General features: G+C 43.0%; 2 protein-coding genes across 2 annotated transcripts; one reads left to right on the forward strand and one right to left on the reverse strand.

Annotated features, from left to right (window-relative positions):
• Positions 1-12,741: 12,741 nt before the first annotated feature.
• Positions 12,742-20,491, forward strand: RSPH1 (radial spoke head component 1). The gene is made up of 9 exons (XM_054165748.1): positions 12,742-12,792; positions 13,404-13,517; positions 13,623-13,728; positions 15,416-15,506; positions 15,743-15,878; positions 16,179-16,250; positions 17,710-17,938; positions 18,472-18,600; positions 20,404-20,491. The coding sequence occupies exons 1-9, from the start codon at positions 12,742-12,744 to the stop codon at positions 20,436-20,438; spliced, it is 963 nt and encodes a 320-aa protein (XP_054021723.1). The 3' UTR covers positions 20,439-20,491.
• Positions 20,492-29,243: 8,752 nt separating this feature from the next.
• Positions 29,244-51,159, reverse strand: UBASH3A (ubiquitin associated and SH3 domain containing A). Its single transcript, XM_054165938.1, has 14 exons — positions 51,047-51,159; positions 47,346-47,399; positions 45,100-45,286; positions 40,823-41,021; positions 39,938-40,107; positions 38,612-38,820; positions 37,653-37,779; positions 36,277-36,385; positions 35,863-35,985; positions 34,946-35,038; positions 34,239-34,383; positions 30,586-30,692; positions 30,277-30,383; positions 29,244-29,381 (listed from the first exon to the last, which is right to left on the reverse strand). The coding sequence occupies exons 1-14, from the start codon at positions 51,157-51,159 to the stop codon at positions 29,244-29,246; spliced, it is 1,881 nt and encodes a 626-aa protein (XP_054021913.1).
• Between the last annotated feature and the right edge of the window lie 2,868 nt (positions 51,160-54,027).

Raw genomic sequence — 54,027 nt, forward strand, 5'->3', positions numbered from 1 at the left:
CCGCTGAGGGGGAGGTGGCTTCTCGGCGGGGCCCCAGCCCGCCGGGGAGAAAAAGCCGCTGCTTGAGCTGGCTGTACTTGCTATCCCCGCCGACCCACCTGCCACCCCAGCGCCGCCTGCCTCTAGAGTGGGTGCCTGGGGGCAGCCGAACGCCGTCTGGGCTGCCCGGCATGGCCCCAGCGATCCTGAGGCAGGCCGCGGGCTGAGTGGGTGCACACGGTCTCTTCACCAAAAGACTGCCAGTTGCCTGCCTGAAATACGCGAGGGCATTGCCGGTGTCAAACGGCAAATGTTTAAGAAATCACGCAGCAGGACATCTGAAAACGAATGAAAAAATTTGGGGGCGCTTTATCAAACGCAAAACGGTGTATTCATTTTACTTGTTTTATGCTTTCCTAATCCTGCAGTGCATATTCAGTTTCAGCAACTATATGTATTTCAAAGCTTATTTATAGCAATGCATACTTATGGCGGCAGGTGCATTTTTTTTTGTTGTGACCATATCACCAGTGCGGGTAGTCCTATGCTGCCTGATTCACCCACCACTGAGGAGCTGCTAACAGTTTCGTTGTGCAGGCTTCATTTATATGTATAACTTTGCCCCTTGTAGAATATCATTTGTCTGGCACCAGCGAGCCACTTAAGGCAGTCACTGAATTGCTCAGTTTCATTTCGTTTCTTCCCTCCAGTCCTGTACTGCCTGTTCTAGTAATACTAGTAAAAGAAATGCTTTAACTCCCAGAGTGTTACTTAGGGCTCACATTTCAAACACTTTGCTCCACCATAGAATTATAGAATCAATAAGGTTGGAAAATACCTCAAAGATCCTCAAGTCCAGCCTGTCACCCAACACCTCATGACTACTAAACCATGGCTTCAAGTGCCACATCCATCCCTTTTTGAACACCTCTAGGGACGGTGACTCCACCACCTCCTTGGGCAGCACATTCCAATGGCTAACAACTCTCTCTGTGAAGAACTTTCTCCTCACCTCGAGCCTAAACTGCCCCTGGTACAGCTTGAGGCTGTGTCCTCTTGTTCTGGTGCTGGTTGCCTGGGAGAAGAGACCAACCCCCACCTGGCTACAACCTCCCTTCAGGTAATTGTAGCAACCTGAATTGCTCTCTCAGGTAGAGAGCAATAAGGTTTCCCCTGAGACTCCTCCAGGCTAAGCAACCCCAGCTCCCACAGCCTCTCCTCATAGAGCTTGTGCTCGAGGCCTCTCCCCAGCCTCATTGCCCTTCTCTGGACACGTTCAAGTGTCTCAATGTCCTTCTTAAACTGAGAGGCCCAGAACTGGACACAATACTCAAGGTGTGGCCTAAACAGTGCTGAGTACAGGGCCACAATGACTTCCCTGCTCCTGCTGGCCACACTATTCCTGATGCAGACCATGATGCCATTGGCCTTGGCCACCTGGGCACACTGCTGGCTCATGTTCAGCCAGCTGTCAGTCAGTACCCCTATGTCCCTTTCTGTCTGTCTGCTCTCCAGCCACTCTGACCCCAGCCTGTAGCACTGCATGGGGTTGTTGTGGCCAAAGTGCAGCACCCGGCACTTGGACTTGTTGAATGCCATCATGTTAGACTCTGTCCATCTGTCCAGCCTGTCAAGGTCACTCTGGAGAGCCCTTCTACCCTCTAACCATCCCAGTGGCACCTTTCTTTCTCCCAGTCAATAAATGAGCCCTTCTTTTTTATGATAAGGTTTGCAGAACTAGGGTCTCCAGGCTGCACCCACACCATTGCAAATACAGATGGGTGTTGCATAATCTGATGCTTTTGTCACTTGCAGATGTTGATTCCTTCTCAGGCCTGTATCCTTGTAACTGAAGTTTGTAAGCAGCTAACCAGAGATTAGAAAAAAAAAGACTCTTCACCTCATCTGCCCAGTTTCATCCAGTGTGCAGCTGCTTTTTGACAATATGGTCCCATGCCCCTTGTGAATCCAAAATAAAAATTACCTGCCCCAAGCTCTTCCACCTCAGCTGAAATGGCTGATGCTCTGGGCAGTAAGACTAGGTTTAGCACACTTAACACTTGAAGTGTAAACAGGCAGGTCCTAGAGCTGTTTTACCTCCCTGTGTTTATTGTCCCCTGTATGATGGTGCATGATCTGGAGAAGGAAATACTTCCAAGCCTCTTTATTCTTCTGAACAGATATATCATGGAAATGCCATTGCCTTATGGAGAGGACATTTGCTTTCCAGGGTGAGAAAACACACACTAGCATCAGATGGGGTGATTACAGCCAGAGCAGAGTGTTTATGTACGTGTAGGTTTGGATGAAGCCTTGAGCCACTTGGTACAGTGGAAGGTGTCCCTGCACATGGTGGGGGGGTTGGAAGTAGATGATTTATAAGGTCCCTTCCAAACCAAACTATTCTATGGATCTATGTATTTTTTGCTCTAGCAACCATTTAGTAGAGACAGAACTAGTCAGAGAATGCTTTTACAGGAACAGTAGTTGGCATGAATCATGTGACTGCACTTCTACAGCAGCATGGGAAGGCACCCAGGCACCATCTATCTTGACTGGTACACACACACAGAGAGAAATGAAGATTTGGCTCTTAACAGCAGAAAAGGTCAGACCCATCACAGTGCATTTGTTTGCATACATGATTAGCTATCCCAAATTATAACAACTATCATCATCACATGGGATCCTCATATTTTTTATATATATGTTGGCTTGGCCCTTTTAAAGTTCCTTAAAGTATTTAACCTTGCTTGAGTATCTTTCTATTTTTGTTTACAGGCAGCTTGCAAAAAGCATGAGCCCAACAGCCACAGAAACTGCTGGCATTTTTCCTACTTAAAGCGGAAACTGTATCTTCCATTAAAATTAAGGTCAGTTGTAATCCATTCCTCTAACATCACTGAAAGCTGCTCTCTGCTATGCCAGTGCTGGGCAGCAGCAGCCAGAGTTGCCAGAAGCCATTGAGTAGAGTGCAGGGAGAAGGAGCAGTGTGAGCTTGTGCTGCTGGTTGCACAATGGCCTGCTGGTGCAGAGTATCAAAGGAGGGTCGTGTATCAGAGATAAAAAGTGGGCTACAACCAGGAATAAGTGGTTTAAAAACAGAACATGAGAAAAAGCAATTTAAAAAAACTGTATGTGATCTAGAGCCTCTATTTTTATTTTTCTAAAAATAGAAAAGATATTTTGCAATCTCCTTTCTAGAAGGAAGTACAAATGAAGGACATAGTCCAGTAGATGGTTGTATTGGGTAGTAAGTGTGGCAGCAGCTTGGCTTTCTGAGCCTTTGCTATTGTTCATACTAAAGCAAGTAGAAAAGGGCACTGTCTGCAAAGGCAAACAAGTAAAGATGTATGAGTTGACAGATGCTTATGTATGCTTCTCCTGATGCTTCTCTTGGAAAAGATAATCTAACTTCCTGGCTGTCAGTTGAGTTTTGCTTGCACTAAACAAAACTGGTGCTCTTAAGTCCTCAAGTCCTGATGTAACAAACTGTTTTGAAGTCAGTGGATGTCAGTATAGTCTTTCCTTTGCTGAATATGTGATGCTGGCTGAACAGAAGTCTGCGGATTATTGATGCCTTTAGCTGTTTAATGTATTTATTTTCTTTCCAGTAAGCTGCACAAATATATTTTATGATTGATAATTGCACAGGTGGAAATGGCTCCTCTGTTTAGCCATTGAGTGATCTCTTTTGTTCATCAAAGTTCATCACTTTTTTTTACACAACAATGGGTTCTTATATAGTATTTTGCTATAAAAAAAATAAATCAATATTTACTTAGACTTTATTCCACACAAGTAGCAAGATTCTCAGGAATGCTATAATTGCTGCTTTTAGTTGCCTTTATTAGTTTCACATGCTTTGTTATCCCAACAGAGCAGCTGGGATATTGTATAAACAATTCACATCATCACTGGGTGCAATCCAAATATAACCTGCCATTGAGCTTTGACAGACAGAAAAAAAATATCCAGAAGTGCACACACACACACAGAGACACACAGAGAGAGAGAAAATAAAGGCTGTGAAAGCTGTGTCTGTATGCATGAGAGCAGACAGGTGTAGCCCTGCTGTGTCCATACTCAGGAAGGGCTGGAGGTAAGCCACTTGTGCTCTGGAAGGTATCTAGCTGAGTGTGTCCTGCCTGCCTGTTGATGAAAAATTTTAGTGCTGGCACAGCTCCACACTAATATGACTACATACTTTCCAGGCTGGTATTTTCATCACATCTAACTTGCCAGAAAGCTAGTGAAAATCACCAGTGAGTAGCTTCAGGAAAAGAGACCAGCTTTAAGAAAAGAGACCACTATGCACAGCATTTTGCCCAAACAGAGCAGGATGGTACCTAAATACTAAAGGCTACTTAGGAAGAAAAACCTCTGTAGCCTGTGGAACATGGAGAGAGAGGACCAGTTAAACTGCCTTCAGGCCTCTTACATAAAGACAGATAGTGCTCTGACAGTGGGGGACATTTAGGAATAACAGCATTTATGTGAACGCATGAGTTGCCTATCACACTGGTTTCAATCAGAAAAGCAAGATCAGTGGTGCTGACTGTATGCTACTCTGACTCTTCCCAAGTCTTTCCAGAAGGGTACAGAGTAGGACTGTTAAATCACCTCATGTCATCTAAGGAAAGATCTGTAAAAGAAATAGTTACAGCAACAGTGGTGTCTAATGGGGTAGGATCTGCTGGAGGGAGTCCTGGGCAGAGCTGCTGCATGTGACCTGCTGCTATAGAGATCAGTGGCCCCTATAGCTAGGAGGGAGGTTCCTTGGTTAGAGATCCAGATCAACTCCCGTATCTTCACCCACCTGTTCACAGAAAAATGAACAAGAATGTACCAAGATCACAGAACAAAATAAAACCAAAAAAACTTAATATACAACCAAGCTGTATTATGGTAAGTGGAATCTGGCAGGGGGAACTAGATAATCTTTAAGGTCCCTTCCAACCCAAATCGTTCTATGAATCTATGAATCTCTGTATACCATCTTTCATTACAAAAGAACATCCATCTTGAAGAATTTAATTCTACTTCCAACAGGAAGTGGAAATATGTTACTTTGCTTTTATTTCTACTCTTAAATTTCCTGGAGAGCTGAGTGGAAGTGAAAGAAATAGCTATGAAAACAACTGCTGAGGAGTAAATAGATTGAACTAGACAGGCAGACTGCTGATAGATTTAGTTTCCTCATGCTTGCAGACTTAATCACTGGAGGGTAGTTATAGAAGGGAGGACTGAGGCATATTTGAATAGAAATCAAATACCAGAACAGATACAAATACTATGCTGAAATAGAAAGCAGACCAGAACAGAGTTCTTACTAAAGAAAATACCTTGCAAGTCATGTATAAGGAGATGAAGTGTGAAGGTATTCAAACTAACAGGAATGAGGAGGCAGCAAATTAGTCCTATCTACCTCAATTGTTTCATTCTTCTCTATTGAATTCACTCTTGAGTTGCCAGGTCAGGACTTCAGATGGTATGAACAAAAGGACTGGACTGCTTTAGCTTTATGCCATTACAATCTATGCCTAAGAAGCTGAGGTTTAAGGTTTTGTTTATTTAGTGAAATAAAACCCCTTTCCAGAGACAAGTAGAGAAAAATGCTTTATTCTTATACTGACCATATGAGATATTTTTAAATGTCATGAATGCCAGCTGCTTTCATGGTAGCAGTAGTAATGCTGGCTGTCACAAACCGTTGAGAACAGATGTAAGAAACAATTTCCTTGAGGGAACAGAAGTGGCCTGTATATGTCCCTGTTGTACTTTAGTGGAAAGGAAGACCCTGTTAGGTAAAAAACAAACAAACAAAACCAACCCGACAAAAACAAACACCAACTTGATAATTCTCCCAAATTCCTTTCTGGGGAGTGGAATGCACTTCAGAATGAGCAGTAAGGTCAGAAAAAAAATGGGAGACAAGGGTATGAACAGAGCAGAATGCTTTTCCTTGGATATTTTGCAGGAGGGAACTGTTATATTTAGTCAAGAGGCAGAAAAGTATTCCTGATATTTCAAGAACAGCTTTCATAAAAGCATCTTTTTTTTCTAATAATCCTGCCTTCAGGATGTCCCAGTATTAATTGTACTTGGAGGCAGTTGTAACCTAAGTGGCTTGAAAGATCATTTGCTTGGTTTTCTGGCTTGGTTATGAGCACAGAAAGAGGCTATCTTTACTTGGCATACAAACCTACTAAGCAGCTTTCGTTTTGCCTATAAAGGGCTTAAACAGAGAAGCTGCCATTTTGTAAAGGATTTTGATGTTTCAGAATCTGCCTTCATCTGAACTAGAGTGAAAAATCATATATGGAAGTGGTTGACAGTAAATTCCACTTTGTTCATTGTTTGCTCCCATAATCTAAGAAAATATTTTGAATTCTTTGACTGTGTCTGTCCCATGGTGTATATTGCAGAATAACAAAAAGATGTAATATGTGTTCCCAAACAAGAACTCCCTTTTATTTTAATACTTTAATCCCACAGTTTTCATCCAAAAGGCTGATGAAATCAACCTGGCTTATATTTAGATTTCATGAGGAAGAGAGCTGATTTCATTAAGTTTTTCCTGACAGCTCCTGTTTATAGTTTGTTAGTATCTGGTATGATCATGCACTGTACTTGACAGTGCTTTTAGCTTTTATAAAGAGAAAGATCTAAATTACCATCTTCTAAGACATAACAAAACATTTCCCTGCAGATTTCTGTCCTTTAAATTCCTGTCAAAAGACATAATCTTGCCCAGGTCTGCCCTGCCAAAAGCAATAAATGGTCATTTATATCTCTAATTCAGCCCAGAGCAAAACTCAAACTGCTTTCAGTTCCTAGGGACTGGAGCTCACAAAGTAACCATCTCTGTCAGTAATGATTGAATATTATGTGAAGTATGGGGAAACCAACCTGTGAATTAATTACCTCCACTCTTCCTATTAATTTTGATGTCAGAATGTGAAAAGGCAGCTCCCACGAGCCACGTGGCTGATCAAGTGCAGAAAACTGATCCACAAAGGCATTGGCCCTGGAAGAAGGATGCATGCTAAGATAGGGGCATAGAGCAGAGACCTCTAAGAAACACGCCACCCTTATACCATATCAGAGGTAATGTGTGCCAGCCTATTGCATTATAATCCCCCCTCTGGAGTGTGACACGATTAGACTAGACTAGACTAGACTAGACTAGACTAGACTAGACTAAACTAGAATAGAATAGAATTAACCAGGTTGGAAAAGACCTTTGAGATCATCAAGTCCAACCTATCACCCAACACTGTCTAATCAGCTAATCAATGGCACCAAGCACCCCATCCAGTCTCTTCTTAAACACCTCCACTGATGGTGACTCCACCACCTCTCTGGGCAGCCCATTCCAATGGCCAATCACTCTTTCTGTAAAGAACGTCTTCCTAACATCCAGCCTAAACCTCCCCTGGCACAGCTTGAGACTGTGTCCTCTTGTTCTGGTGCTGGTTGCCTGGGAGAAGAGACCAACTCCTACCTGGGTGCAACTCCCTTCAGCTAGTTGTAGACAGCAATAAGGTCTCCCCTGAGTCTCCTCTTCCCCGGCATAAGCAACCCCAGCTCCCTCAGCCTTTCCTCTTAGGACTTGTTCTCCAAACCCCTCACCAGCTTTGTTGCCCTTCTCTGGACATGTTCCAGCAAGTCAACATCTTTCCTAAACTGAGGGGCCCAGAACTGGACACAGCACTCAAGGTGTGGCCTAACCAGTGCTGAGTACAGGGGCAGAATGACCTCCCTGCTCCTGCTGGCCACACTGTTCCTGATAGAGGACAGGATGCCATTGGCCTTCTTGGCCACCTGGGCACACTGCTGGCTCATGTTCAGCCAGCTGTCAGTCAGTACCCCCAGGTCCCTTTCTGTCTGTCTGCTCTCCAGCCACTCTGACCCCAGCCTGTAGCACTGCATGGGGTTGTTGTGGCCAATGTGTAGAACCTGGCACTTAAATGTGTTAAATCTCATGCCCTTGGACTGTGCCCAGTGCAGGGGTGAACAAACAGTATTGTCATCTCTAATGTCCATTATATAACACGTTTTCAAAGCCCAGTCAGTGCTGGAAGAAGGCCCTGATGTCAGGTCGGGTACAGCAGCGTTTTCCATGCAAAAACCTCTGCAGTGCCAAAAGTCTTTCTCTTCCTAGTACAGGTTAAAGTCCAAAAACAGCCAGGAGCATAGCAGGCCTTGAAAGTCCCCTTTGGTTATTCCTCCCTACAGAGGAGCTCTCTGGCTAAATTCAAAGTGAGGACCTGCAAAGTAGGGTAAAAGGACATCCAGGTCAACCCTGACATATTAGGAGGCACCTTACAGGAGGATGCTGTACCTAGCAGCCTTTTGCTTTGCCGTGTGACTGTCTTTCCCTGTTTGTAAGCACCTCTGGCAGCAATGGCTTCTGCTTTTTCTGTTGCTGTCTCTCCCTATGGGGCTTCTGCTCAAAGTGCAGACCAGGAGTTTCCCCATGGCGGCTTGAAGCTCTGGCAGCTGCTGCCCTCTCCTGTCAATGTGACTAGCAATCAGTGCCAGCAGCTGCCAGCTGAGCCAGCAGTAGGAGCAGAGCAGATAATCAGCACACCCACTAACATTCTCAGGCCTTTTGCTAAATGGAATTTATGTACAAGATCAGCAGAGATTTTCAGTGTTACATTGGCTCTTTGATGGAAAGAAAAGAACAAGAAAATAAGGAGGATAGCAGCCCTTCCTTCAATAGTAACATACTTAATTGGTTTGTTAAGTAACATACGTAAAGCTTAACTTTAACCTGAAACACACCCAAAGGCAACTGGAAGGCCTGAAACTACAAAATGTATCCTCCCTGTCATTAATTATAGGCATCTGTATAAGCTGTAGTTGTCCTCACAGGACAGTTTCTAAGTGTAGAATGATGCCACCCTCATTTATGTCATCCTGCCATACACACATTTGTGCTATTTGCCACTTAAAGGTTCAGAACAGTGTAAATTTTATAAATAAATAATTCTTGTCTGCTTCCCAAGAAAAGTGAACTGCTTCTCCTTCAGACTCTTTCCTCCATCAAGGATTCTGAAACAACACATAGAGAGGAGCAGTTAGTGATCATTAGTGGGAGTGTTTCTGACAGCTTGCCGCTGCTTCCTGTTTGTGTCACAGCTCATCCCTGGGCTAGGTCAACCTTGAAGCCGAAAGGCATATCTGGTTATTTTTTGTCATTGAGCTTAACGGAGAGCATCTCTATGTGCATCCCAAACATATTTTCCCCAACAACTTTGAGCTGCAGTGTCTGCTAATAATTAATGTGCCACTCATAGACAACATAACCAGTTTTATAATTAGAGATATTACCTTATCATAGATCAAATAATTTAGTGAAAGGAGACACTTGGGCATCATCAACAGTGAGAAAGGAGGAAATGCACAGACTATGCTTCAGATTGTGTATGCTTGTACCCAGTTCTGCAGGAGGTAAACAATTGGAGCAGTACTTGACATACTTCAGTTGCTTATTAACAGTATGGCCATTATGCAAATTAGGCTTCCCTAGTCAAATGCTGGGGATGAGCTGGAAAGAGAAATAGCTCTACAATTTGGAGTTAATACATGTATAGCTTTTTAAAGCTCTTCCAGCTAACAAAATTTAATTCCAGTGTTCTTAAATGTTTCAAACAGAAAGTACTCTTGAATTAGTAATTTGGTGCTAACTCAGAAGCCCAAACATTTCCTGTCAGCTAAGAATGTGATGGTATTGAGCAATAGTTCTCTTTCTTTCTCATCTTTGCCCAACTGAAAACAAAAAGACACACATGCCACATAAATGACACGTTAATAAAGAAATATTATCAATTTTTTATTTAAATGGTATTTGTTTAGATTCATAGCTATGAAAACTAAGAAAATGTTCTGAATATATGGTGCATCTTTGTATAGAGAAATGACTGCTTTTCTTGTGATTTGGGTGGAAAAGCTTTTGAGCTAGAGCATAAGGTGACCTCCACCATGCTTTCTAACTGCTTGTCACTCCTTTTGCTGCCTAACTCTGAAGCATCATCTCCTCTGCCTAGTGTTTAGTTAGCTAACTGCTTTTCACCATGCATCTCCTCATGCCTTGTGAAAGCTTGGCCATTAAATTACTGTACAAAGTGACAGTGATTTGCCTGACTCGTTTATCACTGGCAGGCACTATAAAGCTGTTGCTTTGTGGAGGAGGGAAGCACCACTTGCAGTCAGTAAGCCAATCTGTTCTCAACGTCTCCAGGAAGTGGGCATGAGCTATAATGCAGTCATCAACTCGCTTAGCCAAGGCAGTTTTTTAGGGCATTTCCCTCTTAAAAAATAACAGAGCAGTACTTTGCACTGAGGCAAAAAAGATGATTTTTAAAGAGTAATTGTTTTTGAATACTGCAGATCACATAAAAACATTAAAATATGCAACATAAAATACAAAGCAGGTCTCTTCCGCTTGGGATTACCAATTAGTATGGGCTGAGGGTGGTTATGATGTACCATCTCCTCTGCCTTGTAAGCTACTCCTTTCTACTGTTATTGGCCTTTTCAGAGAGCCCTTCCCTTGTCTCCCTGCACTGGTTTAGCTGTTAATCATATCAGTGTGGGAGGCTCTTGAGTGGTTGAGGTGACTGAAATAGTTATCAGAGTTATGTAGATCTTGTCTGAAATCAACTGGAGAGAAGTCAGAACACAATTTCCTACATAGTAATATCATTGAGAATTATAGAACCATAGAATTGTCTAGGCTGGAAAAGACCTTTAAGATCAAGTCCAACTATTATCTATCTTTACCAAGTCTGCTGCTAAACCTAAGCTAAACCCTAAGCACCACATCTATGTATCTTTTAAATGCCTATGGGGATGGTGATTCAACCACCTTCCTGAGGAGCCTATTCCAGTGTTGGATAACCCTTTCAGTGAAAATGTTCCTTACAATAGCCAACCTAAACTTTCTCTGGTGCAATTTGAGGCCATTTATTTTTGTCTTATCACTTGTAACATGGGAGAAAATATTGACACTCCTTTCGGGGAATTGTAGAGAGCAATAAGGTCTCCCCTCAGCCTCAGGGACTAAACAATCCCACTTCCCTCAGCTACTCCTCATAAGACATGTTCTCTAGACCCTCACCAGCCTTGCTGACCTTCTCTGGACAGGCTCCAGCAACGCCAATGTCCTTCTTGTAGTAAGGGGCCCAAAACTGAACACAGTATTCAAGCTTTCCAGCCACTCTGCCCCAAGCCTGTAGAGTTTCATGGGATTGTTGTGACCCAAGTGCAGGACCCAGCACATGATTTTGTTAAACCTCATACAACTGACCTCAGCCATTGATCTAGTCTGTCTTTTGCAGAACCTTCCTACTCAGGCAGATCAGCATTACTGCCCAGTTTGGTGACATCTGCAAACTTACTGAGGGTACACTCAATCCCCTCATCTGGATCAATGATTAAGATGTTATAGAGATCTGGCCCCAGTACTGAACCCTGGTGAGCACTAGTGACTGTCTTAAACTGGATTTAACTCCATTCATCAACAATCTTTGGGTCTGGCCAGCCTGCTTGTTTTTTGCCCAGTGAAGCATCTACCCGTCCAAGCCATGAGCAGCCAGTTTCTCCAGGAAGATACTGTGGAAGACAGTGTGGGAGGCAGGCCTGAGTAAAGTCTGGATAAACAATATGCACAGCCTTTTCTTTATCCACTAAGCAGGTCACCTTGTTGCAGAAGGAGATCAGGTTCATCAAGCACAACCTGTCCTTCATGAACCCATCTCAAATGTCACCAGCTTGTTTCATGACGCTAAAGGTACAGGTCAGGAAAAGCTAAGCTCAAGAAGAGAGATCAGTGCTAGGTAAAGGCGACACACCAACCCTACTCCACCTCCCCATAGTTTATTGATGCAGCAGTGCTGTGATAGTTGCTGCATCCCTCCCAGGACTGCTGTGTCGAGAGCCACCAAGCAGCCCCACATGGTAGTTTCAGGCTGTGCCGTGAAAATTCTCCACAGATCTTGAACAGAAAGTGGTAGAATGTAAATAAATCACCATTGGATATGAAAAGGAAAATAGTGATAAATTCTAAATAACCCCACTGGATAGAGAATAAACATAAGGCTGGTAAGGCAAACTTTCTCTCTTTTTGCTTCCTCCATTCTGGCTGGTGCTTCTGCTGGCTTTTGCTGACCTTGGCTGTGTTCTTTTTTGTGGTTGAGTATCTAACAAAACAGCTCTCTGCTCTTTCTCTCCTCCATCGTGTACAGGGCCGGGGCTGGGGGTTAGGGAGCAGGGAAAGGGGAAGATGTTACTAGCTCCTCTGGTTTTGTCCGGGGAGTTCCTGTGCTGTTTGTAAATACCTGTAAATATATGTAAATAGTGTATATTTTGTACATACTCACTGCGTTTCATTTTAGATTGTAGTTTTGCTTGTAAATACAGCTTCATTTGCTTCCAACTGAGCTGTTGTGGGGAAATTTTCAGCCTACCGCACCCGGGAAGCCTCCTGGGGAGGCGATGCTCTCCACTCCCGATTACTGCTCGGATCGACGGTGCTTCTCCTCAGCGGCGATCCGGGACGGGGCGGCCCCGCTGCGCGCTGCCGCCGTGCGGTGAGGGGCGGGGCTGGCCGTTGCTCTCAGCACCGGGGACAGCAGCACGAGCCCCCCGCGCGCCCCGCCGAGCGCCGGTTGCTGTGGCAGCACCGGCCGGCAGCGCGCCCCGGCCCGCCCTGCGCGCCTGGGTTGCCTTGGCGACGGCGACGCCGCGGCCATGTCGGACCTAAGCTCGGAGGGGACTGAGGAGACTGAGGCCGATATAGGGGTCCGTCGAGGCAGCCGGGGTGTCGCTGGCGGCTTAGCAGCACGGGCGGAGCGGCCCTGCTCCGCCTCCCGGCCCCTGCTGCCGCAAGGGGCTCGACCTCTCTGGAAGCGTCGGCCGCCGAGGGCGCTGGGGACAAACGGGGCGAGAAATGAGTCACAGCCACGGGAGCCTCGGGCAGGGGGTTGGGGATGGGCAGCGGGGAAGGGAAGAGAGGACGTTACCGGTCACGGTGTCCTAAACAGTGTCCGCCGGCTGTGCCGAACCTGGGAGAGCTCCCGAAACACTTCTTCCGTGGGCAAAGGGAGTTTTGGAAGCGGGGCTGTACCGTTTCAGTTGGGACCTGCCTGCCTTTCTCCACTGAATGAAAACAAGTCATCCATACTTTCTAGTAGCGTGACATGACGTGAGGAAAGCCTGTGGGTGCCGAGATCTGCTGCAAGTGTCTGCACGGGCATCTGCTGGCCAGGCGCTTCTGCAGTCTGTGTTTCAAACCGGACTGGAGCAGCTTTGAGAAATCACCTGTTTGCTAATGAAAGTCAGTCAGGTTTAGGCCTCTTAAACACTTTTTTTTTCCTTTTCCTTCCCCCCCCCCCCCCCGCCCCTTTCCTCAGGAGTATGATGGTGAACGCAATGCAGAAGGTGAGCGACACGGGCGTGGCAAAGCGCGCCTACCAAATGGTGATACGTATGATGGAGAGTATGAAAACGGCTTCAGAAGTGGTCAGGTAAAACAGTGACAGAAGGCAGCGGTGGTTATGCTGACGTTTCAGCAGTTCTGGGCACTATATTGAAACAAGACTGAGAACTGACATATTCTATCTATGTTTCAGGGGATCTACAGATTTAAAAATGGTGCCTACTACACTGGAGAATATCTTCAAAACAAAAAGCATGGCAGAGGGATTTTCTTTTATCCAGATGGATCAAAATATGAAGGTAAAACACTGGACTTTTGTAGCTGAAAGGGCACATTCCATCCTCACACTCCAAATGCAAGGAGACAGTGAATTTGAGAATGTTTTATTTTAAGAAGATAAATTTGCTATAAACTGGGTTCCTTTTATTCCTCCTGTTATTACAAGCAGGTTTTATTTATGGGGCTTTATGCTGGTTATTGTGTCAAGTGTGGTATTTAGTATCAGTTTGGTCTTGTCATCCCAGCTGGTATTAAAAATGCTGTGTCCAGCAGGAGCAGGGAGGTGATTGTCCCCTTGTACTCAGCTTTGGTGAGGCCACACCTTCAGTATTGTGTTCAGTTTGGGGCACCTCAATACAAGAGAGATGTGGAGGTGCTGAAGTGAGTGCAGAGGAGGGCAACGAAGCTGGTGAAGGGCCTGGAGAATAAATCTTATGAAGAGCAACTGGAGGAGCTGGGGATGGTTAGTTTGAAAAAGAGGAGGCTGAGGGGAGACCTCATTGCTCTACAAATACCTGAATTAGTGATAGAGCAAGAGGGAATGGCTTCAAGCTGCAACTGGGTAGGTTTAGACCAGACATTAGGAATATATTTTTCATGGAAAGTGATCAGACATTGGAATGTGCTGCCCAGGGAGGTGGTTGAGTCACCAGCCCTGGATGTGTTCAAAAGTCATTTGGATGTGGTGCTTGGGGATCTGGTTTAGGGGTGAACCTTGTAGAGCAGGGTTATGGGTTGGACTTGGTGATCTTGAGGGTCTTTTCCAACCTGAATGTTTCTGTGATTCTTTGAGGTATTCCAAGTACTGAGAAATATTAAGTATCTTTTATAAAATCAAGGCAATCTTGATAGAAGAAAGTATGGTTAATTATTTCTGAATGATTGTTAGAACCACATGTGTTTAGTATATAGTATTTTAGGACTTTACCGGGTTCATCCTTAAAAATAGTGTTCTGATCAGAGCGCTTAGGGATTGGGATGCCTCTGAGATCTGAAGAAGTTGAAACTCATTTGACTTCTTCCAGAAGAGAACCTGAAACACTCTGAATATCAGCTAGTCTTCAAGAGACAGTATTCCTCCCCCACCCCTCCTTTCTAAGCTAGGTAAGAAAGAACATTCAGATTGTGAGAGCTAGAAGTAGAAAGCAAAAAGAGCAACCCATTCTTGCCTTATGGGAGCATATGCACATGTGACTCCTTTTTAAAAATTACTATTATTTTAATAGCAAACTAATTAAGGCACACAACCTAGCATCATTTTGAGTCTATATGCCCCATGACTGACAGGACAATTTTAGCAGATGAGTCAGAGTAGTCCCTCTCTTTATTTGAATGAAAATGTCACATTGTCTAATGCAACTGTAATGCATTACTAAATTTAAAGATAGGAGCAGGTTGTTACATGTCTTCTTGTGTTCATAGTGATAATGGAGAGTGATAACTGAGACAGATTGTGATAGAATGAAAGGGAGGTTGAGCAGCTGCACAAATACATGGGGAGAGGGACATAGAGAATTAAAAAGAGCAAGGTCTTAGAGTAAGGAATGGTGTAAGGAATAGTAGGGAATCACAATGATATCAAAGCTTTCTTTCCTTCTCTGATAATTAATGTATGGTAAATTTACAGAGTGAGTTTCACAATATAATAAGTATATCACACAATAAAATAAACCACATCTCACTGGTTTTGTTGTGTTCTCGTTAAAGGAGACTGGGTGGATGACCAGAGACATGGCTATGGAGTGTATACGTATCCAAATGGAGACACCTATACTGGAGAATGGTTTAACCACAATAGGTTTGTTTCATTCTTACAGTTGTGTTTCAAGCCACCCAATGGTGTTGAAATGCAAAGGTTTCTTTCAAAGCATGACTGACTGCAGCAAACCAAGCTCTACTGGATGACTTTGGCAACTCAGTCCGATTTGAGTCATTTCAGCTACTTCAGTAATACAATTTTAATACCTTAAGTGTAACAACATCCTAAATTCTTAATATTCATAATAGAAACCAAAATTAGTATTTTCTCCTTAGGCATGGCCAAGGTACCTATGTCTATAAAGACACAGGATCTAAGTATGTTGGTGGCTGGGCAAATGGAATCCAGGAAGGACAAGCAGAACTTATCCATCTAAACCACAGATTTAAGGGCAGATTCTTGAAAGGAAATGTAAGTGTCCTAAAAAATCTTTCTATTAATATGAACAGTTAGGATGGAATTGCCTTAATATGGTCTGGTTTGACTTAAAATAGGAAGCTAGGCTCCTGATCTTTTGTAGTATTTCTTGTACTGTAAGTTTTCTAACAGAATTAATCTGTAGGATAGAATGCCAAATTTCTCTGCAACTTTGCTTTCAAACTATATTGCTATTGACTGTTGCATGAATTTCATAGCAAAGGATATTTTACATTTAGATGTTTAGAATCTACTGACTTTATAACTCCTCTCCCTTTTTGTATCTCTGTGCAGCCTGTTGGTCGTGGCAAATATGTCTTTGATATTGGTTGTGAGCAGCATGGTGAATACACACAATCAAAACAGGTAAAAAATAGTGAAAATTACACTGAATATCAGAGAACTAAGTAAATCTGATCTATAAAATACCTAATAGACACTGATGTCAAAGTAGTTCTAACCAATTAAAAAAGAGTAGAAACTTGTGCATTCCTTTGAACCAAATGAGAGTTCATTCTGCTTTTTACTTAAGCTTCTCTACTGTGTAAGCTGTGACAAGTGCAAAGTATCATTTTTCTGTTACTTGCAGACAGCAGTCCTTTTTGCTTAAAGTTTAGAAGAATTAGGACCTTCCTAAAACATTTGAAGTCTCAAAACCCACAGAATAATGTAAATGTATTTGTCTAGACATTTAGCCTGCATTCCATTTTGTTCTGAATACCACAAAACAGAAGACATTTTCTTACATTTCTGAATTTCTCGATGCTATGCATGCAAATGGTAATTTCCAGCAGATTTGTGTTTTGGAAATCTGTCCCATGGTGTGTCCTGCAGCTTCTAATAACTGCAGGGAGCATCTGGGGTCAGGGTCTGGTTTTCCTTCTCCTTCACACAGAAATGTTTCAAAATGTTTCTGGTTAGTGTGGTGCAAACCAGCCATAGAAATAAGAGAAGCATCTTAACATTACTGTTTTGATTTCAAGAAAGTATGCTGCATTTCAGCTTAGAGTTTTCTACCTCTGTTGTCTGAACCATTAGCTCCTGTTACACACTCTGAAAATTTGCCAGTGCAGCAATGTCTATTGAGAGAAGGACAAAATAATATCCCGCCATTAGTGATAGATCTGCAAAATATGGAGACTGCTTATATTTTTCTGGCTCAAATTAAGTATCAGATTCATATAAGTATCCAAAGTGATGTGTATTTAGTATCTTTGCCTCAGTTGGGAACTGTTGGATGTGCTGATTTTGGAATATTAGGCCATTCACATTAGAGTTCAAATAAAAACTTAAGAACCCAAGGTTCTTAAGAAGTCACTTGACTTCTGAAAATCATTACTCTCAGGAACATGAACTTCTCATGTAAATGCTGTTGTGACTGTGTAAAGCAAAGGATACTGGTGTCACTAAAATAAGACTAAACATAAAGATTAAATTTAGTTGAAGTAATTGCAGAAGAAGATGACCCATTTAAAAAACATAAATCAGCTAGCAGTACAGATAACTATTCCATTACTAAGGCTCCTTCATATTTGCACAGAATAAAGATGTTTTGCTTAAGGGAAAGACAAAACTTTACTTTGAAGAAAGCAAGCTGGCAAGAACTGATCATTAATAATAGTCAATTGACTTCATCAATGTTCAAAGTGTAGTTCTCTTCCAAGATTTGCAGCTGCTGAAGTTCTTCCACTTGCAGAAACTTTAAAGGGCCACATCATTGCTGTTTGAGCCCAGATAAAGATGTTTGAGTGTACAAAACTATTGTCTTAGTTACTTCTGTAACATATGTAAGATAAGATGCTGGATTTCATGAGTTGTTTTCTAGGATAAAGGAGAGGAAGAAGAAGAAGAAGTTGATGAACCCTCATTACTTGTTGAACCAAAATGGAAAGCATCAGAAATTACCAAATTAACACTCTGGACCCCCCATGGGGAAAACCCACCTTCTCCCAGAAAAGCCTCCCTGGTAACAGCAGAAGCAGCTGCATCAGAAGCAGTGGAAGAAAGAGCAGAAGCAGCAGTAATTGAAGAGGAGGAAGCCCCACCAATTGCAGGTTTGACCTACTGGACAGCTGGCAACTCCATTCTTTAGCTGTCCCTTGAAATGATGCTTTACGGGTTTAATATCAAGTGGTGTGAGAGGTTTGGGGATTTTTTGGTTTGGTTTGTTCATTTATTCTGTTTGCTTGGTTTGGGTTTTTTACTTGTACTTGGTTTTATTTGTGTTTGGATTGAGTTGGGATTTTTTTGTTCTGTTTTGTTTTCCTATAATTTACTACATATTGAATGTTAGAAACTTCCATGTCTGTTTGTAAACTACACAATATGTGTGCATCTTGCTTAACTCATGTAGCATAATGAGATACAACTGTCTTGGGAAACCTGCTTATCATTTTAGACTTTGTCATTGTATACCAATACAAACTTGGTTAGGAAAAGTTAGAGATGATTTGTGGGATATCTCATGTGAGTAAAGACTTCAGCAAACTTAAGTAAGAGTTACCTGCTACTGCATGAAGAAAAAAATGGCTGAGTGCAAAGGTGTAAAATTAATTCTCTGTGATATTTCTAATTTCTCATATTTCAGCCACTGATGAGTCTGCTGAGGGTAAGGATGATGACTCTTCTCTTCATGAATCTCTTAACCCAGGAAGGGATACAGGAGAGGCAGAGGAGGAAAGCAAACAGGAAGAAAATGAAGATCAGGAGCATCAAGGTGAGGAATGGAGCATGCATCATTAGAATAATAATAATAGTAATAAAATTGATTTAAGTAAATCAGTGCTTTAAATGCTGCATGCCAATCAGCTGAAGTCATGCTGCAACTGAGAGGTCCATTTATCAAACCAAAGAGACCTTAGGGATATCTGCCTTTCACAAGGGGAGCAGTCCCCTTATAGATGCAAAGTGGTTTTGATAGTCAAGTTCCTATACTGTAACAGCACAAATTAGAAGTGACACTTCTGTGCAGCATTATCTATGCACATACAGCTGACAGCACTTGCAGAGCTGAGCTTGTAAGTGATTGCACTTGCAAATGTGTTTTTGTTGCAAAAATGTGAGAGAAGATTTCAGACTCTGGGAAATGTAGGGGGTTTTGAGCACTCTACTTTTCTCTCATGACTGGAACTTCTTAGTCTCTCAGCTGAAGTTCAAAAGCAAGCAAAACAAACCTGAAGAAACAAAATTTTGATATTGTTATGTATTTCAGTTGGAATAGTCCCTGGTTGGTTTGTTTCTCCTATAAACCAAAGAGATTTGGAATTCAGATGCTCAGGTTTTCTTCCAGGCTGTTCAGAAGCCTGTTTTGAGTGCCAGATTACCAAGAAGCAACAAAAGGATGCATCTATGTTTCTGCATATTTAGCCTATAGCCTCCACCCAGTTGTGTTGTTTCTAATTATTAACATAGACAAGCTTACATATAGATGTACAGAACATAAGATGAAGGTATCCATTTGTAATCAGTCCATTTTACAGTAAGTCAAAGCAAAGCACTATCCATAAGGATTGATAAGGCTGTTAAGCCATATGAAAATGCCTGGAGGTGTACTCTAAACATTTAGGTCAGCTCTTGGGATTTGTATTGTTTATTTGCTAGCATTTTTTACTCAACACCTCTGAAGGTGTTCTCTGGCTTTAGCCAAACTAACCAGCTAGCTGATCTGATGTGTAGAACTGACATTGTATAGGATCCCCAGGTCTGGATCATATTCAGATGAAATATTAGCAGGTCTCCTGCATAGCTCTGCTTTGGATTTGGCAAAAGTTCATTGAGCATGGCTTATCTCAAAGTCTCTTGGACTCAAATAACCCTTTTGACTGAACTTAATTCTCATAAATTTTCTGGCCCACAACAATGAAACTTTTGATTGCTTATTGTGTTGGGGTTTTTCCCCAGAACAAATGGACTCAAGTATCTGCCAGAGACAGCCTAGGTGTAGAGACCAATGCATGACAACATTAGAATGTGATAGACGTCAAATTTCCTTCTAGCTCTGTTTCTATTAGGGCTCTGCTAGAGAGCTGGATGATTTTATACATTTTTAAGCAGTAAGATTAATGAGAAAATATATTGTTCGCCTTGTCTTTAGCAAGAGTATGTTATAGTAAAAGGAAGTTATGTGAAGAAAACATGCACACTGTGAAGAGCAGATGTAACAAAATCTGTTTTCTTGCAACCTTATATTCTCTGTCCCATTGCCATAATTTTTTTCAACTCAGGAATTCCATCCCTGTTGCTCCACATTTCTTAAGATATCGCCTAAGTAGGAAATGTTCTTTGGCTATTAGAGTGTTACATATGGGCTGGCTGGCAGTCAGTATGTGTGCACCAAGTCTGTCTGGCAGCTGACAAACATTGTGGAACAGTTACATTTGAGTATTGGCAGTGCAAGGAAGTGGGGAAGGAGGTCTGAGGTAGAGAGCATAGTCCTAGAATGATGTGCTAGGTTCGATGGATTACTTGCAAGTACTTCTACAATACAATGCATCTCTATGTACTGTCTTCACCTCCACAGGAACTACGAGTGTAGAAGAGAAGGAGGATGAATGAAAGGAAGCAGAGTAATTTGATATAACTAAAAAGAAAGAGCCAGAAAGGAGATTTCAGAGTAAATCATTTATTATGGTAAACCTTCAATAGTTTTATTCATAAAAAGAAGATGCTTTGAATAAAACATCTGTCACTGTTCTGTCCGGAATATTTATTTCTGGAACTTTCACCATTTCAGAGTGCACAGTCTCACAACTTTCTTTACTTCATGCAGCAGGTAGTCACTTGCAGAATTCGGTGCAGGATTATTCTGCATTCATGAAGTTGTGTCCTCACAAGTTTGCAGAAGCAAACTCAATTTTCTCCTACTACTGGGAGTTCTTCTTTTGCTTGAACCCTGTCTCTGGGCACCGAGACTTAGGGTCCTCCTTGTGAAGACAAAGGCAGCACTGGGCTTCTCTTATCTATCTGTATCCCCTGTCACTGGACCACCAATTACAGGCCTGCATTGTTCATGTAGCTGGGGAAGCTCTTGTTGCCCTAAATCTCCCCTTGCCAATGTGAATTTAATTCTGCATTCCCAGCACACTGGCACAGGGTTTTTAAATTCTTCCTTTGCAGTCTGTTTTTGCTTCCACTTTCTGTATACTGCTACTTTTGTGTGTGTGTGTGTATTGCAGCCAAGTTTCTGCTTATCATGCAGCCTTCCTTAAGCTGTTTAAAGGAGACTGTCAACTGATCAGGGTGAGGAATCAGATCTGCAACAAATTTTCTAACCTGGTTCTGTTCTATTCTATTCTATTCTATGCTATGCTATGCTATTCTATTCTATGCTATTCTATTCTATTTTCCCAGCACTCTGCCACACTTACCATCCTTGAGGATCCATAAGCTCTCACCCAGCATATTGTCCATAGTATAAAAATGCTCTGTATATTCTAGCATGGGGACAGTCTGTTTGTCCTTAGTAGTGAGCAGTCTGCATGCCAGCTTCTGCAGGTCCTTGGACACAGAGTACCTAGATCTCTGCATACCTCATGCAGGGGGGGAACCCATCACCTGCAGCCCCATGAGAAACACAGACATAACATGTCCATGCCCAAGACATGTCTAGGCTGGCATCACCAACATGCCAAGGGTACTTTCTTCACCTGTAGCTCATGAACATTGGTTTTTCACAGTCCCACATTGTCTGGAAGAGAGTTTCTGCCTTACTCCAGCATCCACACAAATTACCAAAAGCTCTGCTTGCTGTATTCCTACCTCCCAGCTGAACAAGAATCCCCACACAGCAAACAAAAACCAGTCAAACACCCCCTAATCAGCAGGCAGTTGATGGCTGAACATGCAGCTCCTTTTAAATCAAGAACCTGTCAGTCAGCAAGCAGCCAGCAGGAGATAGCAGCTGCAGAAGGCCCCTACCAGAATCAAAAGGCATTTCATAAATAATTAAGTTAAAAGCATGGAGCAAGGCAGGACTGCACAAAGGGCAGTACAAGCTCTAAGTGCCACAGACAATTTTTTCTCCTCTCCTGCAGGTGAATAAATCTTCTCTGAGGCATCTTTTTTTTTTTTAATGTCATAATGTGAGCAATACCTTAATTATTAGAAAATATATCTGCCTGATTACAATGGGCTCTCTCCTACTGTGTGAATATTTATGGGCCTGAAGCCTGATGTGATGGTGAGAGAAAGTTCAGTTCTCCCCCACACGCAAAGAAACCACGGCTAACTCAGTCAGAGAAGCAAAGATATGAATAAGCTATGTTTACAAGCAGGATGAAATGCAGATGGATATATACACAATATACAGTATTTACAATACATACAGAAATACACAGCAAAGAATGTAATACCCTCCTCCAGCCAGGAGGGTCCCCCCCACCCTGTGCCCCCTCTCTCCCCCTACCTCCCTTTTTCCCCAAAAAGAGTTAGAGAGAGAGAAAAGGTAATTATTAAGGAGGAAATTCTGTTAGCTCAAAGCATATGCAAGAATTATTCTTACCTGTTAGTTCAAGGTTAACTCCGTCCCGCACAGCTGTTGCTCAGAGAGAGACTGAGACAGACAGGCTGAAAAAGACAGACAGACTGAGACTGAGACTCAAACTGAACGAAAAACTTAAAGTTGCATTCTAAGAATCTACCAATGAAATTCGTTTAGAATATCTTGGTTTTGTTATTATTCCAAAGCATTCATCCAGAGTGTTCCAGCAACTCTCCCTTTCTTAAAGGCACAGCCTACACCGGTCACACCTAAGGCTGGGATTTGCTTTTAAAGTAAAATAACCAGGTTTGGACCAGATGGGTTATGAATGTTTTACTGGCATTGCTAAAATAAGACCTGCATTTATTTATTCTTCATCTCTCTCAGTTTAAGGAGAGAGACAGGCTCTCTAACTCTTCTCAAAGTAGTTTAACTCCACACAGGATTGGATAGAAATACAGATTACTGAATTGCTAGCTGTGAACCACATGCTACAGTGCAAAGCATATAAAATACAAAGAAATCCATAGGCCACTGTTATCCAAGAACCTCCTTAGGCCAAAGTTTTCCCAACCTCCACCAAACCAAGCCAAAATCCAGGCCTCAAATTCCACCCCCCCATACCTCCCTGCTACTGCCCCCCACACCACACCCAAAATGACACAGATAGAAATTCAGCTTTGCCCGGCTAGCAGACTGCTTGAGGCCAAAACCCTCCCCCATGCCAAACAGGAGATAAGGGAGCCCATGTCAGAAGGGAGAAGGGAGAGGAGAAGGGGAAGAGGCAGCTCATACTGTCCCTTATAAAGGCTAGAGGCAGGCATTCTGGTAATGAAATAACAAAAAAATTACACTTTCCAGTTCCCCCCTGGACCTCTCTAGTCCTCCTGTAACCCTTCCCTGTGGTTTCTTAAAGGCACCCAGCCTCAGGCCATGACATCGTCTCAGAGCAGGATATCTATACTAAAATTTTAGCTTAGAAAGTAAAGAAGAAAAAGACATTTTAACAAGTCCCTCTTCTCAAGAACTCACAATTTCAGCAAGGGTATGTCCAGTATTTTGCAAGATTATGATAAAAACGGAGTAACAGAAAGTAGAGGTAAGGAAACAAGTTATAGACATAGAGTCTATCTCTTCCTGCCATTTTCCTCCTATCAGAAATCTCATAGTGAGCAAATTCCCATGCAATCTTTCCCCTCTTATCTAATGTAATTTTATTTGCAATTTTTTTGTCACACCAAGTGTGACTTCAGTGAACATTTTTAGAGGTGGTTATCTTTTTCTCCTCTAGCTTTCTTCTTAGGGAAGTGCTGCATTTCCATTATTCATGTAGCTAGATCAAACCAAAATTGACTTGCTAATGTTTTGTTACTACTTAAACCTCCTAAAGATTATGTATTTTACTGTAAGTTTGAGAAATATCCACACAGTGTAGTCCCCAACTCATTTCCATCTTAAGGTAATCCCCAGTTCAATGTGAACTCATTCTTGGCTGATTTGTGAAATTGTCTTTGCTCCTCCAGGAGCCAACACTTTATTAGTACATGAGTGACCTCCAGTGGTGTACCTGAAACAAACGCATCCTGGAGAGCCACGAAGATCATTAGGGAACTTAAGCACCCCCTCTGTGAACAGAGACTGAGAGACCTGGGGCTGTTTAGTCTTGAGAAGACTGAGAGGGGTTCTCATCAATGTATATAAATATCTGAAGGGTGGGTGTCAAGTGGAGGGGGCCATTCTCTTTTTGGTGGTGCACACTAATAAGACAAGAAACAACAGATTCAAGCTTGAACATAGAAGATTTCACCTCAACATGAGGAGAAACTTCTTTACAGTGAGGGTGAAGGAGCACTGGAACAGGCTGCCCAGAGAGGTTGTGGAGTCTCCTCTGAAGACTTTCAGAACCCACCTGATGCATTCCTGTGCAGCCTGTCCTAGGTGATCCTTCTTTGGCAGGGAAGTTGGACTCAATGATCTCTGGAGGTCCCTTCCAATCTGAAGTACTGTGATCCAATCTTAAATTTTTCTCACACCAAGAAGGACTTACAGTGCATTGATGATCAGAGGGCTGGAGCACCTCTCCTATGAGGGTAGACTGAGAGAGTTGGGGTTGCTCAGTCTGGAGAAGAGAACCTTCTGAGGTGACCTTATGGTGGCCTTCCAGTATCTGAAGGGAGCCTTCAAGAAAGCTGATGAGGGACTTTTCAGGGTGTCAGGTAATGATAGGACTAGGGGGAATAGAGCAAAAATAGAAATGGGTAGATTCAGATTGGATGTTAGGAAAAAGTTCTTCACCATGAGGGTGTTGAGACACTGGAACAGGTTGCCCAGGGAGGAGGTGGAAGTGCTATCCCTGGAAGTTTTTAAGGCCAGGCTGGATGGGACTCTGAGCAACCTGTTCTAGTGTGAGATGTCCCTGCCCATGGCAGGGTGGTTGGAACTGGATGATCTATGAGGTCACTTCCAATCCTGACAATTCCATTATTCATTCTGTGATTTCATTTCCACCTGAAAATGAAAATGTTTTCAATACCTTCAGAGACAGGTCCATTTTACATTTACAGATGATGAGGAAACAAAGGCATAAAACCCAAGCCTTCCTGTCTTTCATCCACTTTGTGCTAAGGAAATTTCTTCCATTTTCCAGAGCACTTTTCCAGAGCACTGTGATTTCTGTGTGCAAGGTGTGGGAAACAGTCCTTATGTGAGTCATTATTTCCTGCAAGTTTGAGGGATTGCAGGAGGGAGATCTTACAGTATCAGAGCGTTTTCTCTCCTTAAGAGACTCAACATGTAGTAGAACTTGAGTTAATATCCTTGTTCTTTGCTACGTGGATTGTGCTGGAGGAGTTCCAGTTTTTCCCTCTTTCAAAGACCAGTAGATTTGTTACACATTGTAACATGTACTTTTCAATGTGTTCAGCCTGGGGACATTTGCCAAATTAGAAATAATGTCAGAAATCGAATGTTAGGTGAAGAAGACGGTTAAGGAACCATGAAATTGCTTTTAGAATTGATTCAACACCTTCCCCACATAAACACCTGTGTGGTTTAAATCCAGTAGACAACTGTGGGGGAGAGAATCAGAGATCATCTTCTTCCTTCAGCTTTTATTGCTGAGCACAACCTGGGATAGCTCTTTGATCAGTGGGCCTTAATGCTGTGTAATTGCTGTTCAGCAATAGCTAAAACTTCCCTGTGTAATCAACAGTACTTTGCTCAAAAACCCCAAATATAGCTCCAGAAAAGATACTATGAAGAAAATTAACTCCATCCAGAGTAAGAAGGTCCTGCCTTCTGGGTCTCCTCATCAACAACCCAGGAAACTCAGGGAGATGCCATTTGGAGGTTTTGCACAGTTTTGCTCTAAGGTTTTCTTCTGACTAGGTGTTAAGATCATGAGCTTTCCAGAATCTTTGTGATCTCCACAAAACAAAACAAAACAAAACAAAACAAAACAAAACAAAACAAAACAAAACGAAACAAAACAAAACAAAACAAAACAAAACAATCAACCAAAGAAACTATAAAATCCCATGATTCACTAACTTTTCCTTATTCACAATAGTATAATCTTACATTTGTGCAAAGCTTTGGTGCTGTTCTAAGAGTCATGAGCACTTCAATTTTTAATCACTCAGTAATGAAAGCACTAAAAGATCAAGACCAGACCCATACATTCTTTGGAACTCACAATGAACAGCTGCCTACAGTCTTTTCCAAAAATGTCCTTTTCTTTTGGAGCATTTAAATAACACAGCTCTCAGGAGACAGTCAATAATCTGCTCAACTCCCCACCTGATGGTTTTAAAGTGTGCAAAGCAAATGGCAACAACTACTGTACTCAGCCATCAGAACTGCACAGACCCTTTCCTTGGTACAAGGAAAGCTTTGGAAAAATCAGGAACAAGGCATTAATAGCAATTTTTTTGTCTTGCTTTTCAGAGGAGCTGGACTCAAGTGTTTCTCCAAGCAGCTCTGCCCAATAGTAATTCCAAACATTATTATGTTTGCCATCCAAACATTATTATGTTCCAAACATTACACTTTCTATGTGTATAGAAGGAACATTCTTGTTTGGAAAAAAAGATGCTTCCCCTCCTTGTCATCCCTCAATCACACCAGATTTTGTTTAGTCGTGTAGATCTGAGGTGGTGTTTTCCCACAAGGTGTCACCATAGATTAACTGCACTGTAGGACTTTATTAAAAAAAAAAGTATATGTTTAGTTTTTAAGATGTAGGTAAAACATTCAGATTACCTAGGTAGCGCTAAAAGCATCTATTAAAGTACACCACTTTGTAATGAAATAGATAGAATTAAAGAACATTGCATTGGAATAAAGCAACATCTATTTTTTGAAGTTGCATTAAAAAGTAAATAACTTTTTTGAATGGAAAAAAAAACAATCCTCTTTTGTTGCCTACAAAAACGATTTTGAAGCTTCTGAGGACATTTTCATCTGTGCTGAGCGATTTCATATTAGGAGGCCACCATGTTAGGAATGCTCTCTCTCCTAAGCACTAGATGTTACAACTAAGAACTCATGTACATTGAAGACATAATTTCAGCTCTGATCCTAACAAGTGATCTGTAGAGGTGAAGTTATGCTTGCATGGAAAGGCAAAAGAAGCATCCCTGTGAGTAAAAGAGCTTGAAATTGCCCTTGCGTTACTGAGACTGAGATACAGTTCCAATGAGTTGCTTATTTCTGCTGCCTGTTTTTTCTGTTCAGTTGATTTGGGTGGTAAATATAGGCAACTGTTTATAAATCAAAGAAAGACCTTTGTAGCTAAGCATTTCTCCTCACCTACTCAGTGCTGTCTGGATTAGAAATCAACACAAGAGAAATATTTAAGTCCCTAGACTCTTTCCCCACATGCCCCTGCAGCCACATCCTTTTTCCTTCTTGGCACCTGCTTCCAGGGTAGCCAACATGCAATTGGTTTTGATTGAAACTTGATGGACAATGACAGGATTTGAGTATCGTAAACTGACTGTTAATAACACAATTTCTGCAGGCCAAAAGGAGTGAAAAGCAAAGAGAAGTAATGACAACAGTAGCAATGTAGGAAAGCTGTTCAGAGAATGGCAGTGGTGCTGTTCTCACAGGTTACTTTTAACCACAGACCCACCCTGACAATACTTCTGATGCCACTGGGAGAAGAGACAGATGTCATTTGGTATTTTATTTTGGTGTATAAAAGAAGACCCAGATTCTTAACCCAGATTGGTATTTGCAACACAATTTAGGCTTAATATATAAAAGCATTACAAAAGAGCCCCCACATGATTTCTTAAAAGTTAGGGGAAAGTTTCTCAGGAAAGCAATTGAAATTGTATTTCACCAATTCTTCTTCACCAGTCTTCTAAGTGGTTTTGAAAACTCCTCTTCCTGTAGGAGGTTTCTTTCTTCATGTCAGTTAGTGTCAACTCCATTGGTAGGTGTGCCTCAAGATACAGAAGTCTCACCTGCCTCTCTTATCTGCCTCTGGCTTCATCTCCAGAGAGGCAGTGTGCCATCATGCCTGCCCTTCTTGGAGTGTCACTTGAACATCAGGCATTTTCCTTTCTCTTGTGAACTTGGAGCACTGCTGTTGATCCACCCAACCTTATCCTCACACGGGCTTTTGTTTCACTCCCACCAGCCTCTGCGGCTGGGTCACCAAGATCAAGACCTCCCCTTATGCAATATAGTTGCATAAACACGTTCACCACTGGAGAAGAAAGGCACTCCCCAAAACTTCCCTGTGTTTATTTTCATGCAAAGAGAAAGGATCAGTCTCAAGGCTAGAGCAACTCAAAAGACCAAAGGCAGATAGTCTGAAACCTGTCTGCTGTCCCCAAAGCTGTCCCAAAAGCCAGCTTTTCAGAGGTAAGAGACAACAGCTGCTGCCATGTGTTAAAACAGAACCATGTTCTATTTTGCTGTATTCCTAGCAAAAGCTCAACCAGAAACACACACCACTGCCTGCACAACCCTGGTACCACACATACTTAGGCTATGGGCAGAGTTGTGACCATCTCTTGCAGTTTCAGTCTGGAGTGACAGTGTCTCTGATGATACCTGTCCCAAGGCTTGAAATTGCTTGATGAAATTAGAGCAAATCACACCAAAAGCAATAGCTTTCAAAGACAGAAAACCCCTATAGGAGCTATGTGGGTTGGGAGCTGACTCCTCTATGGGCACTGAGATCAACCCTCCTGAGAATGAGCAGATACATGGCATGCTCAGGGCCAAATCATTGCCCCATTCTGCTTTTCTTGTCCCACTGTCCCCATTTTTCTCTTCTTTCATAGTTGGACAGGTTTCTTGGCAAAGGGACAAGACACTCAAGAGGCTGCTTTTCACCAACAGAGGGTGAAAGCCCAGCCTGAGGGAGAGGTGGAGTGGTGGGACATTCCTGCTGGTTGCTGTTAACATGGCTGAGTGCAAGGCAGAAATTGCTCTTCCCCTGTGTGTCGGTTTTCTTGTATCGTACATCCCTTTCTCAGATAGACCTCTCACAGCCCTCCTGGAAGACCACAGAGAAGTCTCGCTCTGCCTTTGAGGCTTAGTGCAAATCATCCCTCACCACACCTGCTTCTCTCAGCTGACAACAAGTGCATGATGGGGCGAGATGTAGAGATGTAACCAAGCCACAGTCTTCTCAGAGCTGCAGTGGTATCCTGCACTTGCACACCAGTTCCTAGGTTCCTTCTTGTCAGCAGCTGAAACCAAAATTCAGGCACCCAACTTCAAAGTATTTTTCTGTGCTTTGACAACTCAAGAGTGGGTGACTTCCACCCTCTGCAAGCCTTCTGGCTGAATCACTGGACTGTGCTGAGCTATAACCTGCCTTTGGCTCACGTTGGATGACTGCAAAGGCAGATCTGGCTTTCTTAATCTTCCATGATACCATTTCTCCAGTTGAAGGCTGCATTTGCTCCATGAGTTAATGTCTTCACTGGTGGGTTGACCATCTGCCATTGTTTTTCCTCTTTCATCTCTTCACAGAAACACATGCCCAGTGAAGGGATCTAGGAAAGAAGTTACCAGCAGAGTTACTAGCAGGGTCATTTCTTTGACATGAAAGAGTGGGCTTTACTACAGAACAAAGCAGAAATTGAGACTGTTCTGAGGGGAGAGATCAGGACATTTTGCCACTTCTGAAATGAACTAAAACCAGACCAGTGGCCTGTAGGATGTAAGCTGAACTTGTGTCATCACCCCACATACTTGGATTTGATGATCAAAATATGTTCACTCTTCTTGCCTTGACAGTAATAGTAAGAATATTTCTGAAGACTGAATTCTCTATATAGTCATACCTAAGCTATACCAAAGCAGATGGTAAGGAAAACTAGGCTGAAAAATTCTGCCACCAGTGATAATACACAAATAAAGTAAACCACCCTCCTTGGTGACAAAGTCTCAAGCAAAGCTAGCAAGAAAACTCTTCTTCATTCTGTAGCTAGGCACTCTAGTTGTGAATTTACAGTGACCCAGAAAACATCCAGCTTCTTAAAGAGTGACTCACTGAGTGTAGCTGCAGGTTACACTCACAATACTATAAGGAGGAGGGGGAAGGCTCCTAGCCCTGTTTTTAAAGGAAGGAGACCAGTCCAGGTCGAGAGGTTTCCAATGTGCTTCTTGTCTGTAGGTGCTACTTGTCATTGACTTTCTAGGGGAGTTGAATGAAAATCTTCTCCAAAGACTTTGCTACTAGGCACATGCTGCTCACCAGGAGAAAATCCTTCCCCTGCCTTTCCATGCTTTGATAAAACTACACAAGATTGCCTTTGTAAGGAGAAAGCTAATGTCACTGGTACTAGCCTGCAGTTACATGCGTGTGTCACCACATAAGCAGGTTCCTTATTAAAAGTATACTGTAACAAAAAGAAAGCTTCCTACTGAAAAAATGTATCTTCTTACCTTTCTTACCACCTGGGCAAAGTCATGGCTGTCTCTGGCAGGAAGTCCTATCAGAGGTCGGGTGAGGGATGCCAAGGAAGAGCCATGTCCCACAATGAGGATGACACCTGAGCAAAGAGAAATAGTAAGAGAGATGCAGCATTGCCAGTTTACCCATCAGCAGAAGGGTAGGAGGAGGCTCTTTTATTATTCTATGAATGAGTCTATCTTATGCCCTGTGCAATACCAACAACTCATGTTAGATGTGTTCCTGTTGGTAAATCTGTGTCAGTTCCTGCTACAGAATAAGCAACGATGTGAAACCTTTACCTTTGCTGGAGCAGGCAGTGATGATTTGTTTTATAACTGCAGAGCTTCTGCTTACATATTCTTCATAACTTTCTGATGGCATCAGAGAAGAGAGAGAAAAATTACCCCTGAAAATAAAATCACAAATCACAAATGTTAATCTAAATGAATACTAGGACACAGTTAGCACGACTGGATGACTGAATAAGAGAAAAGGCACTTGTTTAAAAGGATGTAGGTTTGTCTAATGACTTGGTTGACTTACTGCCTAAGTCTAAGACAGTTCTGTTGACAATGAGCAATTCTGTTGACAATGACACTGCCCAGCTATGTACTGCAGACTTCCAGAGCCGTGCAACTTCAGCAGCCCTGGCTAAGTTCAAACCAAGGTGAGACACTGATGATGTGAATACCTTCAAGATTTGGTGCCTCAGTGTTAGTCTCTTTAATAAAGCAATTCAAAATCATCAACAAATGAGGCATGCTCACATCATCCAGACAAATGGATAGCAAACACTTTTAAACTCACAGAGTTAAAAAAGAACAACAGTGTTTCCAGGGACATTAATCACAATTAGTCCTAAACATCTTAGTACTTCTGCTGAGACCAGGCTTTCTTCTTTCTTTTATATACCAGGACTTTTCAGGCATTGAATAAATATTTCTTAAAAAAAATTAAGAGCTAGACCTTCAAGGTGCTATGAGTCAGGGCAGCCCCACAGTGACACTACAGCTTAAACTGATGGATGCCATGCACCCTGCACAGACTCATCCCAGTTGGGAGGAGCCTGCGGGATCCTGGTGTGTGGTGGCTGGTAGTGCCAAAGGTAAGTGGCTAGGAATCCGAATTTCTCAATGATGGGTGGCCCTGGCAACCTTCCCAGAGCTGGGGGACAGGCAAAATAGGCATCAGGAACACAGTCAGCAGGCTCCTGTCTTTGATAATTACCTATGTATCTGGTGCTTGAATCAGGGCTTCTTGGCAACAGGGTAAAATTTCTCCAAACTCACTATCTATTTTTCATGTCATCTTTTTAATCTGTCTTCTCTAGGAATGGGAACCATTCACTGCTACAGCTGACAAATAGTTTGCAGTGTGTTGTGATACAATAGAGGGTGTACATTTTTGTTCTACAAACACTTTCTTCCTCTCCTCTGATTATCTCCTCGTTCAGTGAATAGGCAGGAGTGAGGCTAGGTTAATATATTGTATTAAAGTATGGTATCACTGTGTACTCACACAGGCAAGACCTCAGTACGTTATGTCAGCACAAGGGCAGAAGCAGAAAACAGGTGGCAAAACCACGTGAAAGGTTCATAGTGGATTGTTAATCAGAGCTAATATTGATCCCGGATAGGTTAAAAAAGTTTAGATTGCACTACTCAAAACTAGTCTGCTAAATTTGGCAGAGTGGCCTTTTGTTTTTTTTTTTATTATGGGCTGTCCTGTTGGCACCTCAGCCCCTTTAATGTTAATCATGCTGTTCACCAGCTACCCTGCAGCAGAACTGAGCATTCCCAGCACTAGCTCAGGTGGTTTCCAGGCTAAATAGCAAAAGGAGTGCTCAGTCCAGGCTAAGATCTTGTGGGAATGCTGTGTCCAGCTATGAGTGCTACAGGGCAAGTGACATGAGGACTAACAAGTGAAAATCCAGAGAGGAGCAGTGGACAGAGGCCCAGAAAGCACAGCCTATAAGGGGAATGGGAATAATTCAGCTCAGAGGGAAAGCTGAAGAAGGACATGATAACAGTTTACAAAAGGCTGCTGTGAAGAGGCAAGGAAGCGTTTGACATAGGCTATCTAGGATGGAAGATCACTAGTGGTCTTGGGAGCTCCCTTCTTTCCACCATGAAGAAGGCTGCTAACTAACCACCACAGCCTAGGCACTCGGCTCTTAGTGTGCAGCTGCCTGCAGTGAGTCACAGCACACAATGAATGAGCAGCAAAAGTTTTGACAGCATTCACACTGCCTGTTAGTGACACTGGAAAGGGGAGAGTTTGGGTCATGTCCACTGGTGTCATACAACAATCAGAGACTTAACTTACTTGAAGGTTATCATTTGCAATGGGTGAATATGGCAAAACCAGCCTGTGGGACCTGAGGATTTTGAACTCTGAAGGTGACAGAAGAAATTGTCATCATATGTGCAAGTCTATAGTTCAGCCATCCTACTTTTCTCTGGGCTTGAGAGGGCTGTGAGAGGTCTGAACCCTGTAGTTAGCATTGCTTCAGAGCTCCCCCTCTGAACTACTTATTTACAGTTTATTTTGAGGCAAGAGATTTTGTAGTGGGAAAACACTCTGTTGGTGGTAAAACACACCAGAAAAACAACAACTATGATCCAAGAAAATGAAGGATTTTATTCCTTCATACAATTTCAAATGAAGGTACTCACTTGGCTGTAAGAAATGCACCAAGATGAGAAAAGTTTCACAAGTTTCCTTTCTCTCTTTCCTCTGTATGTGGGAAATCCCAGAAACACACTTATTAGCTAATTTCCTGGGTCTGGCTGCGCAGTGCCAGCTTGTGAGCAAGACAAGGAGCCAGGTTGAATTGGAGGCTTATAGTTTCCTGCCCTGTTGCGGTTTGCAAACTCAGAAAAGACATCACTCCACCCACCCCACCTTGCCCCCCAAGCTGTGAGTGCCCCAAAAAAGTCCTTACTGAACACACTACTGATCTTTGAGCAATACAAAACAACACGACATCCTTCCTCACCTAATTTGGTATAAACATCAATTGCACTGAAACATTGTTATCCTACCTGCCCCCTAAACCAGAAGGACAGCTGGCTCATGTTGAGCTCATCCCTTTCTCTATCCTGTGTGGCTCTGCTCTAAGGTGCACAGGGACCCCTCACTTTCCATTCCAATTGTACCTGTTACTTCAGTGACAGGAAACAGCAACATTTCAGGTGTGGAGCTGTACATCTTGCCACCTTTCAGCCTGGGTGCACCCTCTGTTGTGGGGCAGTCCTCTTACTGCTGCCCTGCAGACCCTCAGGAATGGACTTGCTAACCTTTGCTAAAGTTACAATTCCTGATTGCTGAAAACCACCATGTTATTTACCCAATGGATTATTCTTGACCAGAGGGGTTGTAGAGTCTCTGGAGATTTTCAAAACCTGCCTGGATGCATTCCTAAAAACCTGCCCTAGGTGATCCTGCTTTGGCAGGGGGGATGGACCCAATGATCTCTAGAGGTCTCTTCCAACCTTTAACATTCTGTGGTTCTGTGATTCACATTTCTAAGGTGGGTTCCACATAAACCAAATGTAAAAGCAAAACTCCTGGTTTCTGACTCTAATGCATGTAATACAGCTATGCTTGTGCGTGACAGGGCCTGAGCCAGCAGATCTGAAAGTGACACCAAAGTAAGGCTGGTCCCATATACAATTATTGGATGTTAGTGCATGCACAGGTGCACCTGTGGGCTGTGTTCCCAGGTGGGCATGTGTGACTCTGTGTCAGAGCAGCAAACGAAGGTGACTCTTGGCACAAGACAGATGACAACATACAGTATTTTGGTAACAGATCATGCAGACTTGAGTTTGATCAGAACAGCCCACTTTTTGCAGTGTTCATAATGGTTTATGGCAAATGAAAAGATGAAGATGCACTGCAGGGAAAACCAAAACCCAACAGCTTTAACAGCTTGACATGTAGCAATTACCTGTAGCTTGTGTCTATTTTGTAAGAGGCCTCTGCCAGTTCTGTCACGGTCATGAAGTTAGGAATTGCTCTGCTTGCTTCCCACTTGGTCCACTCAAACAAACCTGGTTCCACCCTAATTTTGACTTTTTGATCTAATTTTAGCCCTGCAAAACCAAGAAATATTTATTAAGGAAAGCACACTCATTGTGATGCACTTATGCCATACATTCTACCTTGCTCTCTATGATGTTTTCACTAATGAAGAATTACTCATTGTCAAACAAAAGAGCATCAAGTTGATTCAATGCAGCCAAGATTATATTCTTGTCTGACTAATGTTAAGGCACTATGAGTTCTTACATCGTCATCATCACCATCACTATTATCATTGTTATTATTATTTCTGCAGCTCTATTGTGATGATCTGCAAGGTACAGGAGAGAACAGAAGAAAAGACCTCAGTAATATTGCAATCTGAATGGACTTTAGACAGGAAATGTTTTAACCAATTTTATGTAGTGTTTTGCTCAGTGGTCCTTGGTGCAGATTAATTATTGCCTGTGTTATCAGCTCAACAAAACCACCTTGTCTTCCCTGCCTAAATATAGCAATAAGTAACCACAAAGTCATACATCTTCTTAGTTATTCATCTCAGAGACTTCACAGAAGTTTGATGAAGATATTTTCACCACAACAGGAACACCTGACCGTTTTTTTCTGTCTTACCCTGCAGTACATGTTGAGCTGTCTGTATGCAGCGCAGTGCAGGTGATGAGTAGATGCAGCTGACTGCCACCCCCTGGTCCAGCAGAGCTTCCCCTGGATGGGAATAGCAAAATGAGTTGCTCTCACTCAAATTGCAATAGATGAGAAAATACTGCAAAATACTTTCTGCAAAGAACAGCTTGAAGGTTTTCAGTTTCTGTGACAAGGAGCAGATACATCACAACCTCTTTCTGTTATTTTTTTTTCGCAGTTGGCTGATCAAGTGCTCTAGAAAGTTCTGTGCACTAGAAAGTGGCAGCAGCAAGTTTACACTGAGTGTTGGAAGGAGAATTACAGAAGATTCCAAATTTGCAGACAGCAATGAGGCATTTGGCTGTCTCCACAGACCTGAATCATCTCAGACAAATATTTGCACCAGACTTTCATTGCCCCAGTCAGGCACACTTGCTCAGGGAGCAGAAACCACTTTACCTGGTGAGTGAAATGAGTCAGGCTAACCTATGCCATCCAGTCATCAGGTACCTATGATGAGGCGGCCACACTCTGCTGACCATGAAGCTACTTCTTTTGGCCAGCCTCTTCATTCCTCACTGCCCATTTAGTAACAACTGTGTAAGACATTAGCCCCTTGCAGACAAGCAGTGGGGCACAGGCAGTGTTGCAGCTCCTTTCTTTTCACTTTTTTTTTGTTTCTTCAAAGACTGTCAGAATGAGACTCAAAGATGAGCAACCAGTCCTGCCCTCTTTTTTACTATTTAGCAAGATCTTGCAGTGGTTGCTCATGAAGGAAGTGTTACCACAACGAGTGCTGCTAGGAAAGAGTTTTTTTCTACTGCAAAGCCAATATGAGGTTTTGCAGATGATGAAAGCCTGTTTCTCAAATCCTTATGTTTGCAGCAAGATATTATCCAGCTTACCTATAAGCCTTGACTGGAAAACACCACAGCAAGATAAAGGAGGATCACATTCAAAATGGTTTATGCTGTCTTTCCGCTTTGGCAGGGTAGAAGGGAAGTTCAGATCTGCTCTGTAATATTTTCCTGAAACAAGGTGGGACATTTTGTCACAGCACAAGGCAGGCAGCAGCTAAACACATGGATGACATTTCATTATAATGACTTCATTTCTTCTGAATAGTTAGATGTCTGGTTCTAAAAACTCAGCCCAGAGTGATATCTCCAACGGTAAATGAAACAGGTCAAGGCCTGTTCTCCTGCAACAAGGGCAAGTGATGTTTGCATTTACATGTTGGAGACTGAATCTCTTACACATTAATGGGTTTGATTGCCTTTGGTTCTGATTTGTTAATATGCTCCCATTATCTTACTCACCATCTGCAGTTAAACACTGTTGAAGCCAAGATTTGCCAAAGACCTGATCAACTCTTTCCCCATGGCGCATCACCAGCACACCTCTTTGCAGGGTGGAATTCTGAGGCAGCTGTGTAAAAAGGGGGTTTCATTACAATATTACAGATAACCTGCATGAAAAGTCTGGATTCCTGGATGCTGCTTGATGAAGGAACAGGCTTGTTCTGGGAGGTTTGTAACAAACACAGAGAGGGAGAGAAATAAGCTGCCATAATAAAGCCTTTATTTGTGACAATATAAGCCTAACTGGCCTTCCACTGAAGGGAAATGAAAGAGATCCATGACCTTAATGTGCTATAGATTAGGTTTTAACTCTATGTTTATATTAGTGAAAGGTAGTACTGATAACAGATCTTTTAATTCCAGTGTGGGAAGTTTTAATAGCTATAACATAGCTGATGTAAACAAAAGTGGGAAACTATTTAAGATTCAAGTGGTAATGCTCTTTTCTACACCAGGACTGACACCAAGCTTGTCCTTCTTTTCTTAGTGAAAACACTGCTTACATGTTTTTGTAACTGTAGCCAAGTCAACAGTGAACACAGATCTCCTCTTTGCTCGTACTGTATGGAATTATAGATAAGTTCTAAGCAGTTTTGAGATGGCATACAATGCATAGTAAATACAGATGAGAAGATACAGAGGAACAGGCCAAAGGCTTTAAAATTTTTTCAGTGCTAGCTCATGGCAGCATTGTTGCTGTGGCACTGGGGTTAGCAATGGGTACCTTCAGCAGCAGAGATGGGAATTGTTAAGAAGTGGTATGAGATTAATATTAATTTATTCTGCTAAAGAGTATTGCATTTTTCTCATGAAACACACATCCACCACCACAATATCAGAGTCTAAAACTAAGGTTTTGTGGTCTTAGTCTTCTGCTTGGGAAGAGCCCAGAGCCTGAGGAAACTCTGACTGTAGACTTGTACATCTCTAAAATATTTTCCTCAGGCCAGTAAGTGGCTGTGGCACAGATCTGAGCTAGATAAGAGAGGCCAAGAGCAATCAAGAGACAATGGAAGGACATGTGACTCATTCTGAGGATTCTGTTTTGCAGTCATATGTACAACTTCCTGGGGGGCCCAAGGATGGAAGTGTCCTCAAGGTGCCCTCAAATTCCTCTGATGTTAGCACAGCTTGAGACTGTGTCCTCTTGTTCTGGTATACATCTTATATGTTACAAAATATACCATATGGTATGAGCATGTGAGTGTGTGTGCATTACAGCATAACACGAAAGTGTGAGGAAGAAAAAGGAAGGTACTATTAAATTTATTAAATGCTTTTTATTAATAGTACAAGCACATAGCAAAGATAAGAAATGGAAAAGAAACAGGTACCTGCAGAGGAAGTATGTTGGTTAGGCTTCTTGACATACTAGAACTAGGAACTTCTCCATTCAGTTTTTCGTTAGGTTCATTTTTGGTTTGGGTTAAGAATCTTGGAGCTGCGGCGAGAACACATTCCCTGTAGAAAAAGCAGAAGCAATGCACACACAAACATGTGGGTGCACCCAGGAACAGAAGGGAGTTTTAAGTCATTACATTGTATACAGGCAGGTGTAAGGCAGGATTCATCTTCCATTCAGTATTTTTTGCACATTTGCTATCCACTTCATTGCTTTGTTCTTGATTTAGAATATGCCCAGTAAGATGAGGTTAAAATATTAGGAACTGATAGCACGTGTCTGGTGTAACCTTGCTAATGTGTGACCTTTGAGCAGGAAATACTGCCTGCTTGCCTCCTCTCTGTCTCTGGAGACTCAGGAAGAAGTGTGCTACAACTCCCTGCTAAGAAAAAATCAGCTTTAATCTACAAGTAGCATGAGGTGTTCTGTCAGCTTCAGGGTAAAGTGCAGGAAGCCACACAGATGCCTGCTTATACAGGGTAAATCAACAAGACAAGGGTGGGCTCAAGGTTGTGGAGTAACCTTTATGTGGTTTCATTTCAAGTTAATGTTTCAAACTCAGGTACTCAGAAAGAAGGAAGCAGTGAGCCAGGCTGGAGACTCAGCCTGCTTGGCAGTATGAGGTCTTTTAAAATTCATTAGGATGTTCAGGTTGTTCAGGAGTGAACAGAGGTCATCCCTCGAGCAGCTGAACTAATGAACTCTGGGTGTTTGTGGGCATGTGTCCTACCCTTCTTTCAGAAGTCTCAGGATCCCACCCAAACCCCCACGGCCCTCCTCTCCCCTGCCTGCATCACCTCCAACTCCTGCCTGGCAAAAACAAATGCTGCCATGGCTCCCCAGCAGAAAAAGGAGCTGAAATAAAGCAACACTCATGAAGCCTCAGCTCACCTGTGCTTCACCCATGTGTCTGACTCACTGGCCCTCTCAGTGTAGTTTTCTGGAAGAAACCCCCTGCAGCCAGTCCGATGCGAGGTCCCAATCACCCAGCCTTCGCACACATCACTCTGCTGCGATGGGTCAACGTAGATGAAGTCCCCAGTATTGATCAAGAGTTCATCAATGTTCTGGGGCTTGTACTGGAAGAGGGCCCTCAGCGTCTGGGGGAACAGGCAGCAGGGTTAGGCTGCTGCCCAGAGCCCACCGTTGCACGTGCCACAGCAGTTCAGGGGGTGCTTGCTCAAGCCTCTGCTGGACACAGTGACTGATACTGTTTTCCACGCTGCAGTGTGTTCTTTAGTGGCACTTTGGCAGAGAAAAATAAGACATTGCCACATTTGCAGCATGTGTTAAAAACAGACATTTGGTTTTCATAAAAATACCTTTCTCCTGCCACTAGCACAGGCTTATTTGAAAGCAAACATAACGAGGGTGTTAGCAGCTATTTTTGTGACTACTTGCAGCTCTCCTGAATCCGGCCATGGCAAAGCAATACACTGATCTGACTGAAAAATGTTGATCATAGCATAATATAAATTTGGAAGTAAGAACTGGAAAAATGTTGAGTGATCTTAACTAAGAGTCTTTCAAGAGGAAAATTGTCAGCGAGAACTGTGTCCTGCTCACTGGTGTGAGCAGGAACTCGCTGGAACAGCCAAGAAAACTAATTTTACTGAATGGAATTTTCCTGAAAAGCTGTGATCTGAGAAATCCTAGCAAATATTCGAGCATCATCTTATTTTCTCATGCCATGGTAAGATTAGTTTTTTTTCTGCTGGAGTTTGGGATTAGAACTTGCTGACATGCAGGTCAAGCAACCTTCCGTAAAGGTGGCGTTCTTCTGATTCAGGAGTACGGTTTCTCAATGCAAAGAGGTACTAGAAACAACCATGCTTTTTGAAACACTGTACTGTGCATGCATTGATTTCATCCATAAAAAAGAAGAAAGAAAAGAAAGGGGAAGGGCAAGGGCAAAGGCAAGGGGAAGGGGAAAGGGAAGGGGAAGAGGGAAGGGGAAGGGAACGGGGAAGGAGAAGGGGGAAGGGGGAGGGGAAGAGGGAAGGTGAAGGGAAAGGGGAAGGAGAAGGGGAAGGGAGAGGGAGAAGGGGGAAGGGAGAGGGGAAGGGGAAGGGGAAGGGGAAGGGGAAGGGAAAGGGAAAGGGAAAGGGAAAGGGAAAGGGAAAGGGAAAGGGAAAGGGAAAGGGAAAGGGAAAGGGATGATTGTACCAAAGAGCCTGACCACAGGCACAGGAAATTAAATACATCTGATAACGGTACCTGGTAATGCACAAAACGCATGTCCCGTGAGTAGAGAGCAGCTACCCACTGGCAGGTCTCCCCTGGGTTAATGCATTTGGCCAATTGTTCCAAAGTTTTCTGATGATGAGGATAAAACTTATGAGCTAAAGTAAGGTGGAGCTGCTTTAGGCAGGGCTTCACATGGCAATCTGTGAGTGAAACAATCACAACACATCATAGAAGTGAAGGTCATTTAAAGTTCCTTTTCTTGCTTTATCCTACATGCTTTGCATGAATCAGGAAATATCACAGTAGTAAATTGTAGTAAAGTAGGTCACAGTTTTGCTGAAGAGTGGTTTTGAAGAATGTCATGGTTTAATCATGCCAAAATAATTCACAGATCTGGATAGTGTTTGCTTCCTGGCTTCAACTGGGAAAGAAAAATGAACAGGGTTTGAGTCCCTCTCCTAGTCTGAGATGTATTGAACACTTTTCTCCCAGACAAATCTATGCTGGGGCTGTGTTCCTTCAGTCTCCTCTGGTGATCCAGTTTCCCTTAGATGTCACTGAAGTGGAGATTGGGATTTATTTCTGAGAGGTGCAGTCAAACTATCAGGCTAGGCTACAGCACTATGAGGATGGAGGTCTGGGAAGAGGGCACAATATTTCATCTTAGATATTCCAACTGATGACCTGTCAAACTACACAGCAAACCATTTCAGCTTCCAGACAAAAGCTCTGTGTCTTCAAAGTCTAAAACATGTTCCCCTGCCCTTACTGTTTTCAATTATGTAGGAGGAAAAAGTGCTTGCTGCCAGTAAAACATCACCTAAGCTCCTCAGAAGACACAGGAGACATTTTCAGTACCAAGCCTAAGCATTTGTGCTACTACCCACCCATTTTTCTCTCTGATGTTGGTCCTACCTGCCAGGGCCGAAGCCTCTGATGAGAATGTCACAGCAAATTCTTTGAGGATATTGGCATGGCTGTCACCAACAAAGAAGCCGAGGTAGCTGGTGGATGAATGTAAGGATAGAGAAAGAGATGGTGGGAAGCGTTGTGAAAAGTTGTCACTGACTCGCTTTAAGGTGTCATACAGTATTTCCACTTTCTGGTCTTCACACTGAAAGAAAACAGAGGAGGAGCAGGCTTTACTCACCAGTTCAGTAACCACCTGTGTTAATACAGTCTCACTAGAAAACAATGGGGGCATTAGACTTTCTGAGAAAGACAACACACCCTACAAATTTATCTGTAATTCCAGGTATTAAAGCCAGTAATATTGGGCAGTTTGATCAGCACAATATCCTGGTGCTATAACAGGAGGCAGAGCCTTCTGCCAGCAGGAGTATCTAGCCTACTGTTGTGGTTTGGGGCAGGACAGATTGCTCTAATGCCCCAGGGGGAAAAGGAAAAACTGCTTCACACACAGGATTAGAAGACTGGAAAATTTAAATGGAAAATCTATTCACAAGCTACAATACTACGATGTTAAATGAATATTGGTGAGCAAAGCAAAGCATATTAAATACAAAGGAATGCATGATCTGGGTATAACATAGAAGCTCATCAAGCCAAAGAACTTCACAAAAAACCTCCACCAAATCAGACAAAACCCCCAGTATTCCTTTTCTCCCCACCAGGGGTTTCACATATACCCCAGGGCTCTTTCTTCCTCCCCACTGCTAGGCTGGACTCAGTCTGGCCAGCTCTAAAACTGCCTCATATTGGTCCCTGGTATCAGACCTAAACAGGCCAAGGTTGCACAGTGAAAATTAGTCAGACCTTGAAGGCCACAGATGAGACTGGAACCATCCTCCTTCCACACCAGATAAGGTATCTCACTGTGTCCAGCAAGGAGGAAAGGAAGAAAGAGAAAGAAACTGACTTTGCAGTCATATATATAGAGATGCAGGATTCATGGGAGGAAATACAAAGATTGCATGTATACCTCCTGGACACTTTGTACCTTCTGCAGGTCTGCTTTATGGTTCCTTTTTAAAGGCACCCAGCTCAAACTGAAACACCTAGGTAGAAAAAAGCCGAAAGACATCTGACAGGTGTGCAGTAACCTGTCTGCAATGAGGCAGGGACCATAATTTCACTCTTCAGTTCTAAGTAAGAATTTGTGCTATTGTGGCAGTTTCAGGCTATGCCTTTAAAAGTCGGCTGCAGAGTTGGAGCAGAAGAGTGGAGAAGTATAAACAATTCACAGTTGGGTGTAAAAAGGAAAACAAAAGATTATTCTAAAGGCATTTCAGTGGGCAGATGTGTGACAGGTACTCCTAGCACTTTCACACATCCCACTTCATTCCTTTCACTTTTCTCTGGCTGCTGAGGCTGCTTCACTGGAAAGGATCTTATCTAACAACCTTGAGATAAGAACACCAACGACTAACAATGCTTTGAGATAACAGTACTCCTAACTTCTTTTCTCTTTTCCTTCTAATTAAACAGAGAAGGGGTGGGGAGGTTAGGGGAGAGTGGAGCAGTTCCCCCGCTCCTTTTTGGGATCCCAGAAAGGGGTTTTGGGGGGTTTCTGTGCTGTTTGTTGATTGTAAATGCCTGTATAATATAGTAAATACTGTATAGTTGTGCATATTCATTGCAGTCCATTGTAGAGTGTAGTTATTGCTTGTAAATATAGCTTTCATTTGCTTTCCTGACTCAGAGAGCTGAGCTTTGGTAAATGTGGTGGCAAATTCCAAACCATTACAGTTATTGTTATCTCATAGTCCTTAACTGAATAAACTCCTAAAACTTCAAGATCTCAGAATGTGAGCAACATACCTAGCAAAATTCACAAGGGATCTTTGTCATTATGATCCTTAATGCTCTAATCACAGCAAATTAAAGGATTGTGCAGAACCATGCTAAAAAGAAAAAAGAAAAGAAAAAAAAAAGTGGTGATTAAACAGTTTAAGAAGCAAAGAGGCAAAGATGGAATTTGTGCTGTCCAGCCACTTCCATGCTGCTTTTTTCTCCACCAGAGCTATTTGCTCCATTTAGCCTTTGTACCGCTGAAAGGGAATAGCAGAAAAGAAGCAAGTAGCTCCTTCTTGACTACCTTTCTCTCTTGAGCCTTTCTCAGGCTAGAGGGAAGAGGGGTGCACCAGGGGGACACTGGACAGAGGTGTTTGTGGTGTGTTGGCACTGAAGGATAGGGCTGTGGTGACATGCTGCACCAGGGGCAAGTGCCATGCAGCAGGTTCCTCTGGGGCTGACATGTCTGAGAGCTGCAAAAGACATGGGGAGTCAAGATACAGGAGAGGGTCAGGTCAGGAGGAGGAGGTGGGAGCCAGGTCAGTGAGTCTCACATTTGCCTGTGAGGCAGCCAAGTCAGATCTTGCTGACAGCTGAAGAGTAGAGGATAGCACTGGAGGGTGCATTTATCCCTAGAAATATGCTACCTGAAACAGGGCTGGGTTGTGTGAGGTGAGAGTTGCAATTCAGTCCTCTCTTCCGGGGGCAGGCCTTTAAACCTGACACCGTCCAACAGCCCAGCAGTTGTTATTAATTGATGATTTTTGTTCTGCATCATTGTGATTAATGCCCATGAGGTACTCTGCTATTCAATATTTTGCAACAAAATACTTTTATTTTCACTGTCTATACTTAGCAGCGAGGTTTAGCATGAAAGTATAGTTAATTAACATCATCACATCTCCAGCTCATGCCTGTTTCAGCATGTCAGCTGCAGCTGATGTTCATGTGCAGCACTATCTGCATGTGAAAAGTGGATACCAGTTGGCTCCAGAGATTTTGCAGGCTGTTGTTGGTCTTTGGTGATACTGGCACCTTCACCTGTTCAGGAGAGGCAGCTCTGCTGGGAAGAGTAGGCCAGCCAGGAGGATAGTAGCATCTCCAGAATCAGAAAGTGGCCTACCAGGAGACCAGAGCAGGAGCCTGTTAAATTATTGACAAAGTGACTCAGCTGCACTGGCAAACTCCATCCCAGCTCCCTTGCTCCTTCTCTATCCCTGCATATAGTGCTTCTCTTTTTTTTTTTTTGCAACGTCCAAGCTTCATTAGAAAGGGTAAAGGCTGGGACATGCCATCATTGCAATGACCTTCTGGCTGGGACTCTGTCAGGGAGGCAGAAGATCTCCTGAGATTCCCATAGGAATAATACCAAACTTGACTATATTCTAGGATGTACTGGCTGTCACAACTGCACAGCTGGCTGAAGGCAGCCATTGCTGCCCTGGTCACGAAGGTTTGATATCTTAGATCTGTGCAGCAGTGGGCATGGTGTCTCTAGCCTGCTGATAGCTGCATGTGGGGAGCAGTGTCTCCTGCTGTCAGGTCCATACACAGCCTTGTCTGCCCAGGGCTGCTGTAGGCTGATATTAGACACATGTTACGCAGCTACCTTGAAGCATCCCACTGGCCACAGCACTTAACTTTTAGGTATGCCAAGGTCTAAGGTGGGTAGCTAAAGTGGGGTTGGGCTGAACACTCAAAATAGTAAGCAAGCACATCTGAATCTGGGTCATGTCAGTTTGATCACCAAGGAGAAGGTCTGGTACAAGACAGTGGCAGGTGGCCCAATTTCACCATATATTTGATATATGATATATTTGATTTGATATTTGAGCTTTGCATGTTGTGGTGGTTTGGCCCTGTCTAGGGGCCAGATGCTCTCCAAAGTCACTCTATCACTCCCCTTCTTAGATGGACAGGAGAGAGGGAGAACATAACAAGAAGCCTGTGGGTCAAGATAGAAGCAATGTAATGGGGCAAAAGTGAAAGATAAGGCCAAGCATGGAAGCAAGAGCAAAGATGTTATTCAGTACTTCCCATCAGCAGAAGATATCCATCTACTTCCCAGGAAGCAGGGCTTCAATACATGTAGCAGTTGCTCCAGAGAACAAATGCCATCAAGGAATGTCCCCCACACCACCTTCTCTCAATTAGATTTTATATCTGAGCTGATCTCATTTGGCTCATTGGTCAGTTTGGGTCAGCTGGCCCAGCCTTGTCCCCTCCCAACATCTTGCCCATCCCTCAGCCTACTGTTGAGGGGGTGGAGTGTTGGAAAAACACAGCCCTGGTGCTTGGCTCAGCGGTAGCCAAAGCACTGGTTTGTTACCAACACCTAGCTACAGCACTGCAAAACACAGCACTAGAAAGACATTATGGGGAGAACCAACTCCATGTCAGTCAAACCTGGCAGAGCACACATCTCTCCTGTACCTTACCGTGAAGAAATCACAGAGAGTGATGTGTGGAAAATATTCATGGGCTCTGTTTCTCCCACACTGGTGCTTGCTCTCCTTCCAGAACTCTTGCAGGTGGTTATGGAAAGGGCCAGTGGGACACAGGTAAAGAGCATACTCCTGAGGGATTGGGTCATCCAAAGAAGGATCATTGCAGTGGGAGTGCAACCTGAAATCAAGAGTATTTCATAGAGTGTAAGTGCATGCACCACTTAACTCTTGTTTCCTGTGGTCGAAGGCATCCATAGCAGAAACCAGAAAAAGGGAATACAAGGTTGCTGCTTTCTTACAGATGAAAAACTAAAATAAAGGCTCCTTACAAAGTTTCTGTCTGAAGTACTAGCAAATGGGGAATGTTTGGGGGGGGGGTTTCTGCCTTTTTTTGGTGCATGTGTGTACTTCACATTTTATTATGTCCCAAGAGTGAGTGGCCATTGGAATGGGCTGCCCAGGGAGGTGGTGGAGTCACCATCACTGGAGGTATTTAGGAAGAGACTGAATGGGGTGCTTGGTGCCATGGTTTAGTTGATTAGATGGTGTTGGATGATAGGTTGGATTCGATGATCTCAAAGATCTTTTCCAACCTGGTTAATTCAATTCAATTCAATTCAATTCAATTCAATTCAATTCAATTCAATTCAATTCAATTCAATCCAATTCTATTCTATTCTATACTATACTATACTATACTATACTATACTATACTATACTATACTATTCTAATCTTTCAGTGAGTGAAAGGGAAAGACAAAAAATATTTTAGGGTTTTTCAAGTCATTTTTCTGTTTTTTTTCTTGGCTGGAAACAGAGTACTGGAGGAGGGAAAATAAACAACGGGTAGAAAAGGTTGAAGAATGACAAAATAAAAGCTAACTGCAGATTTACAGAAGTACTCAAAAAGAATTACCCCTTTTATTCAGCCCTGATAAAAGCAAACCAGACAAATCAGAAAATGTGCAAGCAAAAATCAGAAACTCCTGTGCCACACGGTGATATCCTTCACCTTGTTCTTCACATGCTGTGTGTGTGGCTTTGCAGCTGCTGGGTTGGGAGTGATTGGAAGTTAGACTGGTGAGCGTGGCAGCATCCTTGACAGAATTTATTTTGTAAGAACATGGCAATCTCAAAGGTCTCCTCTGGCTTTTCACAAAACAAGAGAAAAAAAAAAAGAGGAGAAGAAAGAAAAAAGAAATCAAGTAAAGCAAAAAAAAAGGCACAGAAAAAAGAAAGCTGAGGAAAGTGAAAGGAAAGATTGGATTTAATTTGAAGGTGGATTAAAGCAAAAAAAACCCATTATCAACATACAAATAACGTATGAGCACTGTGTGGGAGTCTTGGTACAGAGTTAAAAGCTTTCTAGGTATCAAGACTAACAAGTGATTTTTACTCTAAGACGCTTCCTTTAGCAAGTTCAGAAGAGAGCAATGAAGCTGGTGAAGGGCTTGGAGAATAAATCTTATGAAGAGTGACTGAAGGAGCTGGGGCTGTTTAGTTTGGAAAAGTGGAGGCTGAGGGGAGACCTCATTGCTTGCTACAAATACCTGAAAGGATGTTGTGGAGAGGCTGGTGCTGGTCTATTCTCACAGGTAATTGGTGACAGAACAAGAGGGAACAGCCTCAAGCTGTGACTGGGTAGGTTTAGACTGGACATTAGGAAAAACTTTTTCATGGAAAGAGTGGTCAGACATTGGAATGTGCTGCCCAGGGAGATGATTGAGTTGCCAACCCTAGATGTGTTAAAAGGTTGTTTGGATGTGGTGCTTGGGAATTTGGTTTAGGGGTGAATCTTGTAGAGTAGGGTTATTGGCTGGACTTGGTGATCCTGAGGGTCTTTTCCAACCTGAATGTTTCTGTGTTTCTGTGATAAATAAGCAGGAGGTTTGAAACAAAGAAGTGTCTGCCCAGAGCAGCAGCTCCCATGAACTGACTAACATCACTATGGTAAAAGCAGCTTCTTCTGCCCAAGACTGTCTTTTCCTCCCCACTTCCCCCTCCTCCCCCCACAACCTTCTGCAAATAACCTTGCTTCCCAGAATCAGTACAAATACAATTATTTTTTTCTCTGTGTGGACTGAAATAAAAACAAAACAAAAAATTCCCAAAACTCAGGTGCAAAAATTTTTTTGTGGTGCCTATATTCAACTTTTTTTTTGACATAATCAGTACACGAGCAAGGATTTTTAGCGTGTTTAATGCAAAAGCACTTAACAGAAATCATAGGCACTTACCATTTTGTAGCATCTTCTATTGTCTTCTGTCCAGTAGCAGCCAAGGCTTTTTGCCTAGAAAAAAAGAAAAGAAAAGAAAAGTAAAAATGAATCAGAACAACAGGAAGAAAACTCCTATAAAGAATGGGCATGATGTGGTCACCATGTCTACCTTCCAGCACAAACAGGGCTCTTAACAGATAGGTTATTCCCAGAAATCACTAATGTCTTGAAGCCCTGCAGATAGTTTTTTTCACTGCAAGTCTGTAATCCCTTGACAACTGGTAATCCATCCTCCCCACAGAATGCCCTCCTTTGTGTTCTGGAAATGTTTCCTTAGCACTCTTACTGACTCGATGGATTTTCTTTGGGTTGGGTGAACTATCCACGCATGCATTTGAAGAGCAGGCTTTGCTAGGATAATGTTCTGGGTTCAAGATGCCAGGCCTAATCCCATACATAGAAACAACGCAAAACATATTTGTACTGGGGTTTGACAATCTGGATTGAGGCTCTCCCACAAGACAGCAGAAAGCCAGATCTAAACCATCAGTTCAGTCCAAAATGAGGGCAAATTCCCACGTGTCTCTGTTCATGCGACTATGATTCTCTGGGATCAGATTTGATTCATTCTTCCTTTTCTCACTAGAGCTTTCAAAATCTATGTGCTTGACATGAGTCATTGTGACTAAATGCTAGGTGACAGATGAAGGGTTACATCATTTAACTAACACCTATGAACCCCATTTCCAGCTCTGTAACCCACCTACAAGCTTCTCAGAAAAGACATGAAGACGAAGTAGAGACAGTGTGCATGGAGGAAAATCTGCTACATTATTTGATATCTGCTCATCTTTTTCCCTCTCTCTTGAGGCCACTCTCCCTGGCCACTAGATCCTGAGAGCATTGATTCATTTAGTAGCCTCACAGTTTTATCCTCCATCCATTCTTGTGACACTTGAGCATGCAGCAGTGCAATGAGTGGATTGAGCAGCAGAGGACTTGGATTCAACCTTGGTACTTCCTTCTAGTCTCCTGTCTTCTCTCTAGTGCAAAAATTATACATGGGCTTGATAAAAAATGTTTAAGTGTGCTTAGGTGTATGTGCAACCATGCCTGATTCTTCAGTGGACCTCAACAAGGATGATTGCTAATGTGAGTCTTTCCACTCATACTTCACCTTCTGCCTTTCTTCTCCAACTACCATGGCCAAATCAAAGCAAACCCATGAGCTAGCTGGTCTAAACCTAACCTGTGTCCTTTGTGGCTGAATACTGCACATTTTCTTTACACACCTCTTCTGGCTTCCCCTTCTCCATCACATCAAACACAAGCAACCTGTGGTTTTGTCTCTCCCCCTGCAGCCCTTCCTGTCATATCCTACTGAAATGTCAGTGCCTGCCTCTGCTCGGCCAGTGATGCCAGATTTTGCCAACCACTTGTACACCTCAAAGTGAGTGTTTTGCTGCTTCGTGCCATGATGCTACTCCCACCCAGAGAGAAGGTCTGTGCAAACAGCCCTGTAAAAAAATGGAGTTTGACTTCAGCTTTTATTTTTAATCTTAAGGCCTCCAAAATTGTAAACATGGTAAGAAACATGGGCTGTCGTGCTGCTGAGTACTATCACTTTGCTCTCTTGTGCTCCTCTGTGTGCCTGTTCCCACCTTTTGTCTCATCATATACCGTAGAATGCTTTCCAGTAGGGTTTGTAGAGCCCTTATCATCAGGAGAGCATTAGGCTGTGACCACCTCTTACTCTTCCATGATAAGCAGTGAAGATTGAAAGATAATGCATAGAACAAATTCTCTCTGTAACAGTTCCTCTCAAAGAGTGAGCAGGAATAATCCATTGAAAGTCTGTACTAAAAATAGTGTCTCCACAATGTGAATAAACCAGCTCTTCCCTGGAGCAGAAACTGCTGACAGTTCAGTCTGTGTGAGCACGAGGAGAGGCCCATTTTGTTGATAGGATGCTGGGCTTGAGCCTCACACATTGGTATTTTGTTCTTTGGGGAACTGCTCTTTTGGCATGCTGCTTGTACTTTATGAAAGATGTTGTAGTATTTCCAGCCAGCCTCATTGTTCTCAGGTCAGGACATCACAACAACCTCTCAGTACTTTCATTTATGTTTCAATCCAGGAACTAGAGAGACAGCTAAAAGGTCTTATAAAAATGCAGTCAAAATTGTGAAGGTCTTAAAGTCAATACAAACCAATAAAGTAAGCAATGAAGTGGGTTGGGGCATCTTGTAATTTTATGTTTATTTGCATAGCACTTCCCTACTGCTTCTGGATTTTGACCTGGGAAGCACAAAGCCATCTCAGGAAAGTGTTTCAAAGGGGTTTGGAAGAATACCACATGTAGGACAAAAAATACTTGAAAAATCAGCCATTACTTTGAGGTGATCAAACTTATAGCATTGGTAAAGAAATGATGAGCATAACTGTGCAGAACTGGGAACAAGGGATCCACAGTTTCTCTGTAAGTTGTGCCTATCATAATAGCATTTGTACAAAGTTGATCCACAGATCACAGCTGTCCCTAAAAAAGCAGTGCAGCACTTGGGAATGGTGGCTTTTCACTTGCTTAATGTTCAGTCACAAGGGAGAGAGCGTGCTTCCCTCTTTAATATGTTCTTTATGAGCTGTTCTTGGACACTCAAAGCTTTTTTGGCTTTTTTAATTAATAACAATTTAAACTGAAACACCTATATCTGTCCTTCAGAAATTCTAAAATCCTCCTGACAACTTCCCTGTCCAACCAGAGTGATGTTCTGGGGAGGAGAGACTCCTAGGTTTCATTTTTATTAACTTGATTAGCTGAAAGTAATGTCTCATCCATTTGAGTTGCCAAGAACAGTGCCTCACTCTTTGCTACTACATTTTCCAGGTAGGACACGCTTTTGGGAATGAAGTCCTAAAACTGACAGCCTTACGTGGCATCTTGTTAAGGAAAGCATATACTCTTTTGAAACATCTTCCAGTGACAAAATCCAGGCCTGGAAAAAACTTTGCATAGAAGTTACATCCACATTTAACTCCATTATCATAACAAAGATAAGCAGACAAAATAGAATAGAATTGAATAAATAGAATAGAATAGAATAGCATAGAATAGAATAGCATAGCATAGCATAGAATAGAATAGAATAGAATAGAATAGAATAGAATAGAATAGAATAGAATAGAATAGAATAAACCAGGTTGGAAGAGACCTTCAAGATCATCATGTCCAACCTATCATCCAACACCACCTAATCAACTAAACCATGCAACCAAGCATCCTGTCAAGCCTCGCCCTGAACACCCCCAGCGATGGCGACCCCACCACCTCCTCAGGCAGCCCATTCCAGTGGGCAATCACTCTCTCTGTGTAAAACTTCCTCCTAACCTCCAGCCTAAACCTCCCCTGGCACAATGAAAGAGGATATATCTCAAGAGCAAATTATGCACATCAACTTCTTTAGTCATTGTGAAGTTTCTCCACCTGGGGATGTGAAAGGCTGTGTTTCTTCAGATATGGATAGCACTCACATGAATGCGTACAGGGGAGGCTGGTTTTGCAATATGAGCAGTGCAGACCTCTCCACAAGAAATTCAAAGCGAGATAGATCTGATCTCTGTGCAGGAAGCAGCTAAAAAGCAAGCTTCCTATGAGAAGCACCTCTTCTGTCTGAAATACCTCTGAGTGCTGCCAAGGCCACCAAAAGCACATTACTCACGCGGTATGAGCTGGGAATCCTTTGGCGAGGAGAGCCTCGAGGAGCACAGGGGGGCTTTTGCTCCTGCGCTTGTTGCACACCTTTGCGTACAGCTGTGTCTCAGACACCGCCATCGCCTCCGCCTTCCCCCTGACTCTGCACTGAGCACCCACAGATATTGGCAGGTGGGAGGAGGGTGTGAGGGAGGGAGTAAGAAAATGAGAGCGAGAACGAGGCGGCTGAAGTCAAAGAACCCTCAAACCTCCTGTGATCATCTGTGACAAAAGCTGACATCCTGTTTTCGTAGCATTCTGCAGCTCTAAATTTTTGTTCTAGTGTGGCTAAAAAAACCCCAACAGCTACCTGCAGGCTTTTTCCATCCACTCCAGCAGAAAAGGCTTGTAGTCTAAAGGTAAACACCACAGTCAGGATGGATTTGCTGAAGAATCTGAGGTGATTTCTTTTAGCCTTCCATTTTAAATTGTCCTATGACAATTGTCTTGTGTTACTGAGCATTGCCCCTTGGCAGGCCTCCATTGGGACATTCTGGCCAGGGGCTCACGCTCCATGAAGGTGGCCACTTGTGCCCCACATCCAGGGGGAGGAAGCTTTCTGGACTCCCAGGACAGGGAAGGTCCTTGGCTTCCCCAAGAGCGTCTTCCTCTCTAGCATGAAGCACAGCCTCTTGCCAGGACTTCTCTGGGCCCTTTTGGCTTGGTTCTTGCTGCTCCTCTGGCATCTCCAGGGCACCATTGCTGCCCTGGCTCTTTCAGGCTCCTTTGCCTATCGCACATTTGTAGTAGGAGCAAGGCTGCTCTTGCTGTGGCTCCAGTTCCCCAGCAGTTCTTGCCTGTGTACTGTTAATAGGCTGTGCTTGGAAGGTCACCGGGCTTGCTGCATCATCAGAAGCTGCCACTTTCCAATTCTCCCAAGCATGAGAGCACTTTTCATGTGTCACTGTCCAAGAAGCACAGTGATGGAGCAACTTCTGGAAGGCAAAAAGCATATTTGTCACCAATACATTGGAAGATATTGTACAGTACCACACATCTTCTCTTCTTTTGTGAGTGGTCACTACCAATCCTCATTCTTCACATTCCCTCTTTTCAGCACACAGGGACTTCTTGGCCTGTGTTCCTCTGTCACTTTCCATGGCTCTCTGGCTTTCCTTTGCCAGGCTGCAAAGAGTGATTTTCCAGCTCAACTGATTAACACATCAGCCTGGTCCTGGCTGCACATGGACTTGTGTTATTACTGTGAACACTGACTCTGAAGCTGAGTCAGGACAATAAAATCCTTTTGCCATTTACAACTTCATCCATAAAAGTGGTTTTGGACCTTAAATGCCTGGGATATCAGGCAAATAACAGTCTTATTTTCATTTGGCTCATACTGAGATGTGTGGAATAAAACAGAACAGCACAGTTCTGTGTGATGCTGTCTTCTTCATGACAAGCTCTGACCCAGGGCTGAGGGCTCCATCCAGGAGAGCAGCTCTCTGCAGTGCAGGTCCCAGGCCCATCCAGGAGGCAGGGTCAGGGGTGGGTGCATCCTGGTCTGTATCAAAAACAATGCATTCAGCAGGAGTAGAGAAGTGCTCATGCTCCTCTGTTGGGCACTGGTGAGGCCAGAGCTTGAGTACTGTGTTGAGTTCTGGGTGCCACAGTGTAAGAAAGACACTGGGGTCCTGGAGTGGGTACAGAGAAGAGCAACAAGGCTGGTGGGTGTTTTGGAATGCATGTCATATGAGGAGAGGCTGAGGCAACTAGGGTGGTTTAGTCTGGAGAAGAGGAGGCTAAGAGGAGATCTTTATTGCTCTATACAGCTCTACAACTACCTGAAAGGAGGCTTCAGTGAGGTGGGGGTTGATCTCTTCTCCTAAGTAATTAATGTGGCTTTTTGCTTCTCCTCCCTCTTCCCTCCACCCTCCTCTCTATCATCAGTTTCTCCTCTCAGTAAAAAAACAAACAAGCAAAGTAACAAACTGAACCAAAACAAAAAAAAAAACCCAACCCAAACAAAAAAAACCCAACAAAACAAAAACAAAAACAAAAAACAAACCAAGTTTTATAGAATCAGAATGGTCTCAGTTGGAAAACATCTCTAAGATCATGGAGTCCAACATTCAACCTAAGACCACCATGGTTATTAAGCGGTTTCCCAAAGTGCCACAGACACGTGGGTTTTGAACGCCTCCAGGGAGGGTGACTCCACCATCTCCCTGGGTGAGGTGTACTACTCTTAAGCATTTCATGAAGCTGAGCACACATTTTCACTCTCCAAATCACAGAGTATAAATTGGTCAATAAAACATGAGATATTGCTCACAAAATACTTCTAAAACACTGTGCAATATTTAATTATAAAAGATAACTCTTCCAACCTTAGTGATACTGTGATACTGTGATACTGTGATAACCATACCTAAAACATGGGTCTTCTTTCAAAATACCTCTTTAAGTGTGCTCTCTGCTGCAGGCACACAGAAAAGGCTAAACCAAGTAAAGGAGTCATAGAATCATAGAATTGTTAGGGTTGGAAGGGACCTCAAGGATCATCCAGTTCCAATGCCCCTGCCATGGGCAAGGACACCTCACACTAAATCAGGTTGCTCAGAGCCACATCCAACCTGACATTACAAAACCTCCAGGCTGGCTTCCACCACCTCCCTGGGCAACCTGTTCCAGTGTCTCACCACCCTCATGGGGAAGATTTCTTCCTAACATCCAACCTGAATCTACCCATTTCTGGTTTTGTTCCATTCCTCCTAGTCCTATCATTGCCTGACACCCTAAAAAGTCCCTCCCCAGCTTTCTTGTAGGCCCCCTTCAGATAGTGGAAGACCACAATAAGGTCTCCTCAGAGCCTTCTTTTCTCCAGACTGAACAGCCCCAACTCTCTCAGTCTGTCTCCATAGGAGAGGTGCTCCAGTCCTCTAAGCATCCTCATGGCCCTTCTCTGGACACGCTCTAGCATGTCCAGATCCTTCATGTAATATGGGC

This window comes from Dryobates pubescens, chromosome 12 (genome assembly GCF_014839835.1).
Source record: "Dryobates pubescens isolate bDryPub1 chromosome 12, bDryPub1.pri, whole genome shotgun sequence".
Taxonomy (NCBI): Eukaryota; Metazoa; Chordata; class Aves; order Piciformes; family Picidae; genus Dryobates; species Dryobates pubescens.

Excerpts from the sequence above, each read along its gene's own strand:
- RSPH1 (XM_054165748.1), top strand. The coding sequence starts at position 12,742 with ATGTCGGACCTAAGCTCGGAGGGGACTGAGGAGACTGAGGCCGATATA. Across the intron at positions 12,793-13,403 it reads AGACTGAGGCCGATATAGGG|GAGTATGATGGTGAACGCAA; the intron begins GTCCGTCGAGGC and ends CCCTTTCCTCAG. Across the intron at positions 18,601-20,403 it reads TGAAGATCAGGAGCATCAAG|GAACTACGAGTGTAGAAGAG; the intron begins GTGAGGAATGGA and ends TCACCTCCACAG.
- UBASH3A (XM_054165938.1), bottom strand. The coding sequence starts at position 51,159 with ATGGCGGTGTCTGAGACACAGCTGTACGCAAAGGTGTGCAACAAGCGC. Across the intron at positions 45,287-47,345 it reads ATAGAAGATGCTACAAAATG|GTTGCACTCCCACTGCAATG; the intron begins GTAAGTGCCTAT and ends TCTTGATTTCAG. Across the intron at positions 30,693-34,238 it reads AAAATAGACACAAGCTACAG|GGGTAATTTTTCTCTCTCTT; the intron begins GTAATTGCTACA and ends TTTTATTTTCAG.